The 70,127-nt window shown below is 47.6% G+C and overlaps 3 protein-coding genes and 1 pseudogene across 4 annotated transcripts in view; 2 read left to right on the top strand and 2 right to left on the bottom strand.

Annotated features, from left to right (window-relative positions):
- Window positions 1-10,573: 10,573 nt before the first annotated feature.
- On the bottom strand, window positions 10,574-19,985 carry LOC116959268 (maestro heat-like repeat-containing protein family member 7). 2 transcript variants are annotated; one of them, XM_042797816.1, is made up of 15 exons: window positions 19,835-19,985; window positions 18,913-19,144; window positions 18,573-18,656; window positions 16,627-16,716; window positions 15,538-15,629; window positions 15,216-15,365; window positions 14,860-15,014; window positions 14,358-14,505; window positions 13,725-13,862; window positions 13,111-13,287; window positions 12,664-12,825; window positions 12,080-12,181; window positions 11,566-11,668; window positions 11,216-11,275; window positions 10,574-10,923 (listed from the first exon to the last, which is right to left on the bottom strand). In XM_042797816.1, exons 2-15 carry the CDS (start codon window positions 18,920-18,922, stop codon window positions 10,787-10,789), a joined length of 1,608 nt encoding a protein of 535 aa, XP_042653750.1. In that variant the 5' UTR covers window positions 18,923-19,144; window positions 19,835-19,985; the 3' UTR covers window positions 10,574-10,786. The 2 variants fall into 2 exon arrangements, with proteins under 2 accessions (XP_042653750.1, XP_032839258.2); XM_032983367.2 differs by lacking the exons at window positions 18,573-18,656; window positions 18,913-19,144; window positions 19,835-19,985 and adding an exon at window positions 15,912-16,051.
- Window positions 19,986-37,933: 17,948 nt separating this feature from the next.
- On the top strand, window positions 37,934-39,916 carry LOC122153880 (poly(A) polymerase gamma-like). Its single transcript, XM_042797409.1, has 4 exons — window positions 37,934-38,078; window positions 38,741-38,822; window positions 38,906-39,016; window positions 39,204-39,916. Exons 1-4 carry the CDS (start codon window positions 37,995-37,997, stop codon window positions 39,326-39,328), a joined length of 402 nt encoding a protein of 133 aa, XP_042653343.1. The 5' UTR covers window positions 37,934-37,994; the 3' UTR covers window positions 39,329-39,916.
- An 8,131-nt stretch (window positions 39,917-48,047) lies between these two features.
- Window positions 48,048-64,965, bottom strand: LOC122153871 (annotated as a pseudogene).
- A 4,199-nt stretch (window positions 64,966-69,164) lies between these two features.
- The window catches only part of LOC122153870 (proline-rich protein 36-like), a 2,275-nt gene continuing 1,312 nt past the window's right edge, over window positions 69,165-70,127 (top strand). The window contains exons 1-3 of the mRNA XM_042797319.1: window positions 69,165-69,277; window positions 69,812-69,936; window positions 70,031-70,127. The exon at window positions 70,031-70,127 is cut by the window's right edge and continues 231 nt beyond it. Coding sequence (XP_042653253.1) covers window positions 69,165-69,277; window positions 69,812-69,936; window positions 70,031-70,127 — 335 coding nt within the window. The remainder of the gene's footprint in view (window positions 69,278-69,811; window positions 69,937-70,030) is intronic.

Here is a 70,127-nt window from a genome sequence, read left to right as displayed (position 1 = left end):
TTACTTCTCACAAACCACCCCTTTTCTTTTTAATACCATATTTTGCTTGAGCTTACCAACACTCAGTCTCATTCTTTCCTTCTTTTTCCATTTAACGATGTTGTTTAAAGCACTTGTTGCACGGATTTGCCGCTGTGAAAGTGAACCCTATCAGGAAGATTAACAGAGGTCCGGTATAACATATACTCCCACCTCTCATGCCTATGGGGTTGCAGCCCACAGCTGGGAAAAGGGGCTTCTTGGTGGCGAGCACAGAGGTTAACCCGGTCTTGCCCTCTACTATTTTGAAATGTAGCAAATCCGTGTTTTAACCGTTAGTCAATTCAAGTGCAGCTCCTTTATAGCCACTCCCTTTGTTTCTAAGCAAAGCCAACCTTTTTTGGCACTTTCTGACAGTGTCCTTCCACCGACTCTCAGGGACATCCCAAATTTCGCGGACTAACCTCTTTGTCCCACAAATCAAGGTTACAATTCGTGCCCCTTCCCTATACTCACAGTCCCTGTTACAGTTATAACATGATTTTCTCTGTTTGCGAGAGATACAATACCACCCCTGGTTACACATTTCACACTCACACAAAACCCACGCTTCGTGAAATTCGTGTAGGCACTCGAGACAAGGCGACAACCCTATTAGGTTGGTTTTCTGGCAACGCCTGATCTAACCCAAAATGCTCATAATCTATTCCAAAAAGCCACTCTGACACTTGTCTGCCAGTCAACGCTCGGTAAACACCAGCTTTTTCCCTGATCCCTTTCTTGTGGTTCCCCATACAGCGAGTAAGTAAATTTTCACAGTGTCACCTCTGAACTCAGTCCAAAATGTTGGTTAAGAGTCATTCAGTCCCCTCCCGACAAAGTTACTTAGTCCTTTTGAGGGTGACTCGTAGTTGATCAGTTGGTGGTACCACAGTCCACTCCCGAGGCTTTTCCACCGGTCCTTTTCCTCAGGAGGCATGAGTCCACCCCTTTTCTTTTGTTCGGATCGCTGTCTTGGTGGTCAGCAGCACCTGAAATGGACCTTCCCACTCGGGAGTTCATGACTGATCCATGAACCGCCACGTCCAGGCGATCCCTAAGGCTTCAGGGAGCTGCTGTGTGATCTTTGAAGTGAAATGTGTTCCTCTGACCAAGTCTATTCTTTCTATTAATCCATAGCTGGGGATCGTGTTTTCCAATAACACCTTGGACACCATGCTTGCCTTTGCCCTTGGCGTGGGGATTCCTTCCACCCAATGAGTTCAGGGATCCACTAATACCAACAGATCCCTCCACCTTTGTATTGGAGGTAGCTCTGTGAAGTCTACCTGGAGACTTTGAAAAGGCCGTATGGCTAGCTCCCGTCCCCCAGCCACCTTTCCTCTCCTTACATTTTGTTCACTTTTTGACAAATCTGACATTGATCAACCAGTTGTTTAGCCACCGTGTATATTCCTATACACCCGTATTGTCTAAGAAAATGATCACAAAGTGCTTGCGTTCCCCAGTGTGTTTTCTGATGTATTAATGACAGAATTTCTTGTGATAATTTTTTGTTTAACATCTGCCTTCCATCTGGTGAAGTCCATTTTCCTTCTGGACCTTTTTCACCCCCTATTTCAAGTATATCCTTCTCCTCTTGTTCTGTGAAATTTGGGACTAAATTCTCATCATCCCCCGGCGTTACTACCAATAAAACTACTGCTGATGACTCTGTAGCTGCTTCTCTGGCTGCTTGATCTGCTAAATTATCCCCCCTTATTTCCGTTGATGCTCCCCTCTGACGTCCTCTCACATGCACAATTGCAATTTCTGTAGGGAGATTCAGGGCTTCTAAAACTCTCTGATCAGCTGCTTGTGTACCAGCTCCTTCCCTTTCGTATTTAGAAACCCTCTTTCTTCCCATATTTTTCCAAATGTGTGGACCCCTCCAAATGCACACTTTGAGTCTGTGTACACTGTCCCTTCCTTATCAGGGAATAGAGTTCACAGACTTGCGCTGACCACCCAGCAGGTAATTTCCCTTTTTTCTAACACTACCATTTTCTGCCCATCGATAATTGCATAACCTGGTATCCTTTTCCCTTCTAGGCATCGAGGGGACCCATCAATAAATAGTTTTTTCCCCATAGGCCAAAGGTTCATCTAACAAATTTTCTCTTATTTTTGTTTGATAGTTAATAACATCCAAACAGTCATGTTCTGGTTCCTGAACATCCTCCCCGTATAGAAATTGTGAGGAATTAATGTTTTGCTTTGTCACTAACGTGAGATCTATCTGATCCATCAGTATTGCTTCACATTTCAACATCCTTGAGTCTGTTAAGCACCTTCCAGCTTTCTGACTCAACACGCTCCTCACTGAGTGTGGAGTGTGCACAATGACAGTACCTCCAAATGTTAATTTTCTACTTTCCTCTACCAAAATCACGGTGGCAGCTACCGCCTGTACATAGGTCGGCCACCCTCCACTCACAGGATCTAACAGTTTTGAGAGAGAAGCCACTGCTTTCTTTTGCCCTCCCCAGTCCTGAACCAACACTCATGAGCCACTCCATCCTCCGCATTTACAAACAAGTAAAATGGTTTGTGTAAAGATGGAAGCTCCAATACCGCAGCTGTAATTAACTTATTTTTCAGCTCCTCTAATTGCTTCTTTTCTGTCTTTGCCCAACAGACCGGCCCTTCTTCTAACAGTTTTTCACATAAAAATATAACAGCTTGTGTATATCCTTCAATCCACAACCTACAATAACCCAAGAGTGCTAGCAATTTTCTAATTTCTGTCTTTGTCTTAGGCAGTGGCAAAGAAACTACTCGCATAATCCTATCAGGGCTTATTTTACGCTTCCCCTCGCTTATCAAATGTCCCAAATATTTAACCTCTTTTGGAACAAATTGTAGCTTCTTTTTAGACACTCTGAAGCCCTTTTCCCCTCTTGTTCCTTCTGATTCCACTGCGGAGGGGTTACAGGGAGCTTCTGTTCCCTGGGTATCCCCTGCTGATTTTCTCTCTCCCATATCTCTCTTCAGGGAAAAAAGGATTCCCATAATCGACTGCATCTCCTCCCAACCTCTCCCGACAGCCCCACAGGATCCTCTAATAACTCCTTCATTTCTTTCTTATACGCCCTCACTTCTACATTAGTGAGCAGCACATTCACAAATCCTACCCCCCGCCCTTGAATTCCCGACATTGCAACCTCTCGCAAGGGATAAACCCGAGCCTCCCCCGGCTCCCTTTCTGGAGCCCTTAACCGATTCCCCCCCCTTCGTTGCTGCCGGGTTTCAGGTCTGATCTTAACAACAGGGGCCTCCTCACCCGCATCTTCCTGCTGCACCCCTTGATTTTCTGGCTGTGCCGGGTTATATGGTGGGGGTAGGTTATTTAAAGGGTCCCATCTCCCTTCCTTCCTTTCTCTTTCACCTTCTTCAACCTGCTCCTCCTGCTTCAACTTACAAAATCCCAAATCTCCACGACCCCCTCCCACACGAGGCATATTCACTCTCTTCTTGATTAAATGGTTCCTTTGAATTAACGTAAATATTGAGAGCTTGACAAATCCAATCCTCATCTGATCCATATTTTGGCCAATACACCGAATCTTGCCTGATAGGTCCTTTAGTCCATTCAAACATACAGTAATTCACCATCTTGATCTTACTCTTTCCTCTGGTACATGAGCTCTAATCCCAATTTGATCATTTCATTCCTAATGGACTGTCAGATGCAATATCACCTGGTAATTTCTTGTTCCCTTTTTTTTTTTTTTTTTTCCCACCGAGCCATGTTTTCCCCATCCCCTGTCCCATTTTTCAGCCTTTCCCTAATGGACTGTGTGGGAAATGGCAATCCTTGGCTCCCTATTACCCTGAGAACTCAACTGTCTATCTCCTAGTGTCTTGTTCGCTCAACTAGATGACCGAAGTGTCTTGTTTCCCCTTTCCTGGGGAACTCAACTGCCTAGCTCCTAGTTTCTTGTTCACCCAACTAGACTAACTGAAGTGTCTTGTTTCCCCTTTCCTCCCGGGGGAGCCGTTCACTCCTTTTCCCTCACTTCGTCTCTTCACCGGCCGTCCCCCTCGCGGGAGCACGGACCCGCGGTTAGAGAGACTCCACAACCGCTTTGCCAGTGCGACCTGGCACCTCACGTCTCACACACACACACCTTTCCGTCCTCCCCCTAGCCCGCCACCCGAACAGCACTTCCAGTTCTTTGTTTTTCCCCGCCCGGGTCTTGTGCACAAGATGTAACGGCTGACGGGGTCTCCAGGGAGCCCTACCCGCTCTTTGGCCCACGAGTCCCCCGCCGGGATCGTCACCGCCACCCTCGATGGCGCCGGAGGGAACCAAAGAGACCGCTGAACTCAGCGGGGCGCGCCTTCCCTTCAGGGCCCTCTGGCCCCACGGCGGCGAGGCTTCTGTATCCCAGACGAGCCCCCAGTTGTGAGAAACAAGCTGACGTAGATAAAAAAAATGTTTTATTGGGGACAGAGTCAGTGGAGCAAAGAATACAGCGGCTGGGCTCAATGGCGCCCCTTTCTCTTTAGGGTTCCAGTCCTCCTTTTTGCACCTGCACAGTTCCTTTTCCTTGGTTTCTTCGAGGCTGTCCCTCTCTCTGTACTTTTCCACTGCTTCACTACTTTTTATGACAAAACAGGCAGCTGCGGAGCAGGGGAGGCAACCACAATGTTATATGTAACCATTTGCTTTAAACATGAAACCAAACAAAGAACAATGCAATACAACTAAGCCGAGTAACAAGCCCACTCGCTTTCCTTCCCCCTCCTTCTACTTTGGTGTTTCCAGTTGGTCTCAGTGGTCCTCTGGGCGGGGTTGGTGGGGGCGAAGTCCAGGTTCCTCTTCACCAGGAGTTCTTCGCTTAACCCTTTTCTGCTGGCTTCCATTCCTCTTTACATGATACCTAACCACAGACACCCCCCCATCCCTTGCTTGCCCAACTCCCCACAATGCCCAACCGTATGCCAAACTCATAATCCAAAAAAAAGGCCTGCTTAACTGTTATAACTTTAGCAACACTACGCTAGCAACACTAATTTAATAACGGCTTTAGCCTAACTCAATAAAAGTAAGTGTTGGATTACTTTTAGCGGAAGCAAACTTCTACCGTTGCTTCTCAGAGTTAGTACAGCAATGACAGCACTGAGTCGTGATGCACGCCAGGATACACAGACAGACTACTAGAATTACCATCAGGAATAGGTTCTTTAGCCATGTCCAATTTGGTAGCCACGACGTCAGTTTATTCCATAATTCCTCAAAACCCCACAAGGTATCATCCTTGGTTACCTGATGCAAAATCTTAAAAGTATCTACCAACACTAAGAGATATGCCATCCCTCCTTTTCTGTCTTGGCAGCTCCGTGAAATCTATTTGCCAGTGTTCACCTGGGGTATTTCCTGGTTTTGTGGCTCCGAACTGGACTCTATTCTGCGGTTTTGGATTGTTTTTAAGACAGATTTCACATTTTTCAGTTACAGATCTTATACTGTCTACCGTGTTGCGACTTATTACTGATTTCTGTAAATGTTTTAATACAGTCTCAGTTCCCCAGTGAACACTATTACAGTTCTTTCTTTACTAGTTCGTGCGTGAGGAGTGGAGTGAGGATGACTTGTCCTGTGTGTGGGGGTGACAGCCCACCCATTTTCCCTGTATCTCAGCTTTCAAGGTTTCGATTAATTCTTATCCTGCTTACTATAGGTAGGAGAATCTTTCACTTCTCTCTCTTTCTCAGGTATTATTGCCAATACTTCTTTACCTTTTTCTGCAACCTTTTGAGCCGTTAGATCAGCTGATCTATTGCCTCTTTCCTGTGGGTTTCGTCCGGTTTGATGGGCTTTACAATGCATAACAGCAATTTCTTTTGGTCTTTGCGCACTTTCAGTCAGTTTCAAAATTCGTCCTGCGTGTTTAATTCTGGTTCCCTGAGATGACAACAGTCCTCTTTCTTCCCAGATGGGTCCATGTGCATGTAATACTCCAAATGCATATTTAGAATCAGTCCATGTGTTTACTCGCTTTCCCTCGCTCAGCTCCAAGGCTCCTGTTAACCCACTGAGTTCTGCTTTTTAAGCTGAGGTGTTTGAGGGCAGAGCTTTTGCTTCCACAACTGCATCTTCAGTAATTACTGCATGTCCTGACAGCCGGATTCCTTCTTTTACAAAGCTACTCCTGCCAGAATGTAACTCCCGCTCTGGCTTTCCAAGGAGATGCCCTTTAAATGAGGTCGACTGGAACATACTTCCTCGATAGTCTGCAGGCAGTCATGCGTAGGTTTTGTTCTCTTTGTCTCAGGTTGCCGAGATGACAGAAGGGCTGCTGGATTGACAACTGCAGTTGTCTTTACAATTGGCAAGTTGAAAAATCAATTTGCTTACTGTAAGAAAGAAGGACACTGGAAAGCAAAGTGTGACACTGGAGGGGCCGGCTCTTCTCTGCCAGCAATGAACGCAGTTGGCACCGCGGAATGAAGGGGACCGGAGGAGACTTCCCCAGCAGCAGCTCTGGTTAAAATAAGGCTGGGGGAAGATCAAACAGAAGTAGAATTGTTAGTAGGTACTGGAGCTGCTTCTTCAGTTTTAAACGAAAGAGATGTTGAATCTAGCAAGAAATTAGCTGGAGCTGTTGGTGAGACTGGTCAAGTGGAAACCAGACCATTCTTTAGGCCTCTAACATTCAGAATTGGAAAAGAGTGGGTGACAGAGCCATTTTTCTCTTTCCCCGGAGCTCGGAAGCCTTTAGTGGGACGTGATCTGTTAGAGAAATGAGAAGCTGAAACAAACTGTAAAGGCGGAGAGGATGATGTGTTAACTCCCGAATCGAATCTTGCCTGAGCAACTGTGTTGTTATGAGAGGACGACAGGATTCTGAGAGGTGCCGAGTCCTTCCCCGGCGCTGGCCAGGAGGGCAGAGGAGCTGGGAAGGCGCCTCAGACCCTGCCCGGCTGCGGCCGTGGCAGGCTGCTGGGAAGGGGGCCAGAAGATGAGGCGGCTCCTGCCCGGGGGCCAGCAGCTCTCCCCTGTACAGCCCCAAGAACTGGGTGACACCTTCACCCTCTGAGACGCAGGGGAGATGGAAGCTGCGGCCACAGCCCCTCTCCCAGCAGGGGATGGCAGCCCCCATCTCCCTGCAGACGAAGCGAAAGCGCAGAAGCCCCCTCAGCAGCAGGCTGAGGGCCGGTGCGGCCAGCCCCACACCTCCAGGCAGGGCACAGGCTGTGGGCACTGCCGGCTCACACCCCACAGATCTGCCTGGCGCACAAGGCTTTTGCTGGTGCTGAAGCCTCTGCGGAGCTGCTGGGAGCAGGCATTTGTCCCCGGGCTGGGGAAAGGGCCGGGGTTCCTTTCTTGGGGCTGCGGAGTGTCCAGCCTTGGAGGCAGGCCCAACCCGGCCGGGTACGGGCCTGGGCAGCCTGCTCCAGGGGCCGCCGCTTCAGCAGGCGCTTGCACTGGGGGGTGTCCAGAGGGGCTGTGGCGGGAACCCCCGGAGAAACACAGAAACCAGGAAAAACAGCAGGGATTGGGATAGACAATGAACCAACGCTCCGCAACCACACAGCCAGCAGGTTCCAGTGTCCGTGAGAGGAGAACAAGCCGTCACCAGAGAAACTTCTCTGGGGGCCTAACGACAGCCCGAAATGGTGACCAGGGGTTTCATGGCAACCGAAAAGGCCCTCCAGGGGTTTACTGACAAGCCGAAATGGTAACCAGGGGTTTAATGGCAACCCAAAACAATCTCTAGAAGTTTAGAGACAACACAAAACGATCTCTAGGGGGTTAACGAACACACAAAACTCTAACCAGGTTTTTAACCGAAAACCCCAAATGCTCAATCAGTCACCTAATGAAGGATAAGGGCTCTCAACCTCAAGGAACAGCTTTGGGCAGTGTCCCAGCCCAAGGGCAGAGTCCTTACCTGCAGCACGCTGCTCCGGGTGGGACGAGCTCAAACTGGCTCCCCAGGGACTCCATTTCTACCCGAGCCGAATGTGACCTGGGGTCAGTACCAGCCCGTTCTGGCTGAGGGCCCCAAATACCACAAAGCCCTGAGAACAAGGGCACAGGAGAGGTTCAACCGCCAGGCAGCCCGATTTTCATCGGGCGGGTGAACCTGCCACAGGTGCCCTCCAACCTCAACCGTTCTGGGATTCTGTGAAAGGCAGACTTGCCTGTGTTGAGAGGGACTTTGTTGATCAGAGGCACGCCTAAAGTGATGAGCACAGAAATGGGAACGGGGCCAGCTGCATGGGGATGTGGGGTGACGAAGATGGGGACTAGGATGCACCAAGCAAAGGAGCAGGGACCCTGAAAGGTGTGGGCTCTGGGGCCTGTGGCAAGCATGTGACAGGGGTGGCACCAAGAACAGAGGTGGGGACCTCACTGGGCATGGAGTTGGGGACAGCACGGAGCATGTGTCCTGGTTTTCTGCGTGTCGTGGTTTAAAGCCAGCCAGCAGCCCAACACCACGCAGCCGCTCGCTCACCCTCCCCTGCCCAGAGGACGGGGGAGAGAACTGGAGGGGCAAAGGGAGATGCATAAGTTGAGATAAGAACAGTTGAATGACGGAAAGAAAAGAAAACAGGAATAACTACGAGTCTCCTTCTCAGGGAATAAACGGGTAATGGACCATGTGATTGCTCACCACCTGCTGACCGAGGCCTAGACTAGTCCTGGCTCGTGATCCCGGAAAAGCCAAGATCCCAAAACCACAATCCCAGGAGCGAGAGAGAACCCCCTCCTTCCCAGCCAAAGCTCCTCTATGTACCCAGCATGACGTTCCATGTTATGAAATATTTCCTGGGCCAGTTTGGCTCCTGTGCTCTGGCCGTGCTCCCTCCCCGTTTCTTGTGCACCTGCGCACGGGCAGGACACGGGGAGGTGGAGAGTCCTTGATATCTCAGCAACAGCTGAAAACATCAGTGTATTATCAGCGTCCTTCTGCTACCAAATCCCATACCGTACCCAAACCCCAGCACTACTCTAGCTGTGAAGGAGGAAAATTAACTCTCTCCCAGCCAAAACCAGGGCACTGCAATAAATGCCCACGTCACGGTTGGTGCATCTTCAGGCAATGAGGTGCAGTGATCCAGCTAATCCCTGGTTTTGTCCAAGAGCTCAGTGGAAGTGGGTGGCTCTGTGTGCCACGAAAAGCACAGATCCCCCGGAGGAATCAGGGCCTGCAGAGGAGGCGGCACAGCCAGATGGCCCAAGTACCAGCCTCGCCCCAGTCTCCTGGGGTTCTCATTAGGCCCGCAGCAATACTTTTAGTCTAAGCTTATTGGGAATTTGGGCTGGATCAGTGCGCTCCCAGGAGGCGTTTTAGGGAAATGTTTTAGTGGTGGACATGGAAGTGTTTGATTTACGTTTAGACTTGATGATTTTTTCCAGCCTAGATGATTCTGATTCTGTTCGTTCTCTAGTGCTGTCTTGCTCCTCCTCTTCTTCCTCCTGTTCCATGCTCTTCTCACCTCCCCTCTACTCAGCGGGTCGGGCTGTCTGTCATCCAAGGCCAAGCTCTGACACAGGAAAGCTGCACAACCTGTGCTCAAGCTTCCTGGGAATTTGCAGAGGTGGGAGAAAGAACAGAGACAAACCTTGCCCTGGTGGGAAAGGGAAGCTGCAGAGAGGGCGGATGGTTGGAACCTGCAGAGTGAGGAACTCAAGACTTCAAGAGCAGAAAACCAACAACAAAAGATGTAAAAATCTGAATGGAAAAAAATCAGTGAGCTGGAAGAGAGTGACGCAGCGAGACTAGATCAGCCCCGTCACGGAGCAGCGGACCCCCAGCCTTCCCCGCCCCGGCTGAAGCCTGCCTGGCCAGCAAAGGTTCTGCAGTGTCCTCACCTGCAGGGAGCACGCCAACCCCCCCCGCCTGCCTTGCTGCCCTGTGCCAGCTTTGGTGTACAGCAGCTTTCCTGCTGAAATTGCACACACCCTGCTGGCAAAGCCTCTGCACGTGGCAAAAGATGCACCGAGGGCACCCGACAAGGCAACGCTACAGCAGGTACCTAAGGCGATTTTTTTTTTATTTTTTTTTTTTTCTTTTTCTTTTTCCCCCCCGAGAAGGCAAAATTGCCATTCAGTGTCGTGGTTTAACCCCAGCCGGCAAGTGAGCACCGCGCAGCTGCTCGCTCACTCCCACCACAGCAGGAAGGGTAAAAGTGAGAAAACTCACAGGTTGAGGTAAGAACAGTTTAATAACTGAAATAAACCAATATCAAATTGCAACAAAAAGGAGAATGACAAAGACAGGGAAATAGAACCCAGGACAGACAAGTGATGCAAATGAAAACAACTGCTCAGCACCAACTGACCGATGCCGAGCCAGTCCCCCCCCGAGCAGCGGCCCCCTGCCAACCACCCGCCCAGTTTCCCTGCTGAGTGGGACATCCTACGCTATGGAACAGCATAACCCCGTCCCAACCAGCACGGCTCCCCAGCACAAGCCAGGATTTGGGTGCTGGGACAAACAACGCGCCAGCTGGGCAGAGCGCAGGGGCCTTTTCACGCCCCCAGCTGTCTCGGGAGGGGCAGCCTGGGCTAAAGCCTCTCTCCTCCTCCCCTCCTGCGCTTTGGGCTCTGGCGGGGCAGCTGGGGCTGCGTCACAAGGACACCCTGGCTCCCAGCGTGCTGTCCTCCAGGCAGCGCCCAGGAATGACACTGCTCAGCACACCCAGGGCGGTCCCCACGGGAAGGACCCCGCGGGACTGGGCTTGTTGCTCCAGCCTTGGTGGAAAAGAAGTCGGCAGGGCCGCGTTCCGAAGAGTTTCATCCCTGCGGCGCTCAGCAGAGCCAGCAGCCCAGCGACCGCAGGCGCCATCTCCATGTTGGGCTCCACTCTGTCAGGGTCAGGACTGAGACGGTGTGAGCTGCCACAGACCTGACCGAGAGTTCGGGGTCTTTCGCCAAGGGCAGGAGGGCTGCCAGGGAAGGAAGCAGAGCAGACGTCAATCCCCCGCCCCCCCCCAGGAGCCCCCTCCAGAGCGTGCCAGAGCCAGGCATCCCCTGCCCCGGCCAGGAGGAGCAGGCGAGACAAACAGCCAAACAGCCGAGCTGGCAGCTGCTGCTCAGACCGCTCCGAGGGCCCCTGACTCGCTCCTCTGCCCCCGGAGCAAAGCTCTCCCTGCAGCGCGGCCAGGCACGGCAGCAGCCTGCCCGGGCTCTGGCCCCTGCCCCAGCAGCCCCAGCCAGCACAGCACTGCCCTTCCTCACCGTTACAGATCTCCCAGCGCTTCTCCTGGCTGAGGTTCCGCAGGCGCTGTGCAGCCAGCCCTAGGCACAGAGCTCCCCTCAGACCTCTGCTCCCCAGCCCACTCCCCGCAGCACGGCCCCCGGCCCTCGCTCGGCTGCACGCCCTCCTCCCCCTCCGCAGGGCTGTCCCCAGGGCAGGACAGGACCCGAGGGAGCTGAGGCTGAGGCTCCCAGCGAGCCCACCTGCGTGCGGGGCCCGTCCTCGGGGCAGCCGGGGCTCTGGCAGCCCCAGGGCTGCCCCTCGCTGCCAGCGCAGCGGCGGGGGCTGGGGCCGGGCTGCCACAAGAGGGTCCCCAGGGGCGCTGGCTCACCGAGGAAGCTGGCGGCCGCCTCTCGCAAGCTGGCCTGACTGTCCTTCAGGTACGGCAGGCTCTGGCGCAGATATTCTTCCGCCCTGCTCCTGTCGGGCGCTAACTGGAGAGAGCAAAAGGGTGCGGGGGATGCTGCAGCCCCTCCCCGGCCAGCCAGACCAGTCCCTCCTCCCCCCGGCGATTCCCAGCTGCCATCCAGAGCCCGGGGGGGGGCTGAGCTTCAGGGAGAGCCGCGGGCAGAGGGGGCCCAGGGCTGGGGAGACCCCTCCGTCCTGCTGCCAGGGCCCAGAGGGGCCGGGCTCTCCTTCAGCGCCCAGGGCTGGGAGGCGAGAGGGGCCTGGAGGAGAGCCCCTGGGGCCTCCGTGCTGGAGGGAAGGGGAGGAGGGGGCAGCTCCCGGCTCTGGGCTGCGGGCTGGAGCAGGGCAGGCGGGGCAGAGCTGCGCAGGCCCTGCACCCCAGGCGCGGCAGGCAGCCCTCGTCCAGCCCGGCCCGGGGATTTGGGGGTCGTCCTCACCAAGCACTCCCCAATCAGGCGTGTCTCACATGTCTCGGCCAGGGAGCTGAGCCTCGTCCACCCCAGGAACTCTGCACAGCTTGCGAGGGTGTCCCTGGAGGCCTGCAGAGAAGCAGAGGCTGCCAGATGGCACCACAGCCTGCGGAAGGAGACCCGGCGGCCTCCTCCTCCTCCACCGCCTCCTCCTCCTCGCGGCCAGGCTGCGGGCCGTTCCCAGCCCCTCGGGAGGAGAGGAGCAGGCAGGGCAGGGCAGGGCATTTGGGGAAATGTCTGTGCAGGGGCTCTCCGGCCCTGCTGGGGCTGGGGCTGCAGGGACCCTCCCTCTGGGATGTGCTGGAGGAGGGCTGAATGGGGAGAGCAGGGCTGGCAGGGGAACCCCACCTCCCCATCCACCTCTGCAGCAGGCAGCAGCAGCGGGAGGAGAAGGCGGGCAGTGGGGGGACCCGTGCAGGGAAGGAGGGGAGCGGTGGCACCCCGAGGTGACACACGTTCCCAGGCTCTGACATCCAGCAGCCCTTGCCCCTCAGGCCCCAGACACCGCCGCGGTGCCGGCACCTCCTTCCCCGAGACACTGCTCACTGCACCTGGGCCACGCTCTCGCTCCGGTCGGCCACGTGGAGCAGCAGCGGGAGCAGCACCCTCCGCACTTGCAGCGCCATCTTCTTCTTGTTTCTCCCCTGCTTCGCCACAGCCTTCACCACCTCTCGGAAGAGGCTGATGGAGAGCTCCCGCAGCTGGCTGCACTCCTGGCAGGGAGGAGGACAGAGGGCCTTCAGCACCAGCCGCTCCCTGCCCGCAGCGAGCAGGGCCGTTAGCGTGGCTGACGGGAGGGGAGATGCTCTGGGGTCGGATCCTCAACACAGGAGCTGCGGGCCAGATCTGCAGGCTCCACGACCCCAGAGCCCCGAGAGGCTGTGCCAGGGGAGTGAGGACCGGGGCTGAGGAGCCCTGAGGATGCTGGCTCGGGCTGAAGGGCAGCTGTCTTTGCCGAGGGCCCATCTGGAGAGCTGAGGCTCCCACGGCAGCCTTACGTCATCAAAGAGGGGCAGGAGCTTCTCCGCCAGCTGCAGAGCGATGAGGCTGGCCTCCTCCTGCTTCAGGTGGACCAGCAGGTTCCTGAAGAACAGCAGGGCCTTCGTCTGGACGTCAGCACTGGCGTCCTGCAGGGTCTCCACGAGGTCTGGCACCAGCACGGGCATTCTTCTGGCCTGGGCGAAAACACACCATTTCCTTACCGTGACACGGCGAAAGCCTGCCCTGGCCAAAATTCACCGGTCGCTGAGCACCAGGCTCCCAGCCGACTCCCCAGCAGGTACCACGGGAGCCACCGCAGCAGCCTCCTGGCAGGCAGTGGCCACTGACGAGGATGCAGAGCAAGCACGAGGAAGGGCGGGAGAGCAGCAGCCCCTGCTCAGCCACCCCTTTTTCCCACCGGCCCGAAGAGCCAGGGGATCGGGAACCCCCTGGGCCTGGAGGGCTCCCCGGGCACCCACCAGGCCCCTCCTCCAGAGCAGGCAGGGAGGGTGCTCGGAGCTGGCAGCCCACATTCTGACTCCCAGCCTTGCAAGGCCAAGCCGCCCCGTTGCCCACTGCCCCAGGCCCCGGCTGCTACAACACGGCTCCGCTTGACTCCACCCTGGCTCACCATCTCCGGGCTCTCGGAAAGCGTCAGGAGGACCCTGAGCACCAGCGAGAGCATCAGCGGGCTCGGATGCCTCAGGTACCGCTGGGCTTTGTAGAGGGCAGCAAACTCCTCGGGGTCAACGCCAGGACAGACCAGCAGCTACAAAGGAGACAGCGGTGAGAGCCCGGCAGAGCCTGCAGGGCTGCCTCCCCCACGCTGGCACAGAGGAGCACGACACGCAGGGGGGGCCTCCTCTCCCCTCGAAGCCCCCGCAGAGGGCCCATGCCTCTGCCCCGGGCCCAGCAACTGGCCTGGCTCTGGCTCGTGCCCCTTTCTCTGCCCCTGCCCCAGAGCTCCAGGCTGCAGAGCCGGGCAGGGGGATGAGCAGGCAGGGGGGAAGCAGAGCAGCGCCCGGGCAGGGGCAGGCTTCGTGCGTTTTCAGCAGGGCCAAAGCAGCACGGGGTGGCCCCAGGGCTCTGGCCCGGGCTCTGGCGGGTGCTGGGCAGGTCCCTGCTGCCCCTGGCTCGGGGGCTGTGTCCGTCTGGACTGGAGGAAGGGGCCGTTTGGAGGCAGGCAGAGCGGGAGGGGGCCGGGCCTGTTTCCCGGGGGTGGCAGGCACAGCCCCGAAGGGGAGGTGGGTGCACGCTCACTCACAAACAAGGGGTAGATGCAGGCATCCTCCGTGGCAGAGCTGAACACCTTGCGCAGCTTCTGGTCCTGGAGCACGTTGAGCAGCTCCATCAAGACGTTCCACAAAGCCCAAGGCACGGAGAGCATCACCTCCCACATGGCCAGGGCAGCGCTGCAGACCCAGAGCGCTCGCTCAGCAGGGCTGCCTCGGCCACTGCGCCGTGCCCGAGCCAGCTCCTCCGGAGCCAGGCGGGGCTGCAGCCCCGGCCCTGCCCACCCCCCTCCCTTGGGGTGCCCGGGGGCCCTGCCCGGGCAGGCACAGGGGGCTGAGCTGGGCTGCCCCAGGAGGCAGGGAGGAGCGAGCTCGCTTCGCCAGCTTGGCCTGCCGCAGGCCTGGCTGACCCACAGGCACTGGGAAGTGCAGGGGGATGGAGGGCCCTGCTCCTCGGGGGGGTCCTCACATTGCCCAGGCCCCTCTCCCCATGGGGAAACAAGCCCCCCCACCCCGGGCTGCCCAGACCAGGACCTGTCACAGGCCGGAGAGATCTTCAGCAGGCTCCCCACCACTTCTTCGGAGCACCACTTGATCAGCAGGAGAAGGAGCGAGTCCAGGCTGTGCCGGGCTGGCTCGCTCTGGATGCGCTCCACGGTTCTGTGGATGGACCTCGTCACCTTTGGCACCTGGAGGGGACACAGGGGCAGGCGGTGCTGCCGCTGGAGTGCAGCCATCGCCCCGGCTGCTGCTGAAACTGCTGCCCTTCGCCTCGCTCTCTGCAGCCTTCCAATGGCTTCGGGGGCCCGCGAGAGCTGCCTTCGGGAAGGAGGGAAGAACAAGGCCTGGCAGGGCTCACGGGCAGGGCCATCCAGCCCCGGGGCACTTACATCCGTCAGCCAGCCGGCAGGGTCTCTCACGGCCATGTCCACGACGCTGCTGCCCATCTGCCTGTCGGAGGCGTCGTCTGATGCCAAGGCCTCAATGGCCACCAGGAGAACTTCTGTCATCTGCGAAGGCTGGAGGTGTTCTCCAAACACCTGCTCCAGGAAGGGAGGCAGGGAGGGAGGGAGGGAAGACGTGTCACGCCGAGCACCCCGACAGTGCAGCTTGGCTGAGTGGTGCCAACAGCTCCGCATCCCTTTGCTCACACAAGCCGAGGCTCCTGCCGATGACACGGACAAGAGTCCCAGCGAGGGGGGAGCTCCTCACCGTCGTCATGTCGCTGCTGTCGAACGAAGACAGCGACCAGGTGCTCTCAGAATCCCGTCCTGGCTGGGGAGGCTCCTCTGACCATGGGTCGCCTGCACGGAGGTTGGGAAACACAGAAGAGTCGTCGCTGGGGAGGCAGCAGGGATCTTTGCCAAGAAGCCTCCCAAGCAGTGCAAAGAGCACGGAATTCAGCAGAGCCGAGGGGGGAGGCTGTGCTGGGGCCAGCCGCCAGCCCCGAGCAGCCCCGGCACTCTCGCACCCCTGGGACCAGCGGCCCCCCAGCTGCCAAGGTGCCGAGGCAATGGGATGCTGGCATTGAGCCGGTGGTGCTCACTGGCCCCAAGCCTGCCCAGCCCCGGGGGCCCCTCACTCACCGGCCTGCAGCGGCTGCACCATGGACACCTCGTGGGGCTCCAGCAGAGAGCTGCTCTCCTGGGGAGCCCCCACCTCCTCCCAGGCCACCCTGGGGTGGAGGGGGGGTCCCTCTGCCGTCCTGCAAAATGGAGGAAAGGGGCTGGGGGCGGAAGGGGGGGTGCAGCTTAAGGGAAACTGCCGGCGGGGGCGGGGAAAGACTTGGGCTGCGCCTCGCCAGCTCCGAGCTCCTGCCCTGTCCCATCGCTGTCTGGTCAGACACTGCGGGGCTGCAGCCGCGCGGGCTCGAGATGGTGTCGTGGGGTGTCACAGGGGCCCATTGTGACCCGCCACCCAGGCCGGGAGGGGCAGGGGCTGCACCGCGGGGGGTAGGCACCCAGCTCAGCATTGGCCCACAGGCCCTCCTCTCAGGGTGCCCCAGGCCCCCAGCTCTCCTTCTGGCCCCCTCAGAACGCTCCGGGACCCTCCGGCTCAGCCCAGAGCCCCGTGTTCACATGCCTGCCACGGCCCCGGGACCCATCTGGGACACCCCTGCTTCTCCCCCTCCGTGGAGTGCTCTCTTTGCGCCTCGGCACCTTCTGGCACCTCACAGTCAGCTCCTTTCTCCCACGCTGAAAATCTCTCCCGGCACCAGGAAGCAAAAGAGGTTTACGCCTGCTCCTCTCCTCCACTCTCTGGGGACGCGCCTGTCGATGGGACCGTTCCAGTATCACTTACCAGATGCTGTCAGAACAGGAAACCCCAAAGAAATGTTCTCTTCTCTCCACTGCCGCTTTAACATCTTTAATCCGTGTCCTCCTCTACAGCCTAAGAGACACAGAACGTGAGGAGCCTTTCAGAAAAGTCTTCTCTAAGCACACGGATCTCACTGGGATCCAAACCACAGCCGACTGCTTTGAACAACTTCCAGGCTGCTCCTTCTTTTGGCCTTATAGAGATTTCTTGCCATTTCCAAGGTGGGCAGTGGGGAGGATAGACGCTTCCGGATGGTGTGTCTGCCCTCTCATTACCTACGGAAGCTGTCACTGACTTCTGTGGTCATCAACCCTGGCTTGAGGTGCAAACAACCACTTTAGAAAGGAAGAAACTGTTGGAGATGGCAGACCACGAAAGGAGAACACTCGTCGGCCCGGAGTGAAACTGGTGACAGCAGAAAGGGAAAACCTACCAGGCAAAAGACTGGAAAGGACAGCGTCAGGGGGAAAGAGGGACAAGGAGGTGCAGCTGAAAAGGAGCCGGGGACGCCGGGGGGTCCCAGTCCAGCAGCCCCGTGCCTGCTGCCCTGTGCAGCCTGCAGCAGGGCAAGAAACCTGCTGCCCCGACTGTACCGCCTGTGTTTGCCTGGTTGCTGTAGTCACGGGCCGGGGAAAGGCAATCCGCTTTCAAAACCCTTCACCCCACACTGACCCTGCTGCAAAGGGAAGGTCTGGACCCATCCTGTTTGTGCTGTCTAAGACTCCCCCCGTGTGAAGGGTAGATGGGAACGGGCTGCGTCTCCCCGGCCAGCGCTTGTGCCAAGCCCCTGCCCCCCTTCACGTGCCGGGGAAAGGCAATCCGTTTTCGTGGCGTAGATGCAGTTTGCATTCAAAGCACGCAGGGAGCAGCCCTGCTTGCGGCAGGCAGGCGGGCAGCAGCTTGTTCACACCCAGCCAGCAACTCCACCAGTTGTGTTACAGACACCCTAATAAAATAGCTTGGATCCTAGAAGATCATTCTGATTTTAGTTTAGAGTATGATTTTGATTTTAATATGGAGTTATAGCTGCTATGAGAATATAAGGTATGTTAAGGCCCTCAGGAACAGGTAACTAGCGTGATGTTTGCCTTGATCATACAGGAATCGTTACGGACTTCGAATTAAAACAACGGGTACTGGTTATGGACCTTGAGCCAACCGCTCCCGAGAAGAGCGATTCCCACCTGCCGGTCCTGGCCCTGGCATTCCCCTCCCCACATTCCTCTGCAGATTGATGGCTGCAGATGAAGCACGGCGTGACTCCTCGGGCAGGCTTGCACTCTTCCAGCCGACAGCTTGATCAGAGCTTGGCCATCCCTGTGGCATGCCGGCAGCTGGAGTCCTTCAGCCCATGACACGCTGGCAGCTGGGGTCGCTGCCCGGCAGCTCTGCTCACTGGGCATCATCACCCTCTGGTAGTACCAAGACGTCAGCTCCTAATTCCATGTCCTGAGAGTAGCTTCCCACTGTCACCTGCTGCACACCAACAGCAACAGCACTGTCCTCTCCCCTGCCCAGCTCCACACTCGGGAGAAGGCGTTCACATACCCCTGGCAGCCACCCTTGCAGCCTGAAAATTCCTCCTGTGCTGCTCCGGGCCGTGAAAACTCTCACACTATGGCTGTACCCACATTCACTGTTCTCATGCCGAGCGACACTGCCCACTTCTGTGTATTCCCACATGTCTACAGCCAGCTATTGCCTTCTGTCTCGTAAGCATTTTGGAAAAGCACACTTTTGTTTTCCTGAATACCTGCTCTGACCTCACTACAGCACAGGCCCAGAGTCCAGGACTGTGGCCGGTAAAGTCCAGAGCAGTAGAGAACTGTGCGAGAATGGAAAATACCCAGGAGTTCAGCTCCTTTCAATTGTTTAAGACGAGGCTTTTGGCTGCAACACCGTCCAGATAATTTAAAACCAGAACTCACCTACATGCCCTCCTTGACTGGCACCTCTTTCTTCACCAGTTCTTTGCACTTCTTTCTTTCCTCTGGAGTACTTCTCGAGTTTTTCTGTTTAAGAGACACAAGAGAGACCAATCACAAAAATGCAGAAAACCTGCCAGTCACACACGTACCGAGGCCCTGCACATACACAAAAGATGAATGCGCCGGGGAGGAGAGAGCAGGAGCAGCCCTCCGGCCCCCAGGAGTAGGAACAAGAATTGCTGCTCTGAACCGGGGCTCAGTCCTGTGTGCAAGTACAGTACTGACCCCGACAGGAGGCTGGGGGTGGCAGTTAATCCCAGGTGACACACACACACTCTACCTGCTCCCATCGCCTCCTGACGAGCAATTGTTTTCCAGGCTCTTCTTCCATCTCACTGCAGCTAAGATACCTGCGCTCTGGCTCATGGCTGGCTGGGGGAACTTCTCGGTGCTTTAACCTTGCTGCAGGCTTGGCAAGAGCTCGAGGCTTCATCCCTTTGGCTTGGCCCCAGCAGAAGGTGGGCAACTGGCAGGTTTGCAAGTGGCTGGATGGAACTGAGCTGGTACGCCTACTAGAGATTAAAAACCAAGCGAAGAAAAATCCCGGAGAAACTGTGTTAGAGAGCAGCAGAAAGAAACAGAATGGTTCATCGCTGTTGGACACACAGGGTTTGCAATTCTGGAGACTGCAGCTCCCGACAGACTCGGCTCTTTGAATGGAAACACCCTTTAACTTTTGATCCTGACAGAAATGTTACAGGCTGACCCCGTCCCTTCTTTGCAGTTGCCCGAAGCGTTTACTTGCCCCTGTCCAGTTCTCTCCCGTGCTTACAAAGTACGCTTAGTCTGCAAAACAGTCAGCACTACAAACTGGCAGCCAAATGCCTCTTCCCTCAAAGACGTGAAAACTGCACTTAAAGACACCACAGGTTCCATGACAAGCCTTCTGCTCTGGGTTAGGTTTTAAAAAGCAAGGTCTTCTGAACCTCTCTTTTCCAGCTGCTGCCAACCTCTGGAGAACAGGTCTGGTTTTGATCAGATGGGTGACCAACGCTAACTGCCAAAATCCAGTACAGGATGTTACACTGCAGGCTTCAGATTGTCCAGCCCAGCCCGAAGGACTGAACGACCTCCCTCCTGCCACGGGGCTGACTGCAGTATTGCACATCCCCTGGCTTCTCAGGCTCTTCCCCAGCAGGCTCCTTCTGCCCACTGTGCTACAGGCCAATACACAGTCCCAGGGAAGCATATTCTGGACCCACTCTGGCATCTCCGGTCGGTGATGATACAGAGATGCTCCCACAGCACGCTGTGCTCCTCTCGCCTGTTCTGCCCTCTCTCCATTGCCCCTTTCCTCATCTCCGGCCACCGGTTTGGGCCTTCGGTCAGATCTCCACTGCTTATAAAACTCCCCCGTTTCAAGGAAAGTCGGCAAGATGACCACGTCCTCCCGATCCTTGTCCCTCCTGGGAACTCTGCTCTGGCGACCACTACAGAAAATGGATGGCAGCATGATCACGAAAACATCAAGGCTTGCCCCAGTGGTAGGTGGCATGAGATTTGCTGCTGTTCTGCAGGGAAGCACAGCGCAAAGGAAAGCTTGGGAGGTTTAAGCACTGACAACTTGACGGGGCTCTACTGGCCTTTTCGCTGCCTTCTGCAGACCTCCCGGCTGTTAACGTGCCAAACTTCCCAGTCCCCTGAGTTTCCAGATGGCTTATTTGGGCTGGGACTAGAGCATCAGCTGACACCGGTTACTTGTCTGGCAGAAGCAATGCCCAGAGTTTCTGATGCACCTCCTGAGCACAGGAATGCCAACAAGGGATCGCTATGGCTCACATCATTGAAAGCTCTCCTCATTTAAGAAACTCTCATCATTTAAGACCATTTAAGAGTAACTCACATCATTTAAGAACCCACAACAGGCAACCGAATGTGGTAATGAGCACAACGGGGTCTTTTCGGAATCATGATCTACCGCTTTTTCACGTCCGTATTTTCTGCACCACGGGGAGGAAACACAGCCTCTGCGAGCCCTGCAGTCAAACACGGTTCTGCAGGACAAGGGTGGGGGGAAGAAAGTAGAGAGACCTGAACAGGGAATTTCCAAATTTGTGATGAGTCAAGTAGAAACAGTTGCAAAGTCTAGCATCAATTTACAGAAACTGAAACCTGCTGGAGCCAAGTAGGAGAAGTGAGTATTACGGAGAACTAGAGGGGAGCACTGCAATCAAAAGGGTAGGCAGCACAGGCAGATCTAAGCACACATTTCCACCTGCCTGCCTGAAACAAAAGAGCCTTATGATCCCAACCGCTCACGTCACCCTGGAATAATCCCACTCCTCGTCCAAAAGCTACTGCGCACCTGGCCGAGGAGGGATACAATCCACACAGGGAGCAATCAGAGAAACACTGCACTTTCCCTGGAAAAAATTACATTTAAAAAACAGCCAAAAGAAAGTCCCCTGATACTGCAAGAACCAGGAAGCTTCAAGTCCTTAACAGGCTGACTGGAGCTTCCAGCTGTGGTAAAACCTCTGTAGCCGTATCATCCCGTTTAACATATATATCGGAGTTCGGTAGCCCCAAGATCCATCCTCCGCCCATGTTGCAGGATCATAATAGGCTATTATTCTCTCTGGAGGCCAATCATTATTTCCAATTCCCAATTTTTAAATCTCTCTTGTATCCTCTCAATTGATCAGAATCTGTACATACAGGAACCCCAATCGTTCTCCTTTACCTATGGGCAACAAGAAGAAGCTAGGTCTTATGGTACCTACTATACATGACCCAACCCAATTCTTGGTAAAGATGCGAAAGCTAATTTTCCACAATCCAATAGTGTCCCTTTGGTGCAGGCCAACCATTAGGTATTTTTTTACCACTGGTCCAGTTGGCCACTTGTGGATTTATTGCCATTGGATTTCCCTATTTATCCCAATCCTTTCTTGTTCTATTCCATATATAGCCTCCTTCACAAATTAAATTTCCCACCGGTTCCCCTTCCTTAGCTAAATGTTGGAAACAGCTTCTCCCTATTATATTAGTTTGTAAAATCCACTGTTGTTTCCTATCCTGTTTATTCACCTTCCATATCTTAGGGTCAGTTATATTACTCTCCAAGGCTTCCCAAGGCCAGTGTTCTCCCTGATTTGTCCCTCCACACACATAACAATTAGTTACTTTTAGTGCTTTTGCTATATTTTCAGCAAGGTTCACAAACAGATTTTTAGCAACTGTGGGAATTTCATACTGGACTCCTGTTTCCATTTCATGATAAATGAGTTGAATAACAAATGGTGTCGTATGGTTTGCCTTACTTCTTGATGATAAATTATTCGGATTATGGCTCCTGGATCATAACCAGAGGCCCAAATCTTGATTCCGAAATCTGTTACCTTCTTTGTTACTCTCCAAGACAAGGGATCTATAATTGTCCAATTGACCAGAGTACAGTTATAAAGTCCACAACTTGAGTTTGCCTTGATCTTTTCCAATTTGGTCTTCAGGTGGGGACAATGATATTCCTAGCCCCAGTTAGCGGTTGCCCAACACACACCCTCCCATGTATTTCCACACAAGTGGCCTCCGTGGACCCCAGAGGCGAGATAAGAATTTCCACAATTCATACACATGTATTTTTCAGTTTTCCCATATTGTCTCCTCTGATTTAAATCTCCACAGCTGAGTAATAGTCCCTATCTACCGCTTGGTAGACATCAAAAATGACCGATACCAGGCAATTAGGACTATAAACCTGATTACTTACGGACAAAGTTTTCCATCCGTCATATTTATATTTCCTTTTCTTCATGGATCCCTCTGTTTTCAATTCTATCCAATAGAGAGTTGGAAGTACTTCAGGATTATAGCACATGACTATGTTGGCTGAAAGATCCTTGCAGAGTTTATATTTGGTTTGGTTATATATGCAATCACCCATGATCTGCCCTTTACATTCGTAGTGGCCATGGTATATCAATGTATGGGAGACTCTATCACCTTGCATTGTTACAGCAACACACTCACTGCAATGGTGGGAAGAGGAGTCCACACCTTCCCGCAGGGTTCCAGTCAGGACCCATACCAAGAGAGGTCCGGTCGGGATCATAATGCCCAGCGGTCACCGCCCCAGGGGTTGCAGCCCTCGGCACACCTTGTCAGCTGCAGCACCAATTCCCTCCTGGCCTTGCCCTCTCCGGCTTTTACTGGGGTGTGCCTCTCTCCTTTGTACGTGAGAGGAATTTTTTTACCCAATACTGGACTTCCAACACAAACAAGTGCTTGGAAAAGGTGAGGAAAAGCGGGTTGCTTTAACTAAAAAGTACATCTGCTTTCTATACGCTGTTCAATTAGAATTTACCTTTTTACAGAAGTCAATATGAACCTCCCTCAGCCATTCCATCAAGTCCTTTTAAAGGTGAGTTTGGTATTTCCAGGTTCAGTTATGACCCTCCATTCCTTTATAGGTCCCTTCACCCTTAATGCATGTGTCCATCCCTTTTCAGCCATCCTTATCGCAGTTTCTGTAGTTAAAAGAACTAGAAATGGACCTTCCCATCAAGGGTTAAAGCTATCTTCTTCCCAGCTTTTTACCAGCACTTTGTCCCCTGGCTGAATGTTGTGTATTGCAAAATCCAAAGGGGTGCTCTGGGCTAATAGCCCTTTAGCCCTGAGCTCCTGCATGTTTTTGTTTAATTCTATGATATAATGTTGAATAGTCATATCTTCCAATTTGGGATGATCTATTGGTAACCCTTGGGTATAAGGCATTCCATACAACATTTCAAAAGGTGAAATTCCAGTTCCTGAATTTGGCATAGTTCTGATATTTAACAAGGCCAGGGGAAGACACTTTATCCTTGTCATTTTTGTCTCAATCGTAAGTTTGGATAACTGATGTTTTAGAGGCTGATTTACCCTTTCCACTCTTCCAGAACTTTGGGGATGCCAGGGAATGTGATAGTCCCATTGGATTCCCAAAGCTGATATAACATTTTTAAGAATCTTAGATGTAAAATGAGATCCTTGATCTGAGTCGATTACTTTAATCATCCTGTATCGGGGAATGATTTTCTCAAGTAGTTGCTTTGCTACTGTCTGAGCTGTGGCTCTTGTAGCAGGGAATGCCTCAGCCCAGTGGGTTAGCTGGTCAATGACCACCAAAAGATACTTATAACGTCCCACCTTTGGTAATTCAGTAAAATCCACCTGTATCCTTTCAAAGGGTCAGTGAGCCAGAGGCCTCCCTCCTTTTGGTGTCTGTCTTATTTGTTTCTTATTAATTTTCTGACAAATTAAACAACCCTGCACCTCTTGTTTTGCAATTTCAAAACTTCCTATGCACCCATAAAATTTTAGGAACTGATCCACAAGAGCTCTAGCTCCCCAATGTGTCCGTTGATGTAACCTTTGCAATATCCTTCTGGCATACCGTTTTGGTAACTTTTCCCTGCCATCTGGCAAAATCCATTTATCGTCTTTCTGTTTAGCTCCTAATTTTTCGTATTCCAATATTTCACATTCAGAATAAGCATTTCGTTCATTCGCTTGTTCCTCTTTTAGTCCTGGTTGCTGAAGGGTTGTCAAGGTTAAGAGAGCTGCTCGCTTGGCTTCTTCATCTGCTAAATTATTTCCCCTAATTCTAAATTGCAACCCTTTTTGGTGTCCTCTAACATGAGTTATAGCTATCGCCTCAGGTTCTCGTGTAGCCTGCAATATTTGTTTTATTAGTTCTTCATGTACTAATCCCTTTTCCTGGGTATTCATTAAACCCCTTTCCTCCCATATTCTTCCAAAGGTGTGGACTATTCCATAAGCATATTTTGAATCCGTAAAAATTGTCCCTTTCTTATTTTGTAATCTTTTCAATGCCCTCAAAAGGGCATATAATTCACACGCCTGCACTGACCAGCTGGCACTCAGTGGCCCGGATTCTATTACTTCAAAATTGTTCCCATCTCTGATGGCATATCCTGATTTTCTCTTCCCTTCAATCACTCGCGAAGATCCATCTATAAATAATCTTTCCCCTTCCCCCAACTCTTTTTCCTCTAGATCTGGTCTAATCTTTGTTTGCAACTCTACTAAATCTATACAGCTATGCTCGAGTACTGAAGCCTCCTCCCATCCCCCAAACAAAAACTGTGCTGGGTTCTGTGCCGCAGTCGTCCTTAAATCCAAATCGGAGGAGTGAATTAAAATAGATTTGTATTTTAATAATCTATTGTCGGTAAGCCATTTATCTGCTTTCTGTTGGAGGATTCCTCTAATGTCATGAGGGGCATATGCTACTAAAGATCCCCCGAATGTAACCTTCCTAGCTTCTTCGACTAACAAGGCCACAGCCACCACTGCTTGCAAACACATTGGCCATCCTCTGCTTACCGGATCTAATAGTTTCGAAAAATATCCCACGGGCTTTTTACTTCCAGCCCAATCCTGAGTAAGCACTCCATAGGCAGTATAATTACTGGTATTGACAAAGAGTTGAAACAGTTTATTTAGGTCTGGGAGGCTCAATACAGGAGCCGTTACCAGGGTATCCTTAAGGCTTTGGAGTTTTTCATCATCCTGTGACAACCATTTTATCACGTTCAAAGTCAGTTTTTCATATAAAAACTTTACCTTCTCACTGAACCCCTCTATCCATTGTCTGCAATATCACAGCAGTCCTAGTAATTGTCAAATTTCTCTTTGTTTTTGGAGCCGGCAAGGCAACTATCCCTGCTATCCTGTCTGGGTCTAATTTTTATTTCCCTTTAGTGATCCAATGCCCTAAGTATTTCACCTCCGGTTCAGTAAATTGCAGTTTACTCCGTGACACTTTCAGTCCCCTTTCTCCAAGAAAATTCAATAAATCTATAGTGTTTTCCCAAACCTCCTTTTCCGATTTCCCTGCTGTTAACAAATCATCTACATATTGTAGGAGTTTTACTTCACCTTTAGTTTCAAAGAACGTGAGTAAGTTTTCTAGTGCCTGTCCAAACAAATTTGGAGATTCAGTAAAACCTTGAGGTAATACTGTCCACCTTAGTTGTTGTTTTCTGCCTGTGTCCGGATCTTCCCACTCAAAGGTGAAATAATCCCTACCGGCTTCCGATAGTGGGCAAGCCCAAAAAGCATCCTTTAAATCTATTACACTGTACCAGATATGTTCAGGGGATACTTGCTTCAATAAAGTGTATGGATTTGCCACTACCGGGAACCTAGTGATGGTCCTCTGGTTGTCAGCTCTCAGATCCTGAACTAGCTGATAACTACCGTCTGGTTTCTTAAATGGAAGGATGGGTGTATTATGTGGGGACATGCAAGGCTCCAAAGTCCCTTTTTGAATTAAGTTGTCAATTATTGGTTTTAATCTTTGTCTTCCTTCTAATGAGATTGGATAGTATCTAATTCTTATTGGTTCTCTTGGGTTTATTATTTCCACTCCTAGCGGTTCAATATCCAATTTTCCTATTTCTCCTTTATTGTACTAAACTTTCTGGGTTATACGCTTTTCATCCTCTTCAGTTAAGTGATACAACTTTACCGAGATATTTTGTTTCTCTACCTCTAACCCTATACCTAATTTAATAATTAAATCTCATCCTAAGAGGTTGTGTTCTGCTTCTTCAACTAATAAAAAGTCTCCTACGCATATTCGATTTTTTGATTCAATTTCTACATTCTTAATAATGGGGACTCTAAAAGGTTCTCCTTTAGCACCCACCACCAGGTTGTATCCCTGCTGATTTGACAACCTCTAGGAATATGCTGGACCGTAGATTTTTCAGCCCCTGTATCTAGTAAAAATGTCACTTCCTCTCCTTGGCGACCTATTTTTAAATTTATCAAGGGCTCCGTTACTATTCTGGTCCCAAAAATATGTAGCCCCTGACACCCCTATTCTTCATTTTTAAACATCTCTTCATCTTTCATTCGCTTCTGACAATGCCTTTTGATATGTCTCTTCTGCCCACAATAATAACATTCGAGTATTCCCCTTGGAGAACCCCTATTCCTTTCCCTCGGGATCATTGACTGTCCTTTTTTACCTTCCGATCTGGGAGTTTTTGAGATCATTCTCGGTTGTTCCTTTTGCTGAGTTTCCCGGACCATCGCTACAAATATTTTTGCTTTAATTTTCTGCTTCTCCTCATCTCTCTGTACATACACTTTCTGAGCTTCCCTCAACAACTTCCTGCAGTCCTCAATTTTGCCAATCATCCAACTTTTCCAGTTTCTTTCTTATATCTCCCCAGGATCTGGCTACAAATTGGGTTTTTAATAATGCTTCTCCGACTGAGAGGCTGGGTCCACTCCAGAATACATCTGTAAATTTTTTCGCAACCTCTCTAGCCAGTCCGTAGGAGACTCGTCCCTCCCCTGACGTTCGCTAAAAGCCTTGTTAATATTTTTCCCCCTTGGAACTGCTTCCCTAATGCCCTGTATAACCAATTCTCTTAAATCTGACATATTTTGCCTATCACGGGCATTTTGGTTATTCCAGTTTGCATTCTGGTTAGGCCACTTCTGTTCTCCAGGAGGGCCTTGTTGGTGCCTTCTCTCCCACATCTGCATTCCCGCTTATCTAATCATAGATCTTTCTTTGGCTGTAAACAATATTCCTAAGATAGACTGCATTTCCTCCCAGGTATAGGTATTAGGTTTGGTATAGGAATAGGTATTAGGTATTTGGTTTTGTAACTTCCTCTTCCATGGCTTTCAGTTCATTATTTCCTTTGAAAGCAAAGAAAGAAAAGGAAACAAAAGACAGAGAAACTAAACCAAACACTTTATTGTGGGAGCTGTTAGACAATTTACCCCCACCTTATTTAAGGTGGAACACGGAAGGCTGTCAGGAGGGATTCTATCCCCAACTGCCTCCTGACCCCGCTCCGTTGGCCCCCGCACCCTCTCCTCCTTCTAGTCACACCAGGAGTAAAACTGTACCGAGAGAGAGGGATAAGATTCATGAAAAAGAAGAAGCAGTGGCCTTAGCTCCCCTTTGAGAGGTACCGATGGGAGGACACACAGGAGGAATTGGATTTGCAACTGAAACAAAAAAGGCCCAAACAATCGGCCTCAAACCAAAGTGGACTTCTGAGTGAATTCCCCGACCAGCAACCAGCATCTTATCAGCAGCATGAAGCAACCAGCATCTTATCAGTGTGAAAATGGACCCCTGGAACAATCCCCAGACACGCCTGAGCGAGGCATGTCAATCTACCAGATATCTCCTGTGCATTTTGTTTAGACTTGTTTGTTAAACTGTACAAAAGCCGGGCCCTCTCACAGCACAGACGCAGACCTCCCCTACGAGCGGACGCCCTGCGTGGGACTTCCCAGCTGCCGGGAAAGGCTCTGCGACCCTTCGCTGGGACGGGGCTCCCCAGCTGGTGCACGGGGCGGGGGGATGGTCAAGTAGGAGGGCAACTGGTGATGGATCTTTCTTAATCACTATAGCTAGCTTTATGTAGCAATGACTAGGTGCATTACCTTGCTTATTTTTTTCTGCTGCTTTAAACTAAAGTAAAATAAGCCTATTTCTTTAGCTTGGTGTCTGTGTCCTTTGTGTTAACCCTGTCAATTGGCAAAACAGCAATTACTTCAGAAATTCCAGTATGTTCTGCAGCAGAACTTGGATACTGCGAGACATTAGTGATTTTTGATTCGGGAAGTACTGGGGCTGCACGGAGTACACACACTGTGGCAGTCTGTTGATTTTTATTAGGGTTAGGGTTGGCATTTGAGCCAAAAGACTACAAACTACCATCTGGCAAACGCCAAGTCTGGTTGCTCAACACATCGAAACCCAGGATATTTTCATGATGCTCTTTGATTGCAAAGCAAAAAGACGTTAGATGCTTTTCATCAGGGAGCCATAAATTAACTCTTGATGCTTGGCACACAGTGCAAGCTCCTGCAACTCCAGTAATTTGAACTTTTTGCCATCCAGGTTGTATGCCTAGCTTATCGGCATCCCATTGTGTAATTACTGAAATTTGTGCTCCAGTATCAATTAATTCAATCAGTTATGTTGATTGTTGCCAAGGACCTACAGGGATTAAAATGTAAGGGCCATTCTCATTTAGCCATTGCCCAATTGCTGTCCGGGCACTATTAGTTTTTTGGTCTTGTGTTTTGGGACTGATCCCCATGAGGGAGGAAAGGGTTATTTCTCTCTCTGGGAGCTGGCAATGGAGGAGTTGGAGTATTCGGAGTGTTACATTTTTGAAATGCTTGGATTAGACTCAGAAGAACCACCGGTAAGTTATCTCTGAATCATGGCTCTAGGAATTCCTAGTGCCAGTGCTTGTTTCCACAGTTCGTTTCTCCACTCCTGGCCCTTAAAATTGTCAGTCAGAGGATTTTTGTTCTTGGGAAAAATGGGTGTTCCAGTGTGGGGGGGAAACACTGAAACGTCTGGAGCTCCCGAATACAGGGCTCATTCTCAGGTACCTCAAGTGTACTAAAAGGCAAAGGGTTTCCAGGTGGCATAAATACAGCTTACTCCTTTTTAAAGTTTTGTTTCTGCTGTAAGAAAAGAAGAAAATGGGAGTTGCGCACATAAGCCCACAGTCTGTGGGAGCTCACAATTCTTACTGTATATCTAGCAGTCACATTTATATCCTTATTGTACTTTCATCCACCTGATTCCTCTTAAATAATGGGTATTTGATCTTTTTCTATTAACAAATTTCATTTTAGTCCAAAAGATCTTCCTTCTTTTGCTTGCTGCTTCCTGCAATGTAATAAAAGGGAGGTGTTCATAGGGAAGATGGCTGTGAAGATTTCAGATGTACCGTGTTTCTGTTTTCTGAGATGACTGAAAATTGGTTCAGTAGGAATTTGTTGCCAGAGATGTTTTCCACCTTTAAAGCACTCTGTTTTCCCTGAGCAGCTCTCATTTAAGTGAGCATAACTAGATATGGCAACCCCTTTTGGGGATGGCTCAGTTCACTCTTCACAGAGAAGTCTCCAGGTGTACTTCACTATTGTGTACAGGAATATTTAATTATTTCAGTTATTTAGGGAATAATAGTAATTTCTGCAAGGTTGCTTTTAATTATGCTCCCATCCGTCAAACTTGGGGAATATTTTACCCCAGTGTGAGACCAGGCACAAGTGCGAGCTCAAGAAGTCATACTTTAATGCTCAGCGTTGCATGATTTGCTGCATTACCTGTGCAAACGACCAGCACTTACAGAGATTAACAAGTTACACAGCTAAAACCATACACAACTTCAGAAATTAAAGAATTCTGGTCACATCAACATGGCCGTGAAAATAGTGTGTCGTTTTAAGATGGCTGAAAATTGGGAAGAAAAAAAATGTTCAGTTACAACTCTTGGGGGGAAGTGAAGGGAGTAACCGTGCTCTTCATGTGCCTGTAAATTTGACGAGTAGTCCACGTATTTGCAAGTATCCTTTTACTTTAACTGCTAGGTCCTTCCCTTGATGGATGACCAGCAGGTTCTGAGTGTTTCTGGGGACTGTTACATAATGTATATGGATCATATCACTGAATATGCTCTGCAGTCTGGATAAATACAGTTTGTTGCAGTAGTCCTAGAAAGCAGTGGGTATTGTTAAGCAGGACTTTTTGCTCGTGAATCACCTTCCTAATGCCTGAGTTAGGTTTTGGTGATGGGTAGACTGGATCTGCGTCGCTTGAGTGGGATGCTGCCAAAATGAATGATTCTTGCATAAACTTTAGGCTCCAGAGGCTAATGTGGGGGTTTTAGTGGGTGTGAAATCTTTCTCCATGTACCGTACTGTATGAAGTGGACTCTGCTGTGACTCTCTATGATCTCTAACCTGACTTTGTCTGTATGTGGTCCTCCTGGCTATGCCGTGTATTTCCAGGTCACCTGCCTGAGCAGCATAGTAAGAGAAGAGCTCTGCTTTGAAGCTCAGGGTTGAGAGCTTCTACCATAACAACTACAGTGATCTTGCTGCTGTGAGAATTGTCCTCCATGTGGCCTCCACGTGAGTGCAACTGAATCTGTGCATTGTCTGGTTTTGCTCTAGAATTTCCTTCAATGCCCACAATTTCATGAGGAAAAAAAACAGGAAGTAAAAATAATTTGTTTGAGGCATAAATAATGAGATTAGGCCTTTAGATGTTTATGTGGTATGTGTTCTCCACCCCTAGTTAGTGGGAAGAACCTACTTGCCAAATACCTGCTTCATAAGTACGCTGTGCAAATCCTGTTATCATGGAATAGTATGAGGTAGAATGTAACTTCTGAGTGAAGGCCTGTCCTAAAGGCTGGGTCTAAAGTGATAATATGCACACAGATCTGGAATGTGCAGTTCAGTGACTTCGTGCTTATTTTTACTCATATAGAAGTCTTCTGGTTTTTTTTTCACTAAGCAAGACACTAATGTGTAAGCTGTCCTACCTCTTTCCTGGGACTGTACATTTACAGATTGTTTATTTTTTTAAAACTGCATGTGAATTCATTCAATTTCTCCTTTTATGTGCCCCATCAATGGAGCACATAGGAAGATGAAAGTATTAATTACCTTCAACAACTGCGATGGAGAATAAATAGGTTTCCATATTGCTGGTTTCATGCTGTAGTGCAAAGAACAGCAATCGAGCGTGCCTGTGGCAGGTGCACCCGCCTGATGACAATGTGGCTCCCTGGCTGTTGAACCTCTCCCGTGCCCTTGCTCTCAGGGCTTTACAGCAGTCGGGGCCCTCGGCCAGTACGGGCTGGTACTGCCCACAGGTCACATTCGGCTCGGGTAGAAATGGGGTCCCTGGGGGAGCCATTTGGGGATCGCCCCGCCCGGAGCAGCGTGCTGCAGGTAAGGATCCTCCCCTTGGGTTGGGACGCCACCCAAGGAAACTCCTTGGGGTTCCTACAGGTTGGGACACTGCCCTAAGAAGTTCCTCGAGGTTAAGAGTCCCTTTTTTTATTAGGTGAGTGATTGAGCATTTTAGGTTGTCATTAAAACCCTGGAGAGCATTTTGGGTTGCTGTTAAACCCCGGAGAGCGTTTTGGGTTGTCGTTAAACCCTAGGAGTTTGTACAGTGATAGTTTGTTCTCCTCTCATGGACATCTGAACCTGCTCTTTGTATGTCTGCAGAGTGATGAATAATTGTGCTGGAAAATAAATTTTATTTTTATTGTTATTTGTTTATTTGAGAGTTTCCACAACAGTGCCCCTGATGTGAAGTGCAGAACTTGAAAAAGATTAGAAAAAAAACCCTCGGCGATGTTCAGCCTTTACCTCCAGCCATGCAGCTTTCCAAAAACTATACAGTAGATTTTCAGTCTCGTGACTTTTTGTTTTGGCTGGCAGCAGATGAAAGCCCTCAGTTTCCTGGGAGAGGACAGAGCATAGAAAATGTTGGTTGCATAGTCACTAGTGGAATCCCTCTAATGCTGTCTAGACAATCTTGAGAATTTCTAAAATAACGATAAGGAGAATCTAATTTCAGTGAAGAAGAGTTCATTCCTGACAAAGGGATTTCCTGAAACCAGTTCCTTGTAACTACAGAAACACCTGAATTTTCTAACCTTTGATGGAAAGGGAGAGCAGACTTCCCTCAGTTCTTGGCAAATCCCGGAGCTGATAGCGAATGCTTAATGCATTGGATGTAGTAGGAAAGAGGATCTTTCGAACTTGCTTCCAGTAAAGCATTTTCTGAATCAGAGTGATATCCTCATTAAGCTGCTTAATAATGAAAACGATGGTCAGAGGAGTGTAGCAGTGAATGTCCTTGGAGGTGAGAGAACAAGACTGAAGCAGTGGAAATTAATTTTCTCAATCTTTCTTTAAGTCATTATTATCTCTGATCACAGCCCTCTTTTAGGAGATTGGAAACAAAGTCCAGTGTACTTCTTCTGCACTCACAAAAGGAGAAAACAAAACTCTTGGTAACAGTAAACAGGAGTGGAAACAATACAGACTGACTGCTATGTAGGTCACTAAAAATATGGATAACACATGGAAGATGAAAGGCTACTTTAAAACTACAGCTTTACTCTGAAAGGTAAGCGTTGGGTGGTTGTCACTAAGAAAGGGAGCACCCGACCTAAATTTGAACAGGATTTGATATGCAGTGAAGTTCAGACCAAAGTGGTACCCACTGAACCTTCAAATTCTGATAGAAAACTTGTTGCTCTCCTTCAGCTGTTGTCAACTGGGAAGGAAAAGCAAAAGATGGAGCAATAGGAAAGATTTCCCTGAAGGTGCTTTTTGGTTTTGATGTAAGGGGATCCGTGTTTATTTTGGAATACTCCCTCCTGTAGGTAACATGTAATGGGCTTCAGAATGTTTATGAAGGAATTTAGGGAGTGAAACACATTTTAAAAATATCAATATGAGCTAAGTCACATCACACTAAATAATGAGTGATGAAGCATCACAAAGTGTTCGGTGTAACTGTTCACAAATAGTATATTCAATGATGTGCTTCACAAAACTGTTTCCTGTTCTTCCTGTTGCTGGTTTTCTAGATCTTGTCACTGAAAAAGGATGGACTAGAGCCTCAGCTGGTGAAAATCCGCATATGCAATCACACTTGCATAGTTTAACTGCAGCCACCTCAAGTACCTCTGTAGCAGGGTGAGGACTGGTTTTTAAATGGGTAAGGCCTCTGCCAGTACCGAATGCCACTACTGCAATGCATGGAAATTTAGTTTGCAAGCAATGTTGCTTGAGAAGGGTGATTGCGCCCTCCACTGCTTCATGGAAAAGGAGAGAATGTAATGTCGATGGAGTCTCTTAAAATTTCTCAAGGAGCTCCATGGGTAGTTAGACACACAACAACTCTTATTTAAGACGATTTAGCTTTAATGGGAGGTATGTGGCTAAATACCCGTGCAGCTCTTTCAAAGTATGGTAGCTGAGTAACCGTAACTGAGTGCTGTTAGAGGAAATTTATCTGATGGTCCAAAACCCGAAATCAGAGATCAGCCCAATTCTTTTTCACTCTCTGGTGCAGTAATCTTTCTTTCGTGAGAGAGAGTTCTTTTTTTCAGGAAAATACAGCAGGATTTTATGATCTTCTTTGACAGCTGTAGGTTAACTTTGTGTATGTGTGGCTTCAGTTTTTTTAAACTTCCTTATTTGGTCAGGGAAAAATTTTTCTCCTAGATTTGACCAGAGATTTCTCCCCAGACTGTAATTTCAGTTGTCATTCCGTGCTGCTTGCTTAACATTTGTGTCTTTTCAGCTGAATAAGATACTTTGCAATTGTCATAACACTATTGTCTGTTAATTAAGCACCAGTGCAATTAAATACCATCAGCACCTTTGCCTCTCAGAGGAGGAGGTGGCTATGATTTCAGATGCTACTTGGTTAATAGTCAGGGTGACTTCTTCCCGAGTACCAAGAAGAGCACACCCATCTCCATTTCCCGGGATCACAGGGGTGCAGGGACTTGCCTCTTGGCTGAGCGAGAGAAACAGAACCCGGGAGTGTGGACTGGGATCCAAACCCCGCACCCGTTAGCCAGCGCTGATTCTCAGGGTGAGGGTGAGGGACTGGGACTGGCGCTGCTCTCGGCAGTGACTGGCCCCACAGACACCGCTCTCAGCTTGTCAGTCCCGCCGGCAGTCCCTGAGCTCAGCAGAGACAGATCCTCTGGTGCCAGCCTGGGCAGCTCTTCTGCTTCCAGCATCTCAAGGGGGGCTGCAAAGAAGAGGGAGACTCCCTTGTTACAAGGAGTCCCAGGGAAAAGCCAAGGGCGAGTGGGCACGAGTTACTGCTGGGGACATTCCAGTTGGACACAAGAGGAACATGTTTCACCACGAGAACAATCAGCCGCTGGAATAATCTCCCCAGGGCAGTGGTGGATCCCCCAACAGCAGACACTTTTAAGATTCAGCTGGACAGGGTGCTGGGCCACCTTGTCTAGGCCGACCTTTGCCAAGGAAGGTTGGACCAGCTGATCCTCGAGGTCCCTTCCACCCTGGGATTCTGTGATTCTGGTTCTGCTGTCTGAGATGTGGGCGAGCAGAACCACAAACTGGTATCTGACCAGTGCCTTCTACCATGTTATTGCGCTCCCTCTTGGAAATACATTACTTGATACATTCTATGATTTCATTTGTGGGCTTTTTTCCCTTTTGGTTTTCAGGCTGAGATAATCACTCCCTGGAAGAGATGGAAAATACACAAGTAAGGTTTTAGTCTTTGGGGTGTTTTTAGTTCCTCCCCTGAGTCACCTTCTCAAAGACTGTGTCATTCATCAGTGTTTACAGACCCCTCAAAAACCAGCTTCCTCACACAGGAATTTAAATGGCTTAAGATCAGGTGGTGAATTTCTCAGAATTCTTGACAAATTTCAAGGCATGTTTCAGGTTTCCCTGCAGGTGAACCTGAAGCATGCAAACAGTCTTTGCTGTCCATCAGCAGCAATACAAAAGCCTCAAAATTGGGGTGGCAATCTAGAGGAACACCTGTTTGGCTTTTTTTCACTAGATTTTGTCTAAACAGAGGCAGAAGAGGACCAGGGTCTGTTTTTATTTGAATGTAATACCATGTTTTGGCCAGCATCTGCACAGTTAATGACTGCAGGTGATCTGGGTTTACGTTGTACTTTCAGCAGGGTCAGTGAGCACAGAGCTTACACGGATTAATCTGATTAGACACCTGCACATCTTTTAATTCAGCAATAGGTAAGATTTCTATTTTTTTACAGTGTGTAGTTCTTGTCTGAAACTTTCTTGTGGCAGATGCTCTTAAGTGCAGTTTTTCCTGGCCAAAAAAAAAAGAAAAAATCTCTCCATGGCCTTTTAAAAAGAATAGGGAACAGAGGATGCCATCTTTGCCTGCTGGGCAACCTGAATGTAACACTTGCCATCCAGAGTGTTGATTTTTCTGGGGAAAAAACACAACCTGCTAGTCCCTCTCCTGGCCTCATCGGGGAAATAGGGGGCATTCTCGCTATTTTTTCAGAAAATATGAAAGTCATAAAGTAAGGGTTCTAGTTAGACCTGTTGATACCAGAGACGTGAACAATTCTGTCCATATACAAAGGATACAAGGAACAGGCTCCTTTGTGTGCACTTTGTAGACAAGATCAGCAGGTCTGCGTGCCGAGCAGCAGCCCAAACCGTGAGCTGTGACCATCAGTGGGTAAAGTGAGTTAAGGTCTGTACTTCAAAACAACCACCCGAGACCCTTCCCCAATTCAGTACACTTGCACAGAGGTAGTTTCACAGGCATTAGATTTTAGAATTTATATTAGAAATTAGAGGAATGAAATTATATAAATGCTAGAAATTATATGATTGTTTATTTAGAATTTCTATGAATGTTTATTTTTTTTCTGTATATGATGAGTGTGCTTTTGTGCCTGGGTGTGCGTGTTAGGAGGAAAGATCGCCCATGCACCCCGCTCTGTAAGAAAAGCGTTGGATTTTTAAACTCTCATTTGGCTTGGGGAGTTTTCTTGGTTACGATTTCCAGGAATATCCCCGCTCCTCCCAGCTCCCCTGGATTTTCTGAGCTGAGCTGATCCGTCATTTCCATCCTACAAATCCATGTGCTCTAATGAACTTCCCCCCCAGTGCCGCTCAGCACAGAGGTGAACTGCCCGGCGTGCCCCGAGCGGCGACACGGGGCGTAAAATCACACGGGGAAGGGAGGTGACACCCCCACATTGCACGAGGACCCTGCACACGCACCCCTGTCGCACGCGGCTCCTTGCACGCCCGCCCCCTTCGCACCGGGCACCGTACGCGTGGGCGCATCCCGGGGCCGGGACTACAACTCCCAGCATGCCCCGGGAGGGCGGCCGGGGGATCTGCGCGCTGATTGGCTGAGGAGGGGGCGGGGCTGGGGCGCACAATGGGGCCCACTCTCTGTGGGCACAGGAGGAGTAGCGGTAAGGTGGGGGGGCTGCGGGGCCCAGGAGTGGGGCTGGGGGGGGCTCCGTGCTTTGGGGGGGCTGTGAGCAGCTGGGGCGGGGGCTGGGGGGGCTGTGGCCCGGGAGCGGGGGGTGGGCCCCGGGGGTGCCAGGGAGTGGGGCTGGGGAAAGGCTCGGAGCCCCTCGGGGGGCCGAGGAGTGGGGCGGGGGGGGCTGGGGGGACTGGCGGGGAGGGCTGGGAGCCACCGGCAAGGCCTGGGGGAGCCCCGAACCGGGGGGGCTGCGAGCCGGGGGGTCCCGGCCCTTTCCCTGCCCGCCCCAGGCCCCAGCCCGGGGTCCCGGCCGAAGCCCCTCGAGGAGCTGATTTGGCCGCCCCGAGGGACGGCTGGGGGGGCAGCCCCGAGCTGCTCGGCTGGGGCCTCGTTCTTGGGGCAAGAGGCAGCGGGGGCCTGCGCAGCGCTGGGAGTTGGCGCTGAAAATCCCAGCTCGGGGGGGTCGGGGCTGCTTCCCCGCGCCCGGGGCGGCTCCTGCTCCCCAATTGCAGCCAGGAGCCCTGCCAGCTCCCCCGGGCTGCTTGGGGCTGTGCTCTTCTTCAAACTTCGGTTTCATAAGTCAGGCTAGTGGATTCTTATTTGAACAGTTTTTGGTTGCTGTGATGACAGCAACGGGCTTCAAAAATGGACCTCAGCAATTCAGTAGCCCCAGACCTTCCCCTTTGTGCCTTTAATTAAGGAATAATTTGAAAACTGATGGAAACTAATGGGTGTTTGGGCAGTGCAGAGTCTTTCTTTGCATGGGGGAACAGATTTTGGTTTTCTTGGCTTAGTTACTGTCCATGGAGGCAAGAAAGGAGAAACCAAGCAGCAGTGATGTCTTTTCTTTAGATTTAAGACATGCATAAAAACACCTAACTAAAAGAAGCCAGTGTTAAATTGTCTTGTTTAATGTTAGGAGGAAGCTGATGGGAATATCCTTAAATCAAAGCTGATACAAAACAGAAATGTCCTAAGCGTCTGCTGTGTGTAGTATCATCCTTAGTGGATTTCAGACCCTTTCATTTCCTGGTGATCAGCTCTAGCTGTCTAGAGCAACGCAGATAAGTTTTATTAACATGGTGGCTACTTGATTCTTTTCTTATATCCACAAATGTTTTTTAAAAAAGTATTTGGATTTCAAAGTTAGGTCAAGTTATCTAAAAATCGTAAGCAGGACTTTTTTTTTTTTTTTTTTTTTCTCTCATTTGCATTAATGCTGGGTAAAGGCAGAAGTTGATTTGGAAACCTGTAAGCTGAAGGGTGTTTTCCAGTGAGGGGTATGTTTTTTTGTTTTGTTTTGGTTTTTTTTCCCTTTTGTGAAGTCTTCAGTATTTTATTTTCTCCCTCAGTATTTCTAGGCTGCAGAAGCAGCCTCACAGGCACTATGGAATCACTTCTCCCATTAGCTGGGCTCCTCCTAAGGATGTGGATTGCATCCATACTCAGAAGCCAGTTGCAGCAACGAAGCCATTTTTGGTATTTGAAGGGGAGGAAGAACTGAATCACCAGTATAACAAGGCTAAAATTTGTTAACCTCTTGGGTTTTTCAGGGCAAACTTAACATGAGTTTCCTTTACAAGCTGGTGGTTCTTGTTAAGCTGAATAACTTGTTCCAAGAATGGATCGCAGAATTTGGTGAGAGCAAGGTAAGGGTTTTTTATATGTTATTACCAAAACAGCTGAAGCCTTTTTATTTCTCTTAAAGGCCATACTACTGGGATTTATGCTGAAGTCGAACTTTTAACTTTCTCCTTAAGTATTGAGTAGAGCTGTAGCAACTGCCATTGAAATAAGGTATAAAAGATACTACAGTTCACAATCTTGAAGTCTTTGGGGCACTGAATAAATGTGTGAAGTGGCTCTGTGGGTTGACTTCTGTCAGCTAACAAAGCTGAAACAACGTATTGTGGGGTGAGCTAGTTGGGAAATGGGCACTAATCTCGCCCCAAACAGCCTGCAGCACCCAGTGTGGTTTGAAATCATGACACTAGACTTGCCTTTTGCAGAGATTGTGTTCCTTTATGTGCATCTGCTGTGGGGAAGGCTAATAATAGTCCTTAATTTATGTAAATTAATGAAAGGGCTGCTACATTACTCATCTCTTTTTTTTTTTTTTTTTTAGTTACAAGCTCTCATTTCAGAAAAACAGTAGCAGTCTATTAGACTAAGAACTCAGTATGGGCGTGAGAAGACACTGTTCATGGAGGCTGTTGTAGCCTTTCTAAAAGGCCTGTATGCTACCTAAACTTGCACATAGGTCAATGTGTATCTTATACTATAAAGTAAACGCTTTCTCTTCTACCCACAGAATCTTCCCCCTTCAGCAGCAGCAAATGTTGGTGTCAAAATATTTACCTTTGGTTCTTACAGGCTTGGAGTACACACTCAAGGTAGAACTTTCATTGTCTGCTCATAGTTCTGATGTTTGAAAGTGACTTCCAACAATAACAGAAGAAATGGAATCTCTTTGCAGGTGCTGACATAGATGTAGTTTGTGTTGCTCTTAGACATGTAGAAAGATTGGATTTTTTTCAGTTGTTCTTTGAAAAACTGAAACATCAGGAGGAAATAAAAAAACCTAACGGTGAGTAAGTGCTCTCCTTGATAATTGTGCAACTTGTACAGTAAGAATGTTCATGTTAAAGACTCATAATGGTAGTGGATGTCTTACAAGCCAAAATTTAAAAATAAATTGTTTCTGAGGGCCTTCTAAAATGCTATCTTATGCAGCATGCAAATGCTGAAGTCGAGCTTTTGGTTCCTTTCCCCAGTGGCTGTACATCACGTAAGAATCTTTGTGGTCCGCTTCTCCCCTGCCCTTGGTTTGAGAATGAGTCGGCTGTATCAAAAAGCAAGGCTGTCCCTGGGAGCCCTGCTTTCATCTCCGGTGCAGTAAGGGGCCTGGACATGCACGCCGGGGGAGGAGGGGGCAGCCTGAAAACTCAGGAAGTTGGCGGTGATGTGGAAAGGCTCCTGTCAGTCCCTTGGCCGTGCTGTTCCTCTGGATAGACTTTAGGAGCTCTCGTTCATCCTCCTCTGGCCACGTTCCTCTCTGGCTCCTCAGCCTGAGCCTTTGCGGCCGGGATGCACACTGTCAGCTTTCCAGAAAGTTCACAGGGGCTGTGCTGGGAACGTACAGAACTGCTGTGTAAAATGCCCCTCGGGTGCATGCATGGCATACCTCACACGTAAAACTGAGCTCCTGGGAAGTGTTTCTCAGCCTGGGCTTCCTCACGCAGACGGTTTGAAAGACTTCATGTGCATAGCTACGGAGCCTTTGTTTAGGTGACTGTCACCTGAAAACAGACTCTCAGCGGGCCGTGGCACAGTTCTAACAAGTGCTCTACAAAACTGAAGACTGTGCCAGAAGGCAGCTGACAGCATCTCGGGCATGGTAGAAAATAAAAATAGAGAAGACTAGTGCACGCTGTGAAATGTGGACAGAATTTGTTAGATTTTTCTGGATGTTAACCAGCAGTAAGATAGCTACAGAAATCTCTTCCTTTTCTTCCTCACTGCCAAGGTAAGTACCTTACAGCCACTGATCCTGGTGGCTCACTGTGTGCTGTTTGTTCCTTACAATCCATGATCAGCCTCAGAATCTCTTGGCTAAATAGCTTCTCGATGCCAGTATTAATACAGTATTAGTGGTATACTGCTTGCAGCTTACTACCAATTTTTTTGGTTCGGAAGCAACTCAGTCTTTATGCTGAATAGTTTAGCAGTGTAAATTCTATATTTTATCATAGTTTAGGAAAAAGATTAAAGTAGCAAGAAATGTTTTCTTACACAGTGATCCTCTCCTTTACAGGCAGTTGAAGATACGTTGTACTAGTTGTCAAGTTTGAGTTTGATGGCATTGAGGTAAGAATTTTGCTTTTTTTCTTTAAGTCAGAAGGTTTTTATCTTGCTCTGGAATAGGATAACCTTTCCAGGGACTCGTGACCTTGCTATATTACAAGGTTATTGGTACCTTACAGTGTATTTAGGAAACTAATCAAACAGCCTGACCACAACCTATCTCAGGAGAAGGCACTGCAGTGAAATGGCAGCCGATAGGAAAATAACCCCCTAGGAAGCCTGGCGGGCACGGGAACATCAGGGACACCTCTTGCTAAGCCTGTGCTGCAGGCCAGGGTAGCCCAGTGGAACAGCAGTTATGTCACAGGGATTGTGCAGCGTGGGAGTAGAGGCAGTGTCCTTGCCAACCCGTCTGAGCTCTGACAAACCAGCTTTCTGCAGGGGGACGGGGATAGTGTAGCTCACCGTATGGATCATGTGAGCAGACTAAATGTTTTGTTGCAAATCAAAAATGAAGTGGTCGTGAGACAAACTGGAAGATGAAAAGTGAAAGCCCCCATTTGACTCCTGCCCAGGTTTGTCAGCTGCAGGAATCCTTGTATCTTGACTGCATCTTACCCCGTGAGCGCAGACCTGCACGCTGTAGTACCTCAGCACGTTACTGCTCGGTGTCACTGTTGCCAAGACGTTCAGTGACCTTTTTGTGGCCTCTCTCTGGTACAGACGTTCACAGAATAATTTTCTTGCCTCAGACTGTGCTGTAGACCAGATGCTTCAGCATCAAAAGGGCTTACTGCAGAAAGAAAATGCTCTCTCCTTTGCTGAAGAGTAGTTGGGGTGACTGAACTTGCATCTTAAATCTCTGATTTATGTTCCCTTGTAATGGAAATTGGAAGTTTAGAGTAATCTTTTCACCATAAAAAAACCCCTTCCTTTCCCTAGCTTAAAAAGGGGGGATACAGTGAAGGTTTTGTAAATAAAATATGGAACTTCTAGCAATTCTCTTGAGTTTTCTGGCAAGTAAATCTCTCAGGACATGTATCTGTAGTCACATAGTTCTAAATACAAATGTTAACCTCTCCGTAGACTTGACTAGCTTTTTTTCCCACTGTTGTGCTGTTTGCAAACAGTGCAGCGTTCTCATATCTCACCGTTGGCACTTTTTTCCCCTCTTAAGATGGATCTCATGGTTGCCGGACTGTCTCTGCAAACTGTTTCTGATAATCTTGATCTCAGAGGTGACTCGTGTCTGAGAAGCCTGGATACGAGATGTATGTGGAGCTGAAATGGTAAGCACGTTTGCACGTCTTTAAAAAGAAAGTGTTACTGAACTTGGTGTAGAGTGCACATGGCACAACCCATCGGTTTCTGTGCAAGTTGCAGAAGCTGATCTCCTGTATACCTGAGATCTGAGGAGGTGGCAGTTGGGCTGAAATTGAGATGTTTCAAGGAGCTGGTGTGTTTAGATAGACCTATATCTCATGTTTCTTTGATCAGGCTGTGTGCATTGTTCCAGTTCACCATACAAACTGCTTCAGACGAATAGGTAGAGCATTTGATAGAGAAGAATGTGTAGTAGTTCATAAAAACCATAAAGATATTTAAAATACCCGAAGCCTAACTTGCTCACTGTTTAACACAGACTGGTTTAATTGTTTCTGGCTGTTGAAAGAAACTTAGCTTTCAGAATCCTCTTGAAAGGCTTTATTAAAAATTGTAGTCTGTAAACTATGAAAAAGCTGCTGAGGGCACCAGTTACCTGGAGTGATACTGAATGTTATATATAATCTGTAATTTTTAAGGAAATACAAAGCAAGTCATCCAAACTTGTTTTCATAGACTTGAACGAGGAACTGTGAGCTATTGATCCAGGATAGCATAAAACTGACTTGTGCCTGTTACTAGGAACTGCTGCACTTCAAATTTTTCTTAGAGGCTGCAGAGTTACTGATGAAACACTGCATCTAGAGCCAAATGAAGAGAACTTCCAGCTCACTCTCCGTGCAATTAAACTGTGGGCAAAATGTGAGTAAGGGGATTGTTTGTGATCTTTAAACTTTTCAGAGGCACCTGATGCTGAAGAAACAAGAGCATTAGAAGTACTTCACCCTCGGATAGCTGTGCGAATGAGAGTTTTCAAACTAGAACCTGTTTTTTTAGTTTAGATTCACGGTCTGTCCGTGGGGTGGATTTGGTGTATTTTTTAATGGGGGTAGAGTGGGGTGAAGAGGGGAGTGCCTACAAGAGAAGGTGCTGCATTGCTTATCAGGAACCTGACTAGAGGTGATAAAAAAGCCAAGTTAAGTATAAAAACTTGATACGTAAGGAATAAGAAAATACTGTTTGTGCATGTGGCTAGAGCAAGTGCTAGAAGAATGGTAGGATTTTTCTTAGGGGAAGTTGGAGTGAAGCAGTAGCTGTAGCAGTGTAGGCAAATTTCAGAGTAGCAGAATTTTGGGAAGAGGTGTGGTAATGATTCTTCTGCTCATCACTGCTAATGACTGACAATTTTGGCCTCATTTAATTGCAAAAATAACTGACTTGGAGACTGAAGTGACTGAGTCTTCTACAGATTGTGAAGTTGGTGCTGTAAATTTGAAGGAAGGTCCTTGGGTATTGAAGGACTACAGGCTAACGACATGTACCCATTCTAGGACATGGCATTTAGTCCAACGTGCTGGGATTTCTTGGTGGGGTTTCCTGGGCAGTGCCAGTAGCAAGAACAGGTCAACACTATCCAAATACTTGGGCTTCTGCTCTTGTGATCAAGTTCTTCTTGTTTTTTTTTTTTTTTGTTTTTTTTTTTTTGTTTTTTTTTTTTTGTTTTTTTTTGTTTTGTTTTGTTTTGTTTGTTTGTTTGTTTGTTTTTTTTCAAAATGGTAAGAGCTAGCATTTATTTTAATTTCCATAAAGAAGTAACTCTGCTAGAGGTAGTTCTTTACATAAGATTTCCATCGGCAACGGTCAATCCTACCCTGAATTACATGGCAGAGTTCTAAGTGGACGGTTAGTTACTGGCTTTTCTTATACAGGGCATGGCTAAATCCTTTATTGCTGAAACAACCTGAAGAGAGCAATTCTTAATTTACCAATATGGGACACTGGGTGTGTGAACGTTGAATTCAGAAGCCTTTAAACGTTCTTCTAACCTAAACTGATGCTAAGCACAATTGTTTTAACATCCTAGGGGAACCCATGAAACAGATAGCGTGTAATGCCAATCCTCCCCCCGGCCAGGCCTCAGCAGAACTCTGCAGGCAAGGTATCAGTCTCAATGCGAGCAGTAGTGGTAGAGGAGTTCAAACGTGGTAAAGTTCTTCCCGTGCTTATTAACTGATTAAGAAGTGTAATTCTTGCTAGATGAAACCACATCATCTGAATCGGTACCTCAGCGCAATTCACAAGTGAAGCGCTCCTGTCAGCATAGCACTTTCTGCCATCAAAATACTTGGTCAGCAGCAGTTCAGTCCTTCAGGCAAGAGGACATCAGGGCAATTAAAATATGAAAAGGGAACATGTATCCTGAAAGACAATGCCTGAAGAGGCGGTTAATTTGAAGGAAGGAGAGGTTGGAAGAGATCTCCAGGCCCATCATACACTTACTGAACTCCATAGGAAGCAGTAAGAGGCTGGCTGGTTGCTTTCTACTTTTCTTTGTTTCCAGGGAGGGTGTTGCAGAACCCAAATCATCCAAGCACTAGGAGTTTTCTTCCAGTTTTCAGCTTAAATTTACTCAGGGCCAGGCCATACACATTTTTTCTGGTGTCCACACCTTCAAGCTTAGTAACTGTTCCCCCTAAAGGATACTTTCCTCTTCTGCATTTAAAGGAGTCACCCCACTCTTCTTCCACTTGCTTTTCTAGCCTAAGCATTACTAAACATAGTACAACACTCTATGAAAGGGGAAAAGAATGCAGAGAATCAGCATTTTGCTTTTTGACTAGAAAATGAAAATCTCTAACAGCAGATAAGTCTGAAGTAAAAATCAATCAAATCCGTTCCCCAGATGGGGTGTGGGTTATGATATACCACATATCTGGACTCGACTCTTGAATGAAATCATGCACTAAGGTTGTTCTGCAGAGGTTTAACTAGAGTCTTGGCAACTTCATTTGGGACATGAAAGGTGTTGGCACTAGAGTACCATGGGCAGTAAAGAAGACTGCTCTTGCAGTTCGATTCCAACGCTGCATCCTCAAACAGAACGGGGCTGCTACGTTGGAGGAGCACTGATGGAAATCTCACCCGCCATCCCGAATGACGCTCTGGAGTTTCTTCATCGTCGCTTTCCTTGGGCTTGGTAAATCTTTTGCAGAGTCTGAAGCAAACGCCCACAGCTTTTCCCTGTTTGTAACAGTGGATGTCTGGATTTTCACAGCCTTGTTTGTGGTGGGGCACCACTGGATTTGCCTTCAAAATGCGTCCTTGTACGAGAAGAGAAGAGGAAAATTACCAGTCATGGTGTTATACTATCCACAGGGCAATAGAGTGCACTGCTTGTAGGAGGCTTTAATACAGTAAATAGTCTTTAAATGCCTTGATTTTTTAAGTTTAATCACATGCTTAGAGTCTGACTGCTAACAGAATCTAACAAAAAGAAATAGGAAGATAGGTGGAGCTGTATTTGAAAAAGTGGGGTTTCTCTTTCCTCTCTGGAGGGTTTATTGCCCAGAGCAGGCTGACAGTCTCATCCTGCCAACTGCTCCCCGGTGCTTGTACACTCACTCTGGGAAACAAAGACAGCTGTTCAAGTTCTTCTGCAGGTACAATCTTTGTTTACTTTCTTGTTTGAATGAAATGAAAACATACCTTTAGCAGTAAGTGCAGCATGATGCTCTTTACCTTGCACTCATTTTTCTCTAATAGATGTGTATTTTAGAAAATCTGAGTGCATTCTGTCCCAAGCCAGGCACTGAAAATAAACCACTACCAGTATCACCTCATTTTCAGTAACTTCTGATACATTATCCCAGCGTTCCTTCCAAAATGTACCATGCTGCACGGCTGCATAAAATAAATTGGAACCACTTAACACTTTCCTTGGCCTGTAGCACACAGCACACATCTCAGGTGTTGGCTGTGTTCTTGGTAGGAGGCAGCGAAACGGAGGAAGCCAGGCTGCACACAGCAGGGCCGGGGGAATAGGGCTGGATCCTACACAGTTTGGGGAGGAGGGGGAACGGTGGGAACCTATTTGATTCTCAAAATCCAGGAGCGATGTTTCCCCAATACCTTGCTGCCCAGGCCAAACCAACATGTTTGAACACTGGGAGCAACAAAGAGAGCCCATTTCAGTATTTGAAACGTGTTGCTACGCAACAGACTAGATCTGAAGGTCAGTAGGATGGAAAAAACAGAAATGAAAGATGTAAACAGGAGGCAATAAGTTGGGGGCTTGCATACAGGATGGCAGCATTGCCTCTTGGCAGTGCTCCCCCTTCACAAACTGAAGAGAATTTGTCATTATTCAGTGCGTCACCCTGATCCCGGCTGGACCGAGACCACCGAGAGTGTGCTCGGCGTCACCTCCTTGGTGAAGCAGTTCCCCGGGCACTGGTGACTCGAAGCTTTGCTCTGCCTTGCTAGGCTTCCCCTTTTTAACTTAATAAAGACCATTAAACCATTACAGCCCACCTTTCCTTCCTGATACCGGCATGCCTGCACCCACAGAGCGTTCGTTCTCCACTAGACGGGCTGAAACTCCTACAGCTCTCTCTGGTAAGAGGCATCACTGAAGAATCTGTTTTCAGTGGCTCATGTCTTGCTGAGGTTCAGCCTGAAGTGCTCGTTCTCTTCTGCAGTGTGCTGAGCCCACCCCATTGACTTCATTTTTCGTGTTCACAGAGGCAGGTGACAGCTGCTCAGCCTTGAGTGAGACCAGCAGCTAATTTAGCGAGGTCTTGCATTCAGCATTTTCAACAAGGTGCGAGTGCATTTCCCAAAGGGAGTTCTGTCTTACCCCACCCTTGTTCAGCACGGGATAGAGGTGCTATGTAACGCACATGACTGCTGTTCCTGAGAGCACCTTGGCTGGATTTGCTTGAATTGCGTATTATGTCACTGCAGCCTTAAAACCAGGGTTAGCAAGAATGTCCCAATCCCCAGCCACAAGCTTTACAGAAATACTGATAACTGATAGAAATGAACAACATCTGGGCAGCGAGTCACGTCTTTTAAATCCTCACTTTCTCTCTTTCTTTGTTGCTTTATTTTGTTTTTTTTTTTTTTTTTCTTTTAGTCACTTTAAGACTTGAATTACATCCAAGCCAGTTTCTCATCTGCTGTGTCATTCTTGTGTGCTGCTATATAACAGAAGGGATAGGAAATGAATTAAAGATATTCTTAAAGACAAACTCATGGAATTCAACTTGTTTAGCCTTGTCCTTTTTGCACAGCAGAACCAAGGCCTGCTTTGGAGCATCCACATGGACACCTGCGCCAGTGGAAGCCGTGGGGGCTGCTCCTCTTGAAGGAGGGGCAGGAGGACCCCTGGTAGCACCTGCCTGAGCTGTACGGCTGTTGAAGCAGGGACTCCTTTCTCCTCTGGAGTTTAGTGCAAAGGGGATTGTGGGTGCAGCATGTGTATGATTTCCTCCAAGTTAGGTTTTATGTCAGCTTGGATAATAATCCATAAAGAAGTCAATTAAATGCTTTCTCCTGCCAGTGTCCACCAAGACTGCTAGAGAATCAAGAAGAAGCTCTTCCCTTCAACGCCCACCCACCACCCCACTCCTGAAAAAATACTCATTCACTGTTCACCCTTAATCCTTTGTTCTTCAAAGCTGTATGGCAGCAATGTTATGATGAAGTCATAAAAAGCTTACTTTGGAGCTGAAGGAGGAAAAAGCCATAGAGGCCTTTCAAGACTCATTACAAAGATTGAGAAACCTTAAAACATGGAGAAGGAATATACTTGCTGTATCCTGAGTTTGTCAGCCACCTTCTGCTCTTTCTTCACCAAAGACGCCGATTTTCTTAGGTTTATGCCTTTAATAACTATTGCCTCTTTTTATTTTTACCTTTCAAGCCTTTTTCCTTAGTTTCTTGAGCTTTTTGATGCATCCAAGAAAGAAAACAAATGTAAAAGGGAGCTGTCTACTGGACTGAGCAATCAAGTTATCTTCCAGTGACCTGTCATGGCTTGTAATATACAACACATCTAATTAAAGACATACTGAATCAGGTTTCTTTCTATCACATGTTGTTTATTGTTTGAAGTCATGTCTTCATATTTGTATTAAACGTAACAACAAAAAACCCAAGACTTGTATTAGGAAGATTAAAGCCATTATAAACTCAAATCAAACTAGAACCAAAACAGCACTGACCAAGTGCTATCTAATTAGAGCAACTCCCCAAGTCAGAATTAACCAACATGTTGGACTACCCAAACCACTACGTGAATACATAATCAGTGCTTAAGAATTCACAAATAAGAAATCTAGAGAGCAAGCTGCCCATTTAATTATATGTTCCAAATAAGATTTTGGTCTGAGGGCAGTAAGCTTATTTGAACATCTATTAGCCCAGCTGAGTTACTCGAAAGTCACGTTTGCAGTCATTACCACTTCTTCTTAATGTGACTGTTACAGGGCAGATATTTTCCTGAGATTGCTCTTTCTCTCCTCACAAAAAAAAAAATAAGTTTTAAGCATAACTCTGCTCTGGAAAGGTTGGCAGCTGTAGCTAGATACCGAGAAAAGAGAAATGATGCTGTGTGCTTCTCTTCAAAATAAAGAGCATGCACAAGTTCAAAAATGCCTGACAAGAGATCATATGAAGATGAATTAAGAACATAAAGGAATTAAAGTTGTCTACTCCTCCACTTTTTTCACAGGAGGTTCCTGTCAAGGAGATTTTTCATGATCAGTGTCCACCTGCTCTTGGGAACTGGAGCTGGAGTTACTATGTTGTCTTTCTTGGGAGGAACGGCCACTTCTACTTTCTCCTCTGTCACTTCAGTTTTTGGGTTTGGCTTATTCTTCTCTTTTGGCTTATTCTTCTCTTTTTGTCTCCTTTTCAGAGGTTGGTCTGAAAGCAACAGCATCTGCTTCCATAACTTATCTCTCACAGGGGTGGCATCATATCTGCTTGGGAACAGAGAGTTCGTTTTAACATCTGCTGCTGTAACTGGTTCCCTTGGTTTTCTCCCACCTCCCATACCACTCAGGACTGGGAAATCCTTAATTCTCCTCCTGTTGTCCTCTCTTCTGGTAATTTTTATGTTTCTTTCCTCTGTCATCTTCCAGTGGCTTTTCCACCGTCTTCTCTTTGGATTTTGTAGCGTCTTTGATGCCATCGCTCTCTCTTCCAGAAGGTTTTTCAGCGTAATTTCCAGCTCTATTATGACTTTGGTAGCTCTGCCCACCAGAATAATTCTCCCTACATTCCCGAGCATTTGGTGAGTCCTCCCATCTCGTCCCAGGTGGACCAAACCTAGCTGGAGAAAAGTCCTCTCTGTTTACTGGAGGTCAAGTTGAGCGCCAGCAGCACAGCCCTTGTAAAATTTTTCCCTATAGTTCCTTTCCCATTGTCTGCGTCAGTCCTTTGTCAAATGGATCGCTAAAGCCAACAGATCTGCCATAAGAAGCTTTCATATCATATGGTGGAGCTCTGTATATCTGTTAAAATGCTCCCTCTCTCCTTCTAAGTTTAGGTGGAGGCTGGCCTTTAAATACTGGAGACCTTTGATACAGGGCCAAGATAGGAACAGGGGATGTAAGGGTTAACATGAGAATAGCAAGAAGGGGATAATAGCAAGAAGGGGATAACAAAAGAAAATAGTTCAAGGGAAATAGTTTAGATAACGGTTAACTGTCTGCTTAGTGAGCAGACAGTTTATAAAACACGGTGAGCTCTCTAGGCTTTATCAGTACCAAGCCGGTTGGAACTAGACCCACGGTTTGGACAACAGCCAGTAAGAAACTGAGTATGCGCAAAACCTGGGGTCACAGAGCGGACAGGAGGAAGAGGAGCTTGACTTCATCCCCAAAGACCCCCACGACCACCACCAGAAGACACTGCGCAGACTCAACTAGGAGGAGATTATGGAAATGCTAATTATAATACGAAGCGGGGATAGGTGTTGAATATGTATAGGCGTATTGCGAAATATTATGAATATGTAATCATTTGCTCTATAAATCTTAGGTAACAGCATCACACGTGGGGTACACAATAGGAGGAGTTATCCCCTGTGTACCTCAGCGCTGAATAAACATACCTACTTTACAATCTATCAGATTGTGGAGTCTATTTCCGCACGTCAGTTTTGGCGAGCCAGCCAGGAGACTCTCTGCTCGACTACGGGATCGACTGCGGGGCGGACTCTCCCAGGCGCGCCCCGAGCACTTTCCTCGGAGGAGCCTCCGCTACCAGCCGCTCACCGTGGGGGGCAGACAAGGACTTCCTGAAGCCGCGGACCAAACGGTATGTTTAAGGATAGGAGCCTGTAAGTCGTACGCGTGGCTGGGGCAGCTGGTAAATCGCGCAGAGACGTCTGGCGTGCAGCTAAGCCGGGTAGGTGCACCGAAAAGGCGCGAATTCGTGCGGGTTAGGGGAGTCTAGGGGGCAATTACACCTTGCCACAGACCGATAGAGCGGTCGCCGGCTCCAATCGGGGACCTGTTGGCCGAGAGGGCGGCCACAGGCAGGAGTGATTGAAAAGGCCTTTGTTCTGTTGTGTTTTTTTTTCTCTTGCTGAAAGTGTTGTAAGTGTGTGGACTCGTAAGTGTGTGGACGTCCGTGAGATTGTGAGATTGTGAGTGAATGCTGTGTGGTGATTGTGTTAAGTGTGAGCGTTTGGAGTGAGTGTTTTACAAAAACAAGATGGGTAATACTCAGGGAGGGATATTAAAAAAGAGCCCTCTCGGCTGTATACTCGCCCATTGGCGGGATATTGCAGGGAGCGGAGGTACGGAAAGCAAAAGGACTCTTGTAAAATATTGCAATCAGTGGTGGCCGCTGTATAAGCTGGAGGATGGTGCTAAATGGCCGCTTAATGGAACACTGGACTATAACACTCTGTTACAACTTATGTTGTTTATAAGGAGAGAAGGAAAATGGGATGAGATATCATATGCGGATATGTTTTTTACTTTGCGAAATCACCCAGAGTGTCAAAGGGACTGTGGGTTAGTACCCCCACAGGACCCTATGGTGCTCGCACTTGAACGAGAAAATAAGGAAAGTAGGGGTAAGTTGAAAAGGTGTTGCTCATCATGTAGTATTGGACAGAGATGTACAAAGGTGGATAAGGTGGAAAACTTCAGAAGCTGCGCCCTACGGAAAGTGGGAAGGCTTCAATGAATGTAAAAATAGCAAATGTAACAGAGGACTGACGGGGACCTGGGGGATCTACCCTGGTGGATCCACTGGTTAAACTTAAGCTGGGGAGAGAACAAGAAGAAGTAGAACTTTTGGTAGACACAGGAGCAACGTACTCTGTTTTGAATCAAGCTTTAATACCACTGGGGGACGACTATGTTATGGTAAAGGGAGCGACCGGCCAATCTGAAAAGGCGTATTTTTGTAAACCTTTAGAGTATAAATTGGGAAAGCAATGGGGAATTCATAAATTCCTTTATATGCCTAACTCCCCAAAAGCTCTCCTGGGGAGGGATTTGCTGGAACAACTGGAAGCAAAAATTGTCTTTGAGAAAGGGGAAGTCACCTTGGAGGTAAAAGATCAGCAGTACATTCAAGTGCTGAGTCTCACTCTAACTAGTTCTTCGTCAGGAGGAGAAATTAGTGAGGAAATTTTAGACCAAGTATATCCGGGAGTTTGGGCTACCGATGTACCTGGAAGGGCGAAAAACGCTCTACCGATTGAGATCAAGATTAAGGAAGGTCAACGACCGGTGAGAATTAAACAGTATCCTTTAAAAAGGGAGGATAGGGAAGGAATCCGACCGGTAATAGAAAAATTTTTGCAATTAGGGTTATTAGAAGAGTGTGAGTCTGAGTTCAATACCCCTATACTGCCCATTCGGAAACCTGATGGGTCGTATAGAGTGGTTCAGGACTTACGGGCTGTGAATAAAATAGTTGAAGATCTCCACCCAGTGGTAGCAAACCCATATACCCTGTTAACTGTATTAACACCAGAGTTGATTTGGTTTACTGTCTTAGATTTGAAGGACGCCTTCTTTTGCCTTCCTCTCCATAAAGCCAGCCAAAAGTTGTTTGCATTTGAGTGGGAAAATCCTAAAACTGGTCGAAAGACCCAACTCACCTGGACGGTGTTGCCACAAGGGTTCAAGAATAGCCCTACTCTTTTTGGCAACCAGCTTGCAAAGGACTTGGAATCCTGGGAAGCCCCATCCGAGAAAGGAAAATTATTGCAGTACGTGGACGACATTTTGATCGCTACTGAGACAGAAGAGGACTGTGCAACGTGGACGGTGAGCTTGTTAAATTTTTTGGGACTGCGGGGGTATCGAGTTTCTAAGAAGAAAGCCCAGGTGATACAACGTAAAGTAAACTACCTGGGTTATGAGATCACTGCAGGGCAAAGAACTTTGGGACAGTCCCGTAAGGAGGCCATATGTCAAACCCCGAAACCTCAGACAGTAAAAGAATTAAGAACCTTCTTGGGAATGACGGGGTGGTGCAGGCTATGGATCTATAATTATGGACTACTTGTTAAGCCCCTGTATGCGCTAACAAACACCGAACAGACGCACCTCGAATGGGATGAGGAGGCTGAGCGAGCCTTCGATTCACTGAAGAAGGTTTTGATGTCGGCCCCGGCTCTAGGACTTCCAGATGTGAGTAAACCGTTTCTTCTCTTTTCTCATGAGAAGCAGGGCATTGCCCTGGGAATACTGGCACAAGACCTAGGTCCATATCGACGAGCTGTCGCCTATCTCTCTAAACAACTAGATGCAACTGCAAAAGGGTGGCCTGGGTGTCTGCGAGCGGTGGCTGCCCTGATACTGAACATACAGGAAGCTCGGAAGTTCACTCTGGGCCAGAAAATGACTGTCTATGTGTCACATACAGTGTCGGCAGTCCTGGAAGCGAAGGGAGGGCATTGGCTCTCCCCACAAAGATTTCTGAGATACCAAGCTGCACTAGTAGAACAAGATGATGTACAGATAATAGTCACTAATATTATCAACCCAGCTTCTTTCCTCAGTGGTAACATGGGAGAACCAGTGCACCATGACTGCTTGGAAACAATTGAGGCGACATACTCAAGTCGCCCTGACCTAAAAGAAAGCCCCATGAAGGATGAAGAGAGCTGGTTCACGGATGGAAGCAGTTACGTCCTGAACGGTAATCGATATGCGGGGTATGCCGTTACCACCAGTCAAAAGGTACTAGAATCAGGACCTCTGCCTGCAAATACGTCTGCGCAAAAGGCAGAAATAATTGCTTTAACCCGAGCCCTGGAACTAGCTAAGGGTAAGATCATAAACATATACACGGACTCCAAGTATGCTTTTGGAGTTGTGCATGCACATGGAGCAATCTGGAAAGAAAGGGGACTATTGAACTCCCAAGGGAAAAACATTAAACATGCGGAAGAAATTTTGAAGCTATTGGAAGCTGTTCAATTTCCTGAGAAGGTGGCAATTATGCATATTAAAGCACACCAAAAGGTGAGCTCTGAATTGGAAAAAGGAAATGAGCTGGCGGATAGGGAGGCAAAACGGGCGGCCAAAATAGAGATAAAGACTGAAGGAGCACTTATTCCCGATAGGCAAATTTCCCTGGAAAGTAAACCAGAATATACCAGGGAGGATCAGAAATTTATTGCAGATCTGGAAGGGACATATAACAAGGAAGGGTGGGCTTATACCCCACAGGGGAAGTTAATTATCCCCTCTCGTTTACTATGGCATTTCACACGAGAGGAGCATAGAAAGAGACACTGGGGAGCAGAAGCTTTGTATAGTCATTTGATAAAAGAGATTGTAGCCAGGAATTTGTATACCACGGTAAGGCAGGTGACTCAACAATGTGACATCTGCCTCCGGACTAATCCCAAAAACGCCCCCAAACTAGAAATGGGTCAGATTGGGAAGGGCAACGGGCCTGGGCAACAATGGCAAGTAGATTTTACAGAATTACCAAGAAAAGGGGGGTATCGATATTTGTTGGTACTGACTGATACCTTTTCAGGCTGGCCAGAAGCATTCCCTACTAGAACCGCTAAGGCTCGGGAAGTAACTAAAGTACTGATACAAGAAATAATACCACGATTTGGGGTTCCGGCAATCATATCCTCAGATAGAGGACCACACTTTGTCTCAAAAGTAGTACAACAAATTAGCCACCATTTGGGTATAGATTGGCAGCTTCACACCCCGTACCGCCCTCAGTCAAGCGGTCAAGTGGAAAAGATGAACCACTTAATCAAACAGCAAATTGTAAAATTGGGGCAAGAAGCAAACCTGACATGGCCTCAGTCCTTGCCCTTGGCCCTTTTACGCATACGGACAAGGCCAAGGGCAAGGGAAGGGCTGAGCCCCTTTGAAATTTTATATGGACAACCATACGGGGTACAAAAAGGAATATCCACACAAATTGGAGATGAAATTATGAGCTCCTACATGGTGGCGTTAGGGAAACAACTCAATAAGATCAGAAAACATGTAATTGGTATTCGAGGTAGAGGGTTGGATGGACCCGTACATGATATACAACCTGGGGACTATGTATATGTTAAGTCTCTTACAGAAAAAAAACCTTGGAGCCACGGTGGGAAGGGCCATTCCAGGTGCTGCTCACGACGTTCACAGCCATCAAGATTAAGGAATACTCGGCCTGGATACATCACACCCGAGTGAAGAAAGCCCATAAATCTCCATGGAAAGTTACCCAAGTTCGACCAGGAAGATTACGCTTCTCACGATAAGTCTGATAATCATTTTTCCTTTAATGTATAGTCAAAGGTTCAGTGAATGGCCATGGTCCCAGGCCCACATTGGGTATACTGGAAGTATGGGGATAGGCAGCACACACACGACTCTAAATTTGGCTACTACAGTTATACAGGGGATAAATGTAAACTCAAAAGAATCACACCTATCAAGGAGTACAACAATTGCAGGGAACATTGGGACAAGAAATTAAAATAGGATGCAGAGCAATTAATGAGTCTACTCACTGGGCAGCAAAACAGATCACAGTAAGAACACGTATGGAAACTGGGGAACCGGGCGCCCTTTTAGCAAACCAAGTCTGTGATACAACAAAATCAGATTGTTGGTATAACTCTACTCTTAACCAATCAATTTCCGTAGTATGTCTCTGGGTCAAGTGGCAGCCGATATTGGGATTATCCTTCAGATTTCATATAATAATAAACAACGCAACAACAACACCAACAACTGAGAAGACAGCCAGCACAACAACAACAGCGCCAGACACAACTCAAACAACTCAACCCCAAACAAAACCAGGGCCTAAGATTTATGAAGTTGGCCCATATATGATTAGGAATGTGGGCCAACAACAATTATTATTTAACCCAGATTGGTCTCTTAAGCATGTTGAATTGATAATACAGACTAATATCTCCGAAATCCAACCAGCCTGTCTTCCTTTCGTAGAAACATCTTTCAAGGGCTGGACGAGATGGACACAAAAACAAATGCACCTTGAAAGCAGAACAAAAAGAGATTTAACTGGAGTATTAGGAACGGGGTTGGGAGTCTTGAATAGAATCGATTCAGAAGTATTAATGAACAAGTTGGTCACTGCAACAAGTGATTTAACAAAGCTAAAGCAGCCTCTGCAGTCATCTTTGTTGGCATTGGGAACTAGTCAGTGGCAAGTTTCAAAAATATTGCCAATATGGGAAAAGAATGAGGACCAAGATCACAGATTAATACTAGATGCACTTAATATGGCCCAGAATAATGTGTCTTTAGCTTTTAGTTGTATACAGGCACAGTTATGGCTGCAGGCAACCGCTGCCTTGATCATAAGGGAAGGGAATGAAGGAATTTTTCCAGTTGAAATCCGAAAGGCTGTTTGGGACGAAGCTACCAATTTTGAAAGAAGATTCCAATCTTGGTGGACTATGGTGAATTTTACCTATGACTCCACTACTAACATGGCTACTGCCTTTGTGCTCACCATACGTAATGCTACAGTTTATGTAATCCATCCCATCATCGCATTAGGGTTGAACCATGAGGATACAGTGCTCTATCCTTCAGAGCATAGAGCATGGGCCCGGAAGGAGAATGAGAAATGGCAGACTGTAAACGTGGAATCTTGTATTACTCGAGAACAACAGGGGTTCATCTGTGAAAGTAATACAATTGACACCAGAGACATATGCCTTGACACTGAGCAAAGTATCTGTCACTTCGAAATTCACCCAGATAATAGTAAGAAAACTGTGATTATATATGCTGGTCAAGGCTGTATATGTTTAAGAACCGCTTGTGTATTCGTAGAGATAGATCTTGACAATGTAACTTTGTTTACTAGGAATCATTCTAATTTCTGTATTTGTAACTTTGTTAAGATTACTGGGTGTGACTTTGTATATTAGGCACCAGTGGTTTCCCACCAGTTGATAAAATCTAAAATCATAAATTATCTCGAATTATCACCTACACCTATTGGAATGAACCTTACATTAGTAAGGCAATTGATTAAACATCAAGATTTGTTAGGGATCTTGAGAGAAATTCAGAGAAACGGAGAGAAAACTTTAGTTACTATACACCATGATACAAAAGAAATAAACAGGGTTTTGCAAAGAACAAAACAAGATGCAAGTCACAACTGGTGGGATACTCTTTTCGGCTGGTCGCCTTCTGCAACAAGGATTCTTAACATTATAATACACCCCATTGTGATTCTACTAGGTAGTTTAGGAATTTTATTAGTACTAACCATCATTTTGTATTTATGGGTCTGGAGAATGTTTAAAAGAATAACAGCGATGCATGAGGCTTTATATTATTTGGGGGATTGCTGAAGTAAAAGAATTTACTCAGTATAATAAGAAAAGGGGGGATTGATACAGGGCCAAGATAGGAACAGGGGATGTAAGGGTTAACATGAGAATAGCAAGAAGGGGATAATAGCAAGAAGGGGATAACAAAAGAAAATAGTTCAAGGGAAATAGTTTAGATAACGGTTAACTGTCTGCTTAGTGAGCAGACAGTTTATAAAACACGGTGAGCTCTCTAGGCTTTATCAGTACCAAGCCGGTTGGAACTAGACCCACGGTTTGGACAACAGCCAGTAAGAAACTGAGTATGCGCAAAACCTGGGGTCACAGAGCGGACAGGAGGAAGAGGAGCTTGACTTCATCCCCAAAGACCCCCACGACCACCACCAGAAGACACTGCGCAGACTCAACTAGGAGGAGATTATGGAAATGCTAATTATAATACGAAGCGGGGATAGGTGTTGAATATGTATAGGCGTATTGCGAAATATTATGAATATGTAATCATTTGCTCTATAAATCTTAGGTAACAGCATCACACGTGGGGTACACAATAGGAGGAGTTATCCCCTGTGTACCTCAGCGCTGAATAAACATACCTACTTTACAATCTATCAGATTGTGGAGTCTATTTCCGCACGTCACCTTGACCGTGAATGGGACCTTCTGGATGTGGGTGATCTTGACCTTGAACCTTGATCATAACCACGTGGCCTTGACCTAGAACGATGGTTGTGCCTCCTCCCTTTGCCTCTTCCTGGGTAGGGTGGCGATCGCGAGTAGGAACGAGAACGGGAACGACGAAATGATCGAGAGTAGGAGCGAGTGCGGGAAGAACCCGATCTTGCCTCGGAGTAGCTATACAAACTTCTACTGTAAGATGAAGCACTGCAGGGAAACTTGGACCTTAAGAAAGACACAACACAGTAAAAAGAAATGAAATGAACTCAAAAGAGTATCTCTCCCCAATTTTTTCCCTCCCAAATTTGGTTTGGTTTTTTTCTTCTCCCTATGCTCATGTCAAAGCTTCTTTCAGATGCTGACATAATGCTACTGCACACGGAAGAATTTGGCAACACGCAAAGGTTTCCACTTACAAGACAGAACTGCTGCTTCGTTAGTGTGAAAATATACAGGAAGGGTACATCTATTTCCACTTACTTCTATCACGTGAACTACCAGAGCTATTGATTGATTTAAGGGGGTGTTACTGGCTTCTACTGCTACGTGTACACTTTTCACTACTCCGCAACCACCTGCGGTGCAAATCATTTTTGTTGCAGTAAGATGCAGAAAGAGCAAGTTTTAATGGCTACAGCACAGTATCAAATATCAAGAAAACACGATTTCACCTGAAGACAGTAAAGCTCCATTTTACAGTGCCAGCTTAGTCTGTTTAACTTCCCTACTTATTTATTTGGGACCTTGTACAGGATGCAAAGTACTTGTGCTGCAATCTTACATACAGGACTTCTAGACAGATGCCCTAGCAAATTTTTGCACGTAGCTGTAGCTCTAACCAAGGATAGTGCCCGCATTTCAAGAAAAGTCATATCTAAAAGCTGGTAAACACAGAATCTAGTAATATGCCATGAGGCCATTACTCAAGGAAAGATACTGACAGCAGTACTAAGAGAGAGCTATTCAGACTCCTGCCTGAGTGAATTCTGGGGATAAAAAACATCAGCTACCCTGAGCTTCTTCTTCACAATTTTTTCTTTTGTTATTTTTTAAAGAGCCATTTCACGTTATTCCACATATGTTCATTGGCATCATGCCTCCTCTCAAAGTCCTTTACCAATTTAAGATTTCTCTACAAACCAGTGTGACCTTTCAGTTCCTAAGAAAAAAATTAAAATGTCAACAAATTACTAGTGAAAGCCACCAGCTGGCAGTCCAGGTTAAAATCTCTCCACGTATCCACATGAGGTAAACAAAAGTGGAAATGAAGACAATTTCTCTCCCATATCTCCTCCGAAGTGCTTTGTGGTAATGGTTACAATCAGAGCAGGGAGACACACAAAATCCAGCAGCTGCACCTATTCAGCTTCTGGCCTCCTCACGGCTGTCAGGAGGTGAAGGACGTCACTGCAGAGAAGCTTTACCGAAAGACACACCTGCTCTGGAAGAACTGCTGCCAAATTATCGCTGTCGGTCAACTGTAATCTCTACCATATTGGAGCTAGTAACCTACGTATGGAACTCCTATCACTGCTAATCCCTTGAATCATCCAGTCCACCTAACGAGAGAGAGGTGGAGTGGATCTCCTCCTGATTCTTCTAGCCAATCTGCTGCTCCATTGCAGACAGGGAAGGCAGTTACCTGGAAAATGAACGCCTATGCTCCTTTTGAATCTTTTTATATTCCATCAGTTCCTTTGCAGAATGATTTGTAAATTCATAGAGTTTGGACTTTTTCTTTTCCCTGTTAAAAGAAGTTTCACCTTTATTCCAATTCTAATTTGACCTTTTTTACCAAAAGACACCAAGAAACAAAACATGGCCAATATGAGAAAATGCATACTGCATGCAAATGCAAAAGGTGGACATCCTATGTAAGCAAAAGCAGTTTAGAATTCCTACAAGGCTTAGGGAAAGTTTTAGAATTACATTTGTCTTGTTTTAGTTTTGCACATTTGCCATCTGCAACGAGAAAGTATATTGGAAGGAACACGATGCCGTTTTTGCTCATGTCAGATGCAGTGTAACTGCAGTGCGATACGCTATCAAAATATAAACATGAAAACCAGCGCAACTTCATTGGGCCAAATGCCTACTCCACTTTAAGTCTCTGTTGTTCTCTGGAAAACTCCTCCCTAGGGAAGGGAGGCCAAGAGCAGCCTCGCTGGTGTCAGGAATCCCAGCAGGACCAGGGCAGTGACCTGTCCCCCTGCACTCGGCCCCGGTGAGGCTGCACCTCCTAATACTGGGTTCAGCTTTGGGCCCCTCACTGCCAGAAAGACATCGAGGTGCTGGAGTGTGTCCAGAGAAGGGCAATGAAGATGTGGAAGGCTCTAGAGAACAAGTCTTGTGAGGAGTGGCTGAGGGAACTGGGGGTTGTTTAGCCTGGAGGAAAGGAGGCCGAGGGGAGACCTCATCACCCTCTACAACTACCTGAAAGGAGGTTGCAGCGAGATGAGTGTCAGTGTCTTTTCCCAGCTAACAAGGGATAGGACAAGAGGAAATGGCCTCAAGTTGCTCCAGGGGAGATTTGGATCCATATTAAGAAAAATTTTTTCAACGAAAGGGCTGTTGATCATTAGAACAGGCTGACCAGGGGAGTGGTGGAGTCACCATCCCTGGAGATATTTAACAGACGTGTAGATGTGGTGCTTGGGGACGTGGTTTAGTGGTGGGCTTGGCAGTGTTGGGCTAACGGTTGGACTTGATGATCTTAAAGGCCTTTTCCAATCTCAGTGATTCTGTGATTCTGTAAAGGAGGTGCTTGTGTCGTTGGGGTGGGATTTGAACGAGCCGCTGGTGCTGCTGTTGTCACCCAAGCTGATGACATGTTTACAGGGGCTGGGGGATATCCTGGAGGGGGGACAGTGCACTCAGCAGATGGGGGCTGACCAGGTGTGTAATGAGGAGGAAATGGTGGTGGTGGTGGTACCCGCGGTGGGAGAGGAGGTGCAGTGGGGTGGTGGAGGGTGCAAGGGAGGTGTAGGCACAGGCACAAAGACCGGTGTTGGTGCTGGTACTGTTGGGGTCTGAGTCCTTTGGACATGTTCCCTGTGTGGCGTCCTCAGTCTGGACTTCTAAAGAAACCCCAAAACACGTATCACTGTTTGTTACACTCTGCTCTGATTTGAAAGGTGAAGGAACGAATCAGGAGCACGTTGGCAAGCACTTCTTGTTCTCACCTTGAGCACTTTCCCTCCCTGCTTTCTGTTCATTTGAGACTACACTCACTTCTCGATCCTCATACTTCCTTCCACACCCTCACCCCCAGCAGCTCCCTCAGTCTTCTCTCCGTATACTCAGCTTTGCAACTGTGGATGGAGTCTGCCTGTGCTTAAAAGAGACTCCCATCTCCCACGAGCCAAGTGCCCACTGCTCCTCTGCCACTCCTTGATACACTTAATACTTCACACTTCTGATCTTCAACGTACTGCACAGGGATTAACTCATCTGCTCTCAAACTTCTAACCTCTTCCACACGTTACCTGTGTTGTTGCCTCGTGATGATGTATTTGGCCTGTTCTTGTCCCTGACTTTTTATTTTCTTTCTTACTGAATTTGAGGTCTTAGACAATCTGTGAGATGGATCCTGGTTTTTGTTTTCACTGATCTTTACAATTTTATAAACACAGTGCACCCTTACAATCTCTCTACAACAAATACATACCAAAAGGAAGGAATAACTTGACATTGCAATAATGGATAAAAGAATCCTCTCTCTCCAGGTGAAACAGTTTGGCTATTTGAGATGACTAAACTGAAGACAGTCAAAATTGTCATAAAATAACAGCATTGCCTCCTCCAATAATTTGCTCTGTCAATATTAATTAGATTGCTAAAAAAATCTATTGGAGGCTGATTTCTATTGGGAAATCAATTTCTTCAGCCTATTCAGCCAGCAATCAAAAGGCTGGCTTTCCATCCGATCTTTTAATTTTATTTAATTTTGATATGTAATTATGGTTTCCTCAAAAAGAGTTAATTTTTCAGAGTCCTCTTTGAGTCACGCACTGGAGTTTTATTTTAAATAACCTTAATGCAAGCACAGAACCCCTTTGTTAGGCCAAATGAAGCCATTTAAAAATTAATTACCACTTGTATTCTCCACAACTATCTGTGCATACTTATTTCATGATAATGCAGCTGTTTTATAACTTACGCATTACCACCTCATTTAACAGGTTACAATATGTATAATATGTTTCATTTCTGTAGAATACTTACATTTCCCAGCTTGGACTGGCACCTGCTGAGCGAATTCCACCGGCTCTCATTGGATGAACTTTTGGCGTGGGGAGAGGAAAAAGAAAAAAATCCCATTCACTTTATCTGAAGACAATTTTTTAGAAGAAATTCTAAAGTTGCAGTTACTTACCAGCTGTGGGTATTGATTGTCCTTGGGGGCCCAGAAGACTTGGTAATGCTGGCTGCTTGAGAACAGGAACCTGATAGCCCTGGTGAATAAATGCAAACAGTTGGAAAATAAGCTCCACCAAAGAATGAGAATCAACGCATATGTTGAAAGAAAACTTGTGTTCTCTTCCAACAAAGTGCTGATTGTCAGAGGAAGATTTAGCAAGTTCAGAGGCCGTCACCAGAGCAGCAGGAGGTGTCGGAGCCCTGAGTGGCGGTGGAGGTGGTGGCGGCTGCTGCTGCTGTTGCTGCTGAATCTGCTTACGGCGCCTTTTTGTGTAGCCAGTTCCATTTTTGAAGTTGTTCACAGCCTGAAGGCAGAAAAACATTTACAAGATGGTATTAGGAACCTCCAGGAGATATACAGACAAAAGCCTCCACAGAGTAAAATGACTCCTGTGTTCCCATAAATAGTATCAATCCTAAAATAAGCCAACATACAGATATAGTCAGATTAGACATAAGGCAGAAACTCTTCCCTGTGTGCTGGCCCAGGGTGCCCAGAGGAGCTGTGGCTGCCCCCTCCCTGGAAGGGTTCAAGGCCAGGTTGGACGGGGCTGGTGGAAGGGGTTGGGACTGGATGATCTTTAAGGTCCCTTCCAGCCCAAAGCGTTCTGTGCTGTATGAACACATCACATTAAACACTGATTTTAACGATTGGTAACTCAGAGTATCTGTATTTAAAGTACTTCAGTGTTAACACCAAACTGAGGCAATCATGTTAAACAAAAATGTGACCTGAATTTGCCAGATTGTCTCTAAAGAGTTGTATGCTTCTGTAACAACAGATAATGTACTTGAGAAATAAATCTAGTTTTATTCAGTCAGCCTTGCTTAAGGAGATGTAAATTAGTATCTTCTTCCCTTTCAGATTTTTACAAACAGACTTTTCTTACAAACAGTTGATGTAAAAATCTTCCTGTTACCTGGCGTAGGCACTTGTTGGCAATTAAAGAATCAGGAGAAACATCTGTCTGGTGACATGTTGGGCATGTGTGTTCCTCAGATTCCAGTAATGCTGTTCTAATACCTGTGAATAATTAGAATCATCAGAATAGTTCATGGGCAAACTAAGGAAATTTTGTTGGTTCTAATCGATTATAAAACACAGAAATGATTGATGGTGAATATGGTCTTGAATTGAGAGCCTGAATCTATAAATGTTCAGTAGTGTAAAAAATTGATAGTGCGCAGCAAAACACTATGCAGTTTTGACAGCTCACTCTTGTAATATTTGAAGATGTAGAGTAGGCTGTGTCTTGATGTTCTGACTAGTCTTTTTTCCACTATCTAGTACAGTGCGAAGTCACCAACCTCAGGGTTAATGAGTAAAACGCATCTCAGTCATTAGTATGTTCAAGTCCTGAAGGCTTTAACCAGCTCTCCCATGGAGGAGAATGTGGATCACATGCTTAACTAGCCATTTGTTGCAGATCACAGGAAGTCACCCGAGGTGGCCATAGAGTTTTGCATGAGAGAAAAGGCTGTGGACAAGCCAAATGCATTTGATATCCAATACTGTAATCAGCTGCACAAAAAAAAAAAAAAAAGAAGCTTTCTGCTTCTTTTTTTTCTTCATTTCTATGAGCAGGGTTCTTCCCCAATCAGGGTATAGTTAAGTATTAAATAGAGCTGTTAGCAAAGTTAATTTTGTTATCTCCTTTTTCTGCTTTCAGAAGATCAGATGTGGTGCTTTGAGCTAACAAACATGGGAGGAACACTTACATTCATCACAATAACTGTTTCCACAGCAGGGAATAACAGCGGCGTCAGTCAAAATATCTCTACAAATGAGACATATCAACTCCTCTGGAAGGAGTATCACCGTCTGAGGAGGAAGAGGATGGCTCCTCTGGTAAGAAGGGAGGCTTCTCCTTCTTTCCTCTAGCATAAGCTTCCCTGGAGGGTGGGTGGGGAAGGAAAAAGAAAAAAGTTAAAGATGGATAAAGGAAAACTTCTCCAAGCTTTGGCTTTTATGAAAGGAGGATGATAGATGGAATTCTCACTCCACATTAGCCTTCACAACCACAGGCATTTAGTTTAAACTACTCTTCTAGAGTCACAACACTGGAAGAGGGAGGGGGGGAACAACCTTCCTTCTGCAGAACTTTCCCATTTGTTGGATCATCTAAGAAATTAGCTCAGACTGGAAAAATCATTTTTGACAGCTAGAAATCAGGTGACATGAATCCCACCTCTCCTTTGCCAGAGGGTGAATGTAAATTGCAGGCTCGGAGTAAAGTTAGTCTCTGAGTAATTATGTTTTATAAATGGAAGTCCATGCCACAGCTTCTACGAAAGGAGATCCATGACAGAAAATCAGAAGTGCTTCCAAGTGCATTTTAAAACAGCCACTCTTGTCAGCACACAGTAGTATTTTCTTCATTTATAGCAACAGGAAATTGTCAGTCTGTTTCACACGTGGGCTTTGGTAAAAGCCAGAGGGGAAGGACATCTCAGTCCAACAGCTCTATGGTAAATTTTTCAAAAAGCTTTTGAAACGTAAACCAGAAGCAAAAGGAGCTTTCAAAGGGAACGACTCCACTGTAAACACTACTGAAATGCTTTGTAGAAGTACAGGTTCTGAGCATACCAGCAGCTTAACCAATTTCCAGGGACACAAACAGCAGGAGCGCCCTGTTTTAATATTAGAAAGTGTCACAGATTTCAAGGTTAAGATCCAATGACAGTGCTTCCTCCCCCGTAATTACAGACAATGGCCAACTTGGTTGCACTGTCACTCAGGCATTTACGCACGGCTTCTCTCGTTCACTTTTTGGTCAGTCCCAGTAATTCCATACTTACGCATTAATAGTTGGTATCACATATTTTCCTGTCTTGGTCAGCATAGCACCCTTCGTATTGGGATCTTTCACCTCCACCATGAAACTCCTTGGAATTCCTGTGCTCTTTTTAATTCTGGGAACAGACTCAAATTTTTTGTCCTGATAAGAAAAGAGATACGGACATATCTCATCTTAAGACCCACACTTACAATGACATTTCATTGATTATTTTGAGCAGCAAAAGCCTCTAATCCTCCCCTTTAACTTAGCCTAAGGGTTGCTCGATGAATATAGCCAGGATGCTCCAAAGGCTTGAGCAGTGTTTTGAACTTTCTAACAGAAAAATTCTAGCAATATTGAAATATATAAAGATATGCATTCAAGTTCACAGCGGAAGATCTGTGGGCACATGTAATGTCTATGACGTAGAAAAAAAGAAAATTTCATGTTGAGAATTCCATCTTTCCCTTGGATTTTGAAGGGCTTTGCACCATTGCCATATAACCTCTGTATTACACCCCAAGAGGAACAGTTGTCAAGATGGATATTCATGTATTTGTCCCATAACTGCCAAGGTAAAACAATTAAAAACTAAGTAACACCAGAAGTCCCCCACAATCTTACCCCATTTGTTGGGCAGTTCTTTATATAGTGGCCAGGATTTCCGCAACGAAAACAAGTATATGATGGTGGAGGTAGACCCAAGGATTTCTTCATGTAACTAAAATTTTTTGGGGAAAAAAAAGAAAAAGGTATGCATGTGTCACTCTTGTTCAAACAAACATTCTCTACAATTTTTCCATAGCCTTTAGAGAACAGATGTGACACTGTCAAAACTTACTTGATTGGATCATACTGTCGGCAAGACTGTATCATCATAGCTTTTATCTTGTCTTCTTCGGAAGCGTTGGCTTCAGCCAGATTGGCTGTCTGTTTAACAGGCAGTTATTTGACACACACATGAGAAACACATCTAAGCCCACACAGCTGAAGACAACACCACTCACCTAATCCTGTAAAGAGCAGCACCACCCTAGCTGAGGTTGCATGAAAACAGCTGCTTATATAAAATATAGTTCTCCTGAAGGTGTTCTGGGGAGTCCTTACGCCATGACGGGGTGTTTATGTGCCTCTTAACCTACTTGAAAAGAGCATTCTTGGGCACTCAAAACCTTAGGCTCTGTTTGTACCTTACATAAAGTCTTGCGTAACCAGTCCAGTTTTCTTCCAAGTGGATTGAAGTTATGTGTAGAAAAAAAATTATTATCCAGTAGTTTTAAACTGATTCTCAAGCTCCAGACTATTTGAAGGGGAAGGTCTTCACTGTACATTTAGTTGAGAGAGTTCTATGCAAGTATCATTATTTACATTTTCCAGCATTAAAGGGACACACAACTTAAGAGTTGGGGAAGATGTTGCTTGCTGAAATTTGGCTTCAGACACAGAAGCTTTAAAAGGAATCAAGCTTCTTATAATGCCTCAGGAAAAATTCTTTTCGGTAGAAATTTGACCGTCACGTGCTGTCGGCAGCCAAACGGCACGTCCCCTGCCTACTAACTTCTTCATATGAAGGGATTTAACTACAGTCAGCACAACCTGCAGTTCTTCTCCAGTTGACTGTGTCTTTTTAACATGCAAATTGTAACAGAAACCTTACACAGAACGAGATCGTCACATTGTTGAAGCCAGCTGATTTTTTTTTCAGTAGTATTTGTTCAAATGTTTTTATTACACACTAGTGCAGACACAAGCAGGGCCTAAGGGAGCGACTGTAAATGATTTGGACCTTCAGGAACCTGTCACTCAGATCAACCACTGGTGTGTCTGTTTTTATATGCATTCATCCACAAAAGTAACCAGCTAGTTTCAACGGTTCATTAAATGACCGTCTCATAGACACAGTTTTTTCTCGTCCGTAACATAATCCAGGTTGACATCCATGAAATAACTTTCATTAACATTTACAGAAAACTTTACAGATACTCGACTGATTTGTTTGAACCCAAACCATTTACAAAACACGTCCAAAAATGACTAAGCATTACTAGGAATAGACCAAAATTCAAATAAAGCATTTCATACATAGTAATAATAATGCAGAAAACTTTTTTGCAACACGTTGCCTCCATGCTAAACCAGTCTGCACTGAAGAGGTTAGAATAAGTAACAGTTTTGAGCTGCTTTATGCCATGTTCCTGCATTTTTCTGAAACACTTAAATTTTCTCGAAAGCTTCAATGCGTACACCACTTTGACAGCATTTCACATTTTAGAGTAAAACTTCACATGAGTTTACAGAACCAAGGGTACGTTTAGGGACAGCACTAATGGAGACCAATTTCTTTTGGTGGCTACCTTCCAAACTAATTGGGTGTGTTTGTTTGGTTTTTTTTTTTTTTTTTTTTTTGTCTTCCCAAATATACACAATTTAATTCTGCATTGGGAGGGAGAGGAGATTTCTCTTTCTTGGTAATGAACTCCAGCCTTTATTTTCAGAAGAAAGAACTAGCTCCTCTGCACTGGGCCCTACCTTCTCTAATCCTTGTCACTTTAAAGACTAGTATTTTCCCTGGCTAGCACTCCTCCTTTTCACACAGTGCAATCACTAGTGCTTTCCCAGACAAAGTTACACAGCGTTGAGCAAATAATGCAAGCAGTTCCATAGCAAAACATGGCTTTACAACAGCTTCGGAAAGTCACATCTGCGAATATGCCACACGTACACGTGGTATGTTCCTACAAACCATTAGGTACATTTACACAATTTCCACAGCCTGCATTCAAACAAATCAGATTGTGTTGTCCACTGTCTACATGAAACTGTGCAGCGTTCCACAAATGGATCTATACAGTGACTAGAAATTAGAAAATAGCCATGCAGTTGTGCATGGTACAGGAACGCTTCTCTTTCAGCTGTTCACAACTTACAGCAAATTAAATTATTCTGTGAAAATTCTGTTAGCTTCCAGTGCAAAATTACGGAAAAATCTGAGAAACAGCAAAACAGCTTCTGAAGTGTTGTGTTCTGAAGGTGAGTAATACTGCAACAGTACGTTGTGGCTGAGAAGTTACTCCCCTTCTATCTTCCCAAACTGGGAACTAATCTTTACAAGACAGTAACAAAATATACACACACATATTTTAAAGTTAAAACAAGTACTGTAAATTATTAAAAATTAAGTTTTGTTCACATTAAAACAGTTACCCAGCTACAGATCACAGTATAAGATTTAAAAATACAAAGCAAACACTTGTTATTTTTTAAGTATTTGACAAGAATATACCTTAATAAGCTGCGCCAGAGAAATTGATGCAGAAGACTCATCAATCTGTTCGCAAAAAATCAAGCACATATTCAAGTTCTACCATCAAAATATAGCAATAGTTAACCTCTACTGTATCCTGAAAGTCTGCACTATATCCTCCGAGTGTCACTGAAAAAGGCATTTCCAACCTAGTGTAATGGTATTTGTTCAAAACAAAAACCAAACCTATGACAGCTTAAGAGTGCCTATGTGGCTAATGAGAAGGAACTAAAACAACCGAACCTCCTTGAGATCCACTTACTGCTCCAGAATATCTCAGAGAGGGACCCTTGTCAGATGCTCACAAGTGCTTAAAAGTTGAAGGGGGAAGCTGTCAGTTTTCGGCTAACAGGGAATTTTTAAAAAGTTATGCTTATCTGAGAGGGAAGCATCACTACAGGAAGCTTCTTTTCAGTGTAGTTTGCAAAGTAATCAGTTAATGTCTAATCGCGTATAAATGCACATGGTTATGCTTTTGCGAACAAAGTATAGTTGTCTGTCAAAATGGAGCACGGGCATATGAGCCCTGAAACATGAACTCTGCCCCTCCTGTCAAGGAGCTGAAAAATGCCAAACTCACCACACCCCACAAAACCCAGAGAAAAACACCAATCTGAACCATCAGCCGTAAATGTAACCCACTACTTTGTCTAGAAAAAAACCAAACTGCTCAAATTAGTGAAACAAAAGTTTTTACCATGACAAAGTGGACGATAAAAACTGAGAAAACTGGTTACTTGTATTATCTGAAACCACAGGACATAGTATCCAAATTAGTTTGGGAAGGGTGAGATTTTAATACTATTCTCCCTGTTGTCAGACCAAACCCAATTTTTAATGATGATGAAAACATGGATTCAGAGCACAGTCCTGTGGTTTTCTTCTCCACTGCGACCACACTCCTCCCTCCCAGCCACCTGTGGGAGCAGCTCGCAGGAATGAAGTCCCCAGGCCGCAGGTCAGTAATGGACTGCAGGGTTTATTGAGAACTAATACTGAAGTGCAGGCTTTCCACAAGGAATGGGGAACTCCTGTCTTTTTCCTTTTCCGGTCTATTGAATTCTATCATGCCACAGGCAGCAGTTAAGCCTACACTAGTAAAACATTCTCAGAAAGACCCTCGAACCAGTGCCTGTTATGTCTTCAGTTGTTCAAAAACATAGACTAAAATTTCACAATGTAACACGAACAGCTCCCACAGACCCCACTTCAGGGATGCCCCCCGAGCCCATGCAGCTCCTGGGGACGCTCTCCAGCCCCCGCTGTGCTCTCCGTCCTGGCGCAGAGGAGAAGCACTTGCCCGGGAGTGAAGCCAGTGAGGAGTCAGGACGGGGCCCCCCGTCCCCCCTGGGGGTCCCCTCTCCTCGGCCCCAGGCAGCACCTTCCCCCCCTCCAAACTGGCCGCAGGCACGGCAGTGACAGAGGATTTGTGGCCTCCTCACTGGCATGAGCGAGCCTGGGCCTCAGCTTCCTCCTGCGTGGGCTGCTGCAAGGGCAGCTGGGGCCTCCCCCCGGGGAGCTCCCTATCCAGGCTAAATAATATTAATGAGCTGCGGGGGCATCCCAGGGCTGGTTTTGCCCAGAGCAGCCCCCAGCAGGGTGCAGGCACAGGGTGGGTGTCACCTGGGCTGTGGCTGAGCGAAGGCTGAGGGCGGCCATGGAGCGAGGGGGCCGGGGGGACCAGGACCCCATTGCCCGTGGAGGGGCTCACAGCTGGTCCCGGTCCCGGCCCCTGCGTGTGTGATGTCGTTAGGAGGTGATGCCATAATGGGGCACGTTCCAACCCCCCCGGCAGACAGGGTTGCAGAGCTTCAGTGTTCCGGCCATGCCGCCACCGGTCCCTGCCGGCACGCTGCTCTCCGTCCCAGGGCTGCCGGTGTCCTCCCAGCCCGCCCAGCTCCACCCCGTCACCTCCCAGCTGCCACAGGCCAGCGTCTGGCAGGGGGTGCCAGGGCCCATGGGGGCCCTGGGGCAGCTCCCCCCCGGGGTGCTGCTTCCCCCCGGGGTGCAGCTCCCCACCATTGTACAGCTCCCCCCCGGGGTGCAGCTCCCCCCTGGGGTGCCACTTCCCCCCGTGGTGCAGCTCCCCCCTGGGGTGCAGCTCCCACCTGGGGTGCAGCTCCCCCCCGTGGTGCAGCTCCCCCCTGGGGTGCAGCTCCCCCCTGGGGTGCAGCTCCCCACGGTTGTACAGCTCCCCCCTGGGGTGCAGCTCCCCCCTGGGGTGCAGTTCTCCCCCGTGGCTGCTCCCTGTCCCCCTGCCTACAGATGGGGACAGCGGCTGGTGCTGGGGACGCTGGTGCCCCACCAGCCGATGGGGCTGGGGCCAGGGGCTGTGCTCCAGGGGGGGCCCCTGTACCCCACAGGCTGCTGCCTGCGGAACATCCCTTCCCGACTCGGCCCCCCGCCACCCCGCCACCCCACAACTCAGCATTGGGTGCAGGGCCCCCCTGTGCCCCACACCCTCCCCGGCAGCGCCCAGAAGTCGGCAGAAGCCTCCAACAAGGACGTGGTGGCCACTGAGGACAGCGTCCCTGCTGTCACCCCCCACCCCCCCGCCCTTGCTCTGCCGACCAGCGGAACCACCACACAGCCCAAGGGTGAGTTTTAGGGGGTGGCAGAGCCGCAGGTGGGCGGCCAAGCCGAGGAGAGCTTGCATCACCAGGGGCTGGTTTTCTTTGCTTGCTTTTTCAGCAGTGGTGACCACTCCAGCACCCCCCGGGAAGCACACAGACCTGCCCGAGCAGGGGCCAGCCGCCTTCGCTGAGGCCGTTCCTGAGCAGGCAGAGGA

The sequence above is a fragment of the Tyto alba genome, unplaced genomic scaffold (assembly GCF_018691265.1).
Source record: "Tyto alba isolate M040663 unplaced genomic scaffold, T.alba_DEE_v4.0 Super-Scaffold_26, whole genome shotgun sequence".
In the NCBI taxonomy this organism is placed as follows: Eukaryota; Metazoa; Chordata; class Aves; order Strigiformes; family Tytonidae; genus Tyto; species Tyto alba.
This window is presented reverse-complemented; position numbering and strand designations above follow the sequence as displayed.

Coding starts and splice junctions, on each gene's coding strand:
- LOC116959268 (XM_042797816.1), bottom strand. Junction 13,863..14,357: donor CCTGCATCTACCCCTTGTTT/GTGAGTGAGCGT, acceptor TCTCCTTTGTAG/CTGCTGGTCTGTCCTGGCGT. Junction 11,669..12,079: donor GCCTGATTGGGGAGTGCTTG/GTGAGGACGACC, acceptor TGCTCTCTCCAG/TTAGCGCCCGACAGGAGCAG.
- LOC122153880 (XM_042797409.1), top strand. CDS start 37,995: ATGAGTTTCCTTTACAAGCTGGTGGTTCTTGTTAAGCTGAATAACTTG. Junction 38,079..38,740: donor CAGAATTTGGTGAGAGCAAG/GTAAGGGTTTTT, acceptor TTCTACCCACAG/AATCTTCCCCCTTCAGCAGC. Junction 38,823..38,905: donor GCTTGGAGTACACACTCAAG/GTAGAACTTTCA, acceptor ATCTCTTTGCAG/GTGCTGACATAGATGTAGTT.